Source organism: Triticum aestivum, chromosome 1A (genome assembly GCF_018294505.1).
Source record: "Triticum aestivum cultivar Chinese Spring chromosome 1A, IWGSC CS RefSeq v2.1, whole genome shotgun sequence".
NCBI classification, from domain to species: domain Eukaryota; kingdom Viridiplantae; phylum Streptophyta; class Magnoliopsida; order Poales; family Poaceae; genus Triticum; species Triticum aestivum.
In genome coordinates this window covers 567,299,863-567,371,951 of record NC_057794.1, presented here as the reverse complement: position 1 = coordinate 567,371,951, position 72,089 = coordinate 567,299,863, and the positions used below count along the sequence as shown (strand labels likewise).

The window sequence follows — 72,089 nt, the reverse complement described above, 5'->3', positions numbered from 1 at the left end:
AGAGCTCCGTATTGAATTGGCCTGAATTCCAAATCAGTGTGGAAACTGAAATGGGACGAATACAAATTCACATGTTTGGTTGTCCAACGAATTGGCCCTTGAAATGCCTCTGAGATTTCAATACAGAATCTTGTTTGGATGACAAACTTTGGAATTGCATAGCTACATTACCAGGTTATACCATGTTCTACATCACTCAAAAATGAAATCTGACTATGAATGAATATATAGCAATAAAATAATTAAATATTCTAGAAAAGCATCAGGAAACACAAATGGTGATAGAATAACAACAATATTTTTTTACGATAACATAACACAAAATTTGAAACAATAAGAAATAGCATGTAGTCTCAAATATGGTCTCATACATGACATAAATCACAACAATTTAGAAGATAGGTCCAAATGCTTGACATAAACAGTGCATGGCAATACATACGTAGTTCCAAGTTCAACAAGGCAGTACATACATAGTTCCAAGTTCAACATGACATAAAATAGATGGTTCAAAGTTCAACAACACATAAAAGCATTGATCTTCAAGGCAACATTAGCAGCCATGTCTTCCTCATGGTAATGGGCAGCTCCTTCAGAGCTTGAAATAGGCGATCATTGAGTACCAACTTCCCGTAACATCGAAGCATATCTTGCTCAGCTAAATCGGGTATCAACCTAAGTGCATCAAGTATTTCAGCGGGTGTGGTTGTTGGAAATATGCCCTAGAGGCAATAATAAAATGATTATTATATTTCCTTGTTCATGATAATTGTCTATTATTCATGCTATAATTGTATTATCCGGAAATCATAATACATGTGTGAATCATAGACCACAATGTGTCCCTAGTGAGCCTCTAGTTGACTAGCTCGTTAATCAACAGATAGTCATGGTTTCCTGGCTATGGACATGGTGATGTCATTGATAACGGGATCACATCATTAGGAGAATGATGTGATGGACAAGACCCAAACCTAAGCATAGCACAAAGATCGTGTAGTTCGTTTGTTGTAGCTTTTCTGAATGTCAAGTATCATTTCCTTAGACCATGAGATTGTGCAACTCCCGGATACCGTAGGAGTGCCTTCGGTGTGCCAAACGTCACAACGTAACTAGGTGACTATAAAGGTACATTACAGGTATCTCCGAAAGTGTCTGTTGGGTTGGCACGAATCGAGACTAGGATTTGTCACTCAGTATGACGGGGAGGTATCTCTGGGCCCACTCGGTAATGCATCATCATAATGAGCTCAATGTGATCAAGTGGTTGATCACGGGATCATGCATTATGGTACGAGTAAAGTGACTTGCCGGTAACGAGACTGAACAAGGTATTGGGATACCGACGATCGAGTCTCGGACAAGTAACGTACCGATTGACAAAGGGAATTGAATACTGGATTGATTAAGTCCTCGACATCGTGGTTCATCCGATGAGATCATCGAGGAGCATGTGGGAGCCAACATGGGTATCCAGATCCCGCTGTTGGTTATTGACCGGAGAGTCGTCTCGATCATGTCTGCTTGTCTCCCGAACCCTAAGGTCTACACACTTAAGGTTCGGTGATGCTAGGGTTGTAGAGATATGAGTATGCAGTAATCCGAAAGTTGTTCGGAGTCCCGGATGAGATCCTGGATGTCATGAGGAGTTCCGGAATGGTCCGGAGGTGAAGAATTATATATAGGAAGTGTAGTTTCGGCCATTGGGAAAGATTCGGGATCTCCGGTATTATACCGGGACCACCGGATGGGTCCTGGGGGTCCACCGGGTGGGGCCACCCATCCCGGAGGGCCCCACGGGCTGAAGTGGGGAGGGGAACCAGCCCGTAGTGGGCTGGTGCGGCCCCCCTTGGGCCCTCCTGCGCCTAGGGTTGGAAACCCTAGGGTGGGGGGGCGCCTCCACTTGCCTTGGGGGGCACTCCACCCCCCTTGGCCGCCGCCCCCTTGGGAGATCCCATCTCCAGGGCCGGCGCCCCCCCAGGGGGCCTATATAAAGGAGGGGGGAGGGAGGGCAGCCGCACCCAAGCCTTGGCGCCTCCCTCTCCCCTGCTACACCTCTCCCTCTCGCAGAAGCTCGGCGAAGCCCTGCTACGATCATTGCTGCATCCACCACCACGTCGTCGTGCTGCTGGATCTTCATCAACCTCTCCTTCCCCCTTGCTGGATCAAGAAGGAGGAGACGTCATCCGCTCCGTACATGTGTTGAACGCGGAGGTGTTGTCCGTTCGGCACTTCGTCATCGGTGATTTGGATCACGGCGAGTACGACTCCATCATCCCCGTTCTCTTGAACGCTTCCGCTCGTGATCTACAAGGGTATGTAGATGCACTCCTCTCTCCCTCGTTGCTAGATGATTCCATAGATTGATCTTGGTGATGCGTAGAAAATTTTAAAATTCTTCTATGTTCCCCAACAGTGGTATCAGAGCTAGGTCTATGCGTAGTTACTATGCACGAGTAGAACATAAAGTAGTTGTGGGCGTCGATATTTTCAATTTGCTTGCCGTTACTAGTCTTATCTTGATTCGGTGGCATCGTGGGATGAAGCGGCCCGGACCAACCTTACACGTATGCTTACGTGAGACCGGTTCCACCGACTGACATGCACTAGTTGCATAAGGTGGCTGGCGGGTGTCTGTCTCTCCCACTTTAGTCGGATCGGATTTGATGAACAGGGTCCTTATGAAGGGTAAATAGAAATTGGCAATTCACGTTGTGGTTTTGGCGTAGGTAAGAAACGTTCTTGCTAGAAACCTATAGCAGCCACGTAAAAACTTGCAACAACAATTAGAGGACGTCTAACTTGTTTTTGCAGCAAGTGTTTTGTGATGTGATATGGCCAAAGGTTGTGATGAATGATGAATGATATATGTGATGTATGAGATTGATCATGTTCTTGTAATAGGAATCACGACTTGCATGTCGATGAGTATGACAACCGGCAGGAGCCATAGGAGTTGTCTTTATTTATTTATGACATGCGTGTCAACATAAACGTCATGTAATTACTTTACTTTATTGCTAAAGCGTTAGCCATAGTAGTAGAAGTAATAGATGATGAGACAACTTCAAGAAGACACGATGACGGAGATCATGATGATGGAGATCATGGTGTCATGCCGCTGACAACGATGATCATGGAGCCCCGAAGATGGAGATCAAAGGAGCAAATGATATTGGCCATATCATGTCACTATTTGATTGCATGTGATGTTTATCATGTTTACATCTTATTTGCTTAGAACGACGGTAGCTTAAATAAGATGATCCCTCGTAATAATTTCAAGAAAGTGTTCCCCCTAACTGTGCACCGTTGCGAAGGTTCGTTGTTTCGAAGCACCACGTGATGATCGGGTGTGATAGATTCTAACGTTCGAATACAACGGGTGTAAGACAGATTTACACACGCAATACACTTAGGTTGACTTGACGAGCCTAGCATGTACAGACATGGCCTCGGAACACAGAAGACTGAAAGGTCGAGCATGAGTTGTATAGAAGATACGATCAACATGAAGATGTTCACCGATGTTGACTAGTCCGTCTCACGTGATGATCGGACACGGCCTAGTTAACTCGGATCATGTTATACTTAGATGACTAGAGGGATGTCTATCTAAGTGGGAGTTCATTGAATAATTTGATTAGATGAACTCAATTATCATGAACTTAGTCTAAAATCTTTACAATATGTCTTGTAGATCAAATGGCCCACGTTGTCCTCAACTTCAACGCGTTCCTAGAGAAAACCAAGCTGAAAGACGATGGCAGCAACTATACGGACTGGGTCCGGAACCTGAGAATCATCCTCATAGCTGCCAAGAAAGATTATGTCCTAGAAGCACCGCTAGGTGACGCACCCGTCCCACAGAACCAAGACGTTATGAACGCTTGGCAGACACGTGCTGATGATTACTCCCTCGTTCAGTGCGGCATGCTTTACAGCTTAGAACCAGGGCTCCAAAAGCGTTTTGAGAGACACGGAGCATATGAGATGTTCGAAGAGCTGAAAATGGTTTTTCAAGCTCATGCCCGGGTCGAGAGATATGAGGTCTCCGACAAGTTCTTCAGCTGTAAGATGGAGGAAAATAGTTCTGTCAGTGAGCACATACTCAAAATGTCTGGGTTGCATAACCGCTTGACTCAGCTGGGAGTTAATCTCCCGGATGACGCGGTCATTGACAGAATCCTTCAATCGCTTCCACCGAGCTACAAGAGCTTTGTGATGAACTTCAATATGCAGGGGATGGAAAAGACCATTCCTGAAGTATTTGCAATGCTGAAATCAGCAGAGGTAGAAGTCAAAAAGGAACATCGAGTGTTGATGGTGAATAAAACCACTAAGTTCAAGAAAGGCAAGGGTAAGAAGAACTTCAAGAAGGACGGCAAGGGAGTTGCCGCGCCCGGTAAGAAAGCTGCCGGGAAGAAGCCAAAGAATGGACCCAAGCCCGAGACTGAGTGTTTTTATTGCAAGGGAAGTGGTCACTGGAAGCAGAACTGCCCCAAATACTTAGCGGACAAGAAGGCCGGCGTCACGAAAGGTATATGTGATATACATGTAATTGATGTGTACCTTACTAGTACTCGTAGTAGCTCATGGGTATTTGATACCGGTGCGGTTGCTCACATTTGTAACTCAAAGCAGGAGCTGCGGAATAAGTGGAGACTGGCGAAGGACGAGGTGACGATGCGCGTCGGGAATGGTACCAAGGTCGATGTGATCGTCGTCGGCACGCTACCTCTATATTTACCTACGGGATTAGTTTTAAACCTCAATAATTGTTATTTAGTGCCAGCTTTGAGCATGAACATTGTATCAGGATCTCGTTTAATTCGAGATGGCTACTCATTTAAATCCGAGAATAATGGTTGTTCTATTTATATGAGAGATATGTTTTATGGTCATGCTCCGATGGTGAATGGTTTATTCTTAATGAATCTCGAGCGTAATGCTACACATATTCATAGTGTGAATACCAAAAGATGTAAGGTTGATAATGATAGTCCCACATACTTGCGGCACTGCCGCCTTGGTCACATAGGTGTCAAACGCATGAAGAAGCTCCATGCAGATGGACTTTTAGAGTCTCTTGATTACGAATCATTTGACACGTGCGAACCATGCCTCATGGGTAAAATGACCAATACTCCGTTCTCAGGAACAATGGAGCGAGCAACCAACTTATTGGAAATCATACATACTGATGTGTGCGGTCCAATAAGTGTTGAGGCTCGCGGTGGCTATCGTTATGTTCTCACCCTCACTGATGACTTGACTAGATATGGGTATGTCTACTTAATGAAACACAAGTCTGAGACCCTTGAAAAGTTCAAGGAATTTCAGAGTGAGGTTGAGAATCAACGTGACAGAAAAATAAGGTTCTTACGATCAGATCGTGGGGGAGAATATTTAAGTCACGAATTTGGCACACACTTAAGGAAATGTGGAATCGTTTCACAACTCACGCCGCTGGGAACACCTCAGCGTAACGGTGTGTCCGAACGTCATAATCGCACTCTATTGGATATGGTGCGATCTATGATGTCTCTTACCGATCTACCGCTCTCATTTTGGGGCTATGCTTTAGAGACTGCCGCATTCACTTTAAATAGGGCTCCGTCGAAATCCGTTGAGACAACACCGTATGAATTATGGTTTGGGAAGAAACCTAAGCTGTCGTTTCTAAAAGTTTGGGGATGCGACGCTTATGTCAAGAAACTTCAACCTGAAAAGCTCGAACCCAAGTCGGAAAAATGCGTCTTCATAGGATACCCTAAAGAAACTGTTGGGTATACCTTCTACCTCAGATCCGAAGGCAAGATCTTTGTTGCCAAGAATGGGTCCTTTCTAGAGAAAGAGTTTCTCTCGAAAGAAGTAAGTGGGAGGAAAGTAGAACTTGATGAAGTATTACCTCTTGAACCGGAAAGTGGCGCAACTCGGGAAAATGTTTCTGAGGTGCCTGCACCGACTAGAGAGGAAGTTAATGATGATGATCATGAAACTTCAGATCAAGTTGCTAGTGAACTTTGTAGGTCCACAAGGACACGTTCCGCACCAGAGTGGTACGGCAACCCTATCTTGGAAATCATGTTGTTAGACAACGGTGAACCTTCGAACTATGAAGAAGCAATGGCAGGCCCAGATTCCGACAAATGGCTGGAAGCCATGAAATCCGAGATAGGATCCATGTGTGAAAACGAAGTATGGACTTTGACTGACTTGCCCGATGATCGGCGAGCCATAGAAAATAAATGGATCTTTAAGAAGAAGACAGACGCGGATGGTAATGTGACCATCTATAAAGCTCGGCTTGTCGCTAAGGGTTATTGACAAGTTCAAGGGGTTGACTACGATGAGACTTTCTCACCCGTAGCGAAGCTGAAGTCCGTCCGAATCATGTTAGAAATTGCCGCATTCTATGATTATGAGATATGGCAAATGGACGTCAAACGGCATTCCTTAATGGTTTCCTTAAGGAAGAATTGTATATGATGCAGCCGGAAGGTTTTGTCGATCCTAAGAATGCTAACAAGGTGTGCAAGCTCCAACGCTCGATTTATGGGCTGGTGCAAGCATCTCGGAGTTGGAACATTCGCTTTGATGAGATGATCAAAGCGTTTGGTTTTATGCAGACTTATGGAGAAGCCTGCATTTACAAGAAAGTGAGTGGGAGCTCTGTAGCATTTCTCATATTGTATGTGGATGACATACTGTTGATGGGAAATGATATAGAATTCTTGGAAAGCATAAAGGCCTACTTGAACAAGTGTTTTTCAATGAAGGACCTTGGAGAAGCTGCTTATATATTAGGCATCAAGATCTATAGAGATAGATCAAGACGCCTCATTGGTCTTTCACAGAGTACGTACCTTGACAAGATATTGAAGAAGTTCAAAATGGATCAGTCAAAGAAGGCGTTCTTGCCTGTATTGCAAGGTACGAGATTGAGCACGGCTCAAAGCCCGACCGCGGCAGAAGATAGAGAAAAGATGAGTGTCGTCTGTCGTGGTTCTAACTCTAACAGTGATGTAGGGGGGTGAGTATGGAGAGGCGAGATCCTAGCTATGGGGAAGTTGTTACACGCGAGGTTTACGAGCAGGCCCTTCTCGGAGGAAGTAATAGCCCTACGTTTCGGGGCCCGGAGGCGGTCGACTGGATTATGCGTGTATAGGTTACAGAGGTGCGAACCCCCCCTACTGAGGAGGGGGGTGGCTTATATAGAGTTCGCCGGCCCCCTCCTGCCCTCAGTAATGCAGGGTTTAAAGTACATTTAAGATTGGGCGTTACTGGTAACGCCTCTAATAAAGTGCTATAATGACCATGAAGACTACTTAACGGCTGACCGTCTGCCTACAGAGCGACTGCTGATCTCCTGGCGGTCGAGTGATAGCTTCTTGGTCGAGTGTCTTGAGCCCGTCGAGTGGGATGCCTTCAAGTCGATTGAAAGGTGATTTCTCCCAAGGGTGTCCTAGAGTTGGACTCTTGGGTCAGGCCTGTGTCCCTACCCTAGGTACATGTCTTCATCATTAGCCCCCGAATGGATCGAGGTTAGAGTGGGGAAAGAGTTGGAGGTCTTTCCGCTGGTTCTTCGGGCTATGTGAGCGCCTCGTTTCGGGACAATCGTCACAGATGACGTTGCCAACCTTTTTCAGTCGCCTTGATCCATTCCAGGCCTTCCGTCGAGTGAATTTCTTTGTTCGTGCCATACCGAGTGCCGGCACGATCGGGGTCTTCTGTTTTTTAGCAAGTTGTTCTGCGGCCCGCGGATGTCGCGGGATTTGGATTTTGGGAAGCGCGCGGGACGGGAGCGGCCGCAGTAATCGGAAGCGATAAAGCGGAAGTTCCTCGATCTCCGCGTCGCCTTTTTCGCCACGTACTGCGCGTGCGTCTGCTGCGGGATTTGACTGGATGGCCTGGGCCTACCGGCCAGCCACTCGGGAGCGGCCCCTTATAAGTTGCCGGCTCGGGGTTTCTAAGCCGTGCGCTCTCTTCTGCTTCCTTCCTTCTTTCTTCCTCTCTTCCTTCGCCAGCTCTCCTGCGACCCTTGGCCGTACCCTAGCGCCACGAGTCCGTGCGAGATCTCCCCGGCGACAATGGTGAAGGGCAAGACCACTACTTTGGAGCGTGCGAAGAAGGCGGCGGTGGCGGGGAAGGGGAAGAAGTCTTCGCGAGGTGGATCTTCGTCCCGGACCACCCTGCCCAAGGGTTGGATTCAGGGTGATTGGATGCCATCGGTGCTCCGACAGGAAGACCTCGACGACATGGTCGAGGGAGGAGCCATTCCCCACGAGGCCGCGCATCTCCCGGGGAGGGAGATCGAGCCGCAACCCCGCGACGGTGAGTGCGTGCTCCTCGCCACCCACATCGACCGAGGGTTTTCTCTGCCTCCCCATCCGTTCTTTCGGAGTTTCTTGAATTTCTTCGGAGCGCAGCTCCATCACTTTACCCCCAATTCCATAGTCTACCTTGCCGCGTTCATTTCCATGTGCGAGGCTTTCCTGGGTTGCCGTCTGCATTGGGGGCTTTTCAAGCATATCTTCACTTGCCGCTCCCATTCGGTGAAGAAGGCCAAGTCGAGTGACGAGAAGACGCAAGTTATCCAGTTGTGCGGGGGTCTGGCGATCCAGACGAGGGGGAAGAGCTGTTTCCCCTCTATCACCTTCCCGGAGTCGGTCCGCGGCTGGCAGTCGACCTGGTTCTACTGCCAGGACCAGGCGACCCCCGGGCAGTCGACCGGTCTTCCTCCTTTTTCACTCGACCGAGCCGAGAAGCCTATCTCTCTGAAGGTCACGCCGGAGGAAAGCGCCCAGGTCAAGGTATTGGCGGGTCGAGTGGTTGAACTTGTCCGTGAGGGGGTGACTGGGATGGACCTGTTAGAGGTCTTTCTCCAGAGGCGCATCCAACCGCTCCAGGCGCGAGACCATTCGATGTGGCTGTATTCTAGCCTTGACGACACCACCCGGATCCTCCCGGAGGAGGTCACCGATGAGATGCTGGAGGGTGGTTTTCAAGCATCACGGGGAATAAAGACAACCCCCGAGGAGCCAGAAGGGTGATTCCACTCGACCACTCATATGAAGTGGATCAGGTATGTTTTTGTGTCGGATATCTGATCTTCTGAATTAGTCTTCTTTGTGTAAGTCGACTGACTTTCGTCCTGTCCGTTGTCTTCCAGGCTACCACTGAGATGTACTCGACGCCCAACGGAGCCCAAGGGCCGATCGAGGAAGGCGAGGGGAGCGGAGGCGAGAGCGGGGACGACCAGGTCGAGTGGGAGTCTGACGGTGAGGGAGAGGAGGGCGACAACATCTTCTCCAGTGAAGAGGAGGAGGAAGCTGAACCCTCCCGCCCGGAGGGACGATCCAAGCTCGCCCACGATCCAGCGCAGGAACGCGGCAAGGCGACCGCTCCTGTCGGGCAGTCGTCGAAACGCCCTCGGACTTTTTCTCCTCCGCCGACCAGGAAGGCTCCCAAGCACCCACGAATGGCGCCATCTAAGCCGCCCAAGGCCTTGCCCAAGATGAAGATAGCTGTTCCCACCATTTCGGGGTAACAACAACACTTGCTTTCCTTTGTCGACTGTGGATGGATCCTTGGTCGATTCCCTGGGCCAACTAACTAATCTTTTCTGATTTGTAGTGGAGCAACTTCTGAGGTCTCTGCTAGGAACGACGACCAAGAGATGGAGGACGCTGTCACCTCCAACCCTGGTACGATCACTGCCGTCCTGCTTACGAGTCGACTGAAGTGTTGGTCGATTGAATGTTGTCCTTGCAGCTCCTCCTCATGTTATCGACCTCCCGGACGACGACGACGACGCACCATTGAGGGTGAAGAGGAAGAAGAAGGTGTTGGCTGGCAAGACTCCGCAATCCACTCCCGCGCCTGAGGCTGCAGTTCGGGGTGATGGCGAACCCACTCGGGCTTCCGTGACCTTCGTTGTTCCTTTGACGAGTGTGCAGCCTTCAGCGTCGACTGCAGATCCGTCTTCGCTTTTTGCTGCATACCCCATCCCTGAGGACCAAGCGGCTGCTACGAAGGAGGCTGTACGCCAGGCAGGAGTCATGATGGAACAGGTAAAAGTGGCTCGAGAGGCTTGCCAGGAAGCTTACGATGCAAGCTCGGCTCTTCAGAGCAATGTCCAGGTCAGTCGACTTCAACACTTGGTCTGTTTTGGTATGTCCTTTGAAGATTCTCTTTCCCGAAGGTCTTTAAGTTTGTAGACCCACTGGGTGTGTGTGTTGTTTTTTTTTAACGAGTGGGGGCACGCTAAGTGCACCCACTGGGTGTAGTCCCCGAGACTGCGGTCGGCTGCTGGCAGTCGGCTGTAGTCTTTAAATTGAGTCATAGTTGAGTTTCTTCGCTCTGTCTGATCGGGCCATGTCGAATGGAACGGTATCCCGTCGACTACGAGCAGTCGACGGCTTTCTCTCTCTTCTTTTTTTACTGGGCGTAGGCTTACTATCTCTTAGCTGCTCGGAAGCAACTTGTCTTTGACTCGACTTCAGGGGTCGGTCGGGTGGCCTTTGACTCGACTTCGGGGGTCGGTCGGGTGGGATAGGAACCAGTGGGGGCACGCTAAGTGCACCCACTGGGTGTAGTCCCCGAGACTATGGTGGACTGCTGGCAGTCGACCGTAGTCTTAGTGTTTACTGCCTTTGTTGCTTTTTCCTTTTACTGAAATTGTAACTCCTCCTCTCTGGCTTCAAAAATCTTGTGATCTTGGAACCCACTTGGCTGACTTGGAGAAGCAGCAAATTCAAATGAAACTTGATCTGGAGCTGGCCAGGACAGAACTGTAGACGGTCAGAGATGGCGCCGCAGGTAAGACGCCTTTGTCAACTGGTTAGTATTTCTTCGCTTTCTTCGACTCAATCATCGTTTTTGCAGAAACACTGAAAGAAGCTCTGGCGAAGAAGGATCAGGACTTGGCTGCTGCCCGCAAGGAGGCTGAAGACAAGACCGCTCTGGCCGCACAGAAGCTATCTTCGGTCGACCACTTAGAACAAGAAAATACCAAGCTCAAGACTGCTCTGAATGAAGCCAACAGGGAGTGTTCACGTTGGAAGAAGGAGAACCTCACCCTGAGCGAGAAGCTGGAAGGCCTCGCTCGCGGGAGAAACGACCTGGAGAGCTACTTGGGGGACCTCGCGAAGAAGTTGTACCTTAAGCTTGAAGGTGCGCATTCAGTTCCGACTGGTTTTTGAGTCGACTCATTCTGTGAAAATTGTCTTATCCTTGAATCTTGTATGCAGAGCTTTGCCAGAATTTTGAAGAGGAGACCAGTCGAGTGGAGCCGAGCTTGGACCCTGTTAACTCTCTTGTGAAGGACGAGGCCGCAATGAACGTGCTCCGTCTGGAGTCTCGTGTTGACGGCGTCGTGGATTACTTGGCTCGACTGAAGGTTGCCATGATGCGGATCGACCCGACACTTTGGCCAGAATCTACGCTCCAGAATGATCTCGAGTCTCTGATGACTCGACTCAATGGAATCTCTGACCGAGTGCAGGAGTGGAAGAAGTCTTCAGCTCGGTGTGGCGCTGACGTGGATCTGTCCCTGGTCCGCGTCCACTGTAAGGAGGTGCGGGAGGAGAAGCTGGCCACCATCCAAGTCGCCAACACGAGGAAGCACAACTTCCAGGACTTCATGGAGACATTCATTGCTGCTGCTACCCGCATCGCAGATGGGATCGACTTGGATGAGTTCGTCGCCCCTGCCAGTCCTCCTCCTCCTGAGGAATGAAAAAACTTGCCTCGGAATGCCGAGTGTATTTTTTAATCCGTTGAACTCTGCCTTAAATTCGCCTCGGAATGCCGAGTGGAAGTGTAACAGTTTTAACTCTGCCGAGCTGTGGGCTCGAGTACTTTGATCTGAGGTCTCTCGGATCTTTTAGGCTTTATTTGAACTTGATTTGTCGTTGAATCTCTTTGTGGATGACCCGTCGAGTGGGAGGTTTGCTCTCCACTTGGTAGGATTTTTAAACTTAGGCGAGTGCTGACCGCAGCTAAGTCTCTTCATAGGAGATCTTAGGCGAGTGCTGGACTGCAGCTAAGCCCCCGAGTGGGAGGTTTGCTCTCCACTCGGTAGGATTTTTTAAACTTAGGCGAGTGCTGACCGCAGCTAAGTCTCTGAGTAGGAGAACTTAGGCGAGTGCTAGACTGCAGCTAAGCCCCCGAGTGGGAGGTTTGCTCTCCACTCGGTAGGATTTTTTAAACTTAGGCGAAACGGGTTCGCGGCTAAGTCGCCCACTGGGGGTTCTCGTATGTAAACAGAAGTGATAGCAATCATTGGAACACTCTTGACTTTGATAAAAATGGACTGCGGAAGTTTCTCTTATTACATCTTTATGGGAAGGAACTTAAGTGTAAAAGGGGCGGAGTAGTTCCGCATTCCAAGCTCGCGGCTCGTCGATCTGGCGATCAACATTGTAGAGGTGATACGCTCTGTTGTGGAGGACTCTGGTGATGATGAAGGGGCCTTCCCAGGTAGGAGCAAGCTTGTGAGGTTTCTGTTGATCCACTCGGAGGACCAAATCTCCTTCTTGGAAGGCTCGACTCTTCACATGTCGGGCATGGAATCGACGCAAGTCTTGCTGATAAATGGTCGATCTGATCATGGCCATCTCTCTTTCTTCTTCCAGGAGGTCTACTGCATCTCGCCGAGCCTGTTCTGCTTCGTCTTCGGTGTAAAGCTCGACGCGTTGTGAAGGAGATCACTTGGCAGAACGGCTTCGGCTCCATAAACAAGAAAGAATGGGGTTCTTCCAGTCAACCGGTTAGGGGTGGTCCTTAATCCCCACAAAACTGACGGAAGCTCGTCGACCCAGGCACCTGCTGCATGCTTGAGATCATGCATTAGCCGAGGCTTTAGTCCTTTGAGGATCAGACCATTTGCCCTTTCAGCTTGTCCATTCGACTGGGGGTGGGCGACTGACGCATAGTCGACACGAGTGCCTTGAGAGGCGCAAAAGGCTCTGAACTGGTCTGAATCGAAGTTTGACCCATTGTCAGTGATGATGCTGTGAGGGACTCCATATCTGAACGTTAGTCCTCTGACGAAACTAATAGCAGTGCTAGCATCGAGGTTCTTGATGGGTTTAGCTTCAATCCACTTGGTGAACTTGTCGACTGCTACAAGCACATGGGTGAATCCGCTCCTGCCTGTTCTCAGAGGGCCGACCATATCCAGTCCCCAGACAGCGAAGGGCCAGACGAGTGGAATGGTCTTCAGGGCTGATGCGGGTTTGTGGGACATGCTGGAGTAGAACTGACACCCCTCACACTTGTCAACTATCTCCTTTGCCATCTCATTCGCTCTTGGCTAGTAAAATCCCGCTCGGTATGCTTTGGCCACAATGGTCCGGGAGGACGCATGGTGACCGCAGGTCCCCGAATGGATCTCATCAAGAATCATCTGACCTTCTTCCGGAGTTATGCACTTCTGACTGATTCCAGTCGCGCTTTCTCTGTACAACTGCCCCTTTATGACCGTGAAGGCCTTGGATCGGCGGACGATCCGTCGAGCCTCTTCCTCGTCCTCTGGGAGCTCTTTCCTTAGGATATATGCGATGTATGGTATCGTCCAGTCGGGAGTAATGGCCAAGACTTCCATGATCAGGTCGACCACAGCAGGAACTTCGACTTCAGTCGGATCTGTGGCACTTTTCGGTCGTGGGGCTTCTTCTGTGAAAGGATCCTCCTGGACTGACGGCGAGCGGATGTGCTCCAAAAACACATTGCTGGGAATGGCTTCTCTCTTGGAGCCTATCTTTGCTAGATCATCGGCTGCTTGATTTTTGAGTCGGGGGATGTGATGAAGCTCTAACCCCTCGAATTTCTTTTCTAGCTTTCTCACTGCATTGCAATAACCAGTCATAGCTGGACTTCTGACGTCCCACTCCTTCATCACCTGATTAACCACCAAATCTGAGTCGCCATAGACCATGAGGCGACGGACGCCGAGTGAAATGGCCATGCGCAACCCATACAAAAGTGCTTCATACTCTGCTTCATTGTTGGAGGAATCAAAGTGAATCTGGAGAACATATCTGAGCTTATCTCCTCGGGGGGAGACTAGAACTACCCCAGCACCGGAACCATTCAGCATCTTAGATCCATCGAAGAACATGGTCCAGTGCTCCGAGTGAACTTGAGTCGGAAGCTGCTGTTCAATCCACTCGGCGACGAAATCTGCGATCGCTTGGGACTTAATAGCCTTCTTTGCTTCAAACCTGATATCTAAAGGAAGGAGTTCAATCGCCCACTTGGCCACTCGACCAGTTGCATCTCTGTTATGCAGTTTCTCTAACAATGGGGCGTCGCTGACGACTGTAATGGAGTGGTCAGAGAAGTAATGTGCAACCTTCTTCGTGGTCATGTAAATCCCATATACAAGCTTTTGGTAGTGAGGGTATCTTTGTTTTGAAGGAGTCAAAACTTCAGACAGATAATAGACTGGGCGCTGAACTCTGAAGGCCTTTCCTTCTTCTTCTCGCTCGACCGTGAGTACTGTACTGACAACTTGTCCTGTGGCCGCAATGTACAACAACAGAGGCTCTTTGCTGATTGGGGCAGCAAGCACCGGCTGGGTGGAGAGCAGAGCTTTGAGTTCTGCAAACGCTGCGTCAACTTCTGGAGTCCACTCGAACTTGTCAGACTTCTTCATCAGTCGGTAGAGAGGCAATGCCTTTTCACCGAGGCGAGAAATAAATCGACTCAAAGCGGCCAAGCAACCTGTAAGCTTTTGGACATCGTGCACGCGCACAGGATGCTTCATCCGGAGTATGGTGCCAATTTTCTCAGGATTGGCGTCGATCCCTCGTTCGGAAACGAGAAAACCGAGTAACTTTCCGCCTGGAACTCCGAATGTGCATTTTGATGGATTGAGCTTGATATCATACCTCCTGAGGTTGGCAAAAGTTTCGGCAAGGTCAGCTCGCAGGTCGGAACCTTTGCGTGACTTGACCACAATATCATCCATGTATGCCTCCACATTCCGACTGATTTGAGTGAGTAAACACTTCTGAATCATTCTCATGAACGTGGCTCCGGCGTTTTTAAGGCCGAACGGCATAGTGACATAACAGAAGCATCCGAATGGGGTGATGAAAGCTGTTTTGATTTCGTCGGGTCCATACAGACGGATCTGATGGTATCCGGAATTAGCATCTAGAAAAGACAATCTCTCGCACCCCGCAGTCGAGTCGACTATTTGGTCGATGCGAGGGAGAGGAAAATGATCTTTCGGGCAGGCCCGATTGATATGTTTGAAATCAATGCACATGCGAAGCGACTTGTCCTTCTTGGGGACCATGACGACATTGGCGAGCCACTCGGAGTGGTAAATTTCTCGGATGAACTCTGCTGCTAAGAGCCGAGCCACCTCCTCGCCAATGGCTTGCTTCTTTTGGACGGCGGACCGCCGAAGATGTTCCTTCACAGGCTTGAATTTTGGGTCGACCCATAGACGGTGCTCAGCCAGCCCCCTGGGAACTCCAGGCATGTCGGAGGGTTTCCATGCGAAGATGTCCCAGTTCTCACGGAGGAGCTGGATGAGCGCTTCCTCCTATTTGGAGTCAAGCGTCGTTGAGATGTGAGTCGGGGCAGCATCGGGGTCGGTCGGGTGAACGTTGACTGTTTTTGTTTCACCGGACGACTGGAAAGCTGATTCTGAAGCAGGCTTCTTGGCTCGTAGCAACTCGCTTGGGTCGGCAGTCTTTTGGTACTCTTGCAGCTCGACCACTGCCATCTGAGCATCTGCAATCTTTGAGCCCTTTTGAAAGCACTCTTCCGCCTTCTTCCGATTGCCTGTGATAGTGATCACACCTTTGGGGCCAGGCATCTTCAGTTTGAGGTACACGTAACATGGCCGGGCCATGAAGCGTGCGTAAGCTGGCCTGCCCAAAATGGCGTGATAAGCACTTTGGAAGTCCACGACCTCGAATGTCAATTTTTCCTTGCGGTAATTCTTTGAATCACCGAAAACCACATCAAGAGCGATCTGGCCGAGTGATTGGGCTTTCTTCCCAGGAATGACTCCATGGAAACTCATGTTACTGGTGCTGAGTCTGGACATCGGAATGCCCATTCCTTTCAATGTTTCAGCATATAGTATGTTCAGGCCACTGCCTCCATCCATCAGGACTTTAGTCAGTCGAGTGCCTTCAACAATTGGGTCGACCACCAAAGCTTGCCTCCCAGGGGTGGCAATGTGCGTCGGGTGATCAGACTGGTCGAATGTGATGGCAGTCTGGGACCACTTCAGGTAACTGGGTGTTGCCGGGGCAACCATGTTCACCTCTCGGTTAATGACTTTCAGTCGACTTTTGCTTTCGACATCGGCAAAAATCATCAGGGTGGAATTGACTTGGGGGTATCCATCGTCACTGTCTTCCTTATCCTCAATTCTGTCCGACTCTTTTTCCTTGTCCTTGGACTGTTTTCCTTGGAACTGCTGGATCAGGAGCCGGCACTGTCGAGTGGTATGCTTTGGGTAAATGAAATTACCTTCTTCATCCTTCTTGGTGTGGATGTGACATGGCAGATCCAAAACATCGTTTCCATCTTGATCCTTGACTTTTTTGGGCTTCCAGGTGCCCTTGGGTTTTCCCTTGAAGCTTCCCTGGGCTACGGCCAGGGCCTCCCCAGGAGCGGCCGGCTCGGCCTTCCGCTTCTGCTTCCGACTGGAATTGCCTCCAGTTTCCTGGGCGACTGCTTTCTGCTTGCCACTCCGGAGTCGATCTTCGTCTTCTCCGTTAGCATACTTGGTGGCAATCTCCATCATCCGATTCAGAGACATCTCTCCAGTTCGACCGAACTTCAGATTCAACTCTCTGTATTTAACACCTTCCTTGAAGGCACAAACCGCTTGATGGTCCGGCACGTTCTCAACCGAGTGATGCAGTGTGATCCACCTCTGGATGTATTCCCTCAGAGTTTCATTCGGCTTCTGCACGCAAGACCGCAGCTCGGTTAGGCCTGCGGGTCGCTTGCATGTTCCTTCAAAGGTTGTGATAAACACTCGGGAGAGGTCCTCCCAAGTGTAAATGCTGCTGGGTGCCAACTGATTTAGCCATGCTCTGGCCGAGCCCTCTAACATGAGAGGCAAATGCTTCATGGCCACCTCGTCATTGCCACCGCCAATCTGTACAGCCACTCGGTAATCTTCGAGCCAGGTGTCAGGCTTAGATTCACCGGTGAACTTGCCGATTCCAGTCGCCAACCTGAAATTGGGAGGTATCACTGCGGCTCTGATGGCTCGACTGAAACACTCTGGCCCTGAAGCGCGTACTCTGCTGCTGGCAGGAGCATCTCTGTTGTGGCCTTCTCGATGAGCTCTGTTCCTGTTAACCAAACCTTGAATGAGGATGGATCTCGCATCAAAGCCTGGGTCTCTGGGGTCGACTAGAATCCTCTGCCCAACGCTATGAGGGCGTCTGTCATCTTGCCGTCGAGGCGCATATGACCCACTCCTTGGGGGAGGGGTTGGCACTCGACGTCGATCATCACGGTCGAATCGGTGATCATACTCCTCATTCCTCCTGTACTGATCATGCTGGCCACCACGTCCCTCACGCCTCGGCGGCGATCTCGGGCTGTGAGCTGACTCGACTGTATCTGTTGCGACAGGCCGACTGTGGATCCTATTCCGCGACTGAGAGACAGCGGAATTCTGGTCTCCCGCCGCCCGGAGCAATGCTCTGATCTGTAACAAGCCTCTGCCAGCCTCCGACTGGGATGGCTGAATCGATTCTGCTATACGGGCCGCGGCGGCCAGATTCTGAACTGGAGTTCGATATACCTGCGTCGGCGGGAAGAGCTGGCGTCGACTAGACTCGGGAGCCCGCTGACGCACTTGCTCGTCGAGTGCTCGCTGGAGATTCTCCAGTCGAGTGCGCTCGGCCAAGTTGGCCAAACGCGCGTCCTCCAAGGCCCGGGCCTCGGGGGTCTCTCCGACGATAGGAGTGCGGAGCGCGTCCATGTTCCGGCGGCGAGACTCCTCTCGCTGCAATGTCATGAGAGGTTCGGGGAGATATTTGTCGTGGGGATGCGACGGATTGCCCCCACCCAGGCCTCCGTCAGTGCGAGGGAAACCAGGGGGACTGTGTGTCCCATCGACCGCCAGAACCTCAGCTGCTGGATCGCTGCTGTCGCACTTGGATGCGGTCTCCACGGAGCCAGTCGATAGATCGAACAGGCCATAGAGGGATTCAACGGGCTCGATGGCCGTGACTTGCGGGGCTGCCGATTGGCGGGCCACGGCGTGCCTCACCCACCGCTGAAGTCTTGACCGACCGGAGCGCTTGCGCTGGTGGGAGACAGGGCGGGGAGACGATACGGGGGCCGACCCATATTGGGTCGACGGTTGCCGCAGGAGGACGCCGCGAACGCATGCGTGGAAATGTGTCGCACCGCGGGCGGGGAGCGCGTCGATGTCGAGCGGCGCCTCTTGAAGCCAGGCAGAGTCGTCGACGATGAAGGTGAACGCGCCGAGACGGATCTCGCGGCCCTCCACCAAAACTCCGCAAGAAAACATGATCAAAGGGATCGAGAAAAATCACAACTTCTCCAACTAAGCGCTAAGATTCTTGCCCCACGGTGGGCGCCAACTGTCGTGGTTCTAACTCTGACAGTGATGTAGGGGGTGAGTATGGAGAGGCGAGATCCTAGCTATGGGGAAGTTGTTACACGCGAGGTTTACGAGTTCAGGCCCTTCTCGGAGGAAGTAATAGCCCTACGTCTCGGGGCCCAGAGGCGGTCGACTGGATTATGCGTGTATAGGTTACAGAGGTGCGAACCCCCCTACTGAGGAGGGGGGTGGCTTATATAGAGTTCGTCGGCCCCCTCCTGCCCTCAGTAATGCAGGGTTTAAAGTACATTTAAGATTGGGCGTTACTGGTAATGCCTCTAATAAAGTGCTATAATGACCATGAAGACTACTTAACGGCTGACCGTTTGCCTACAGAGCGACTGCTGATCTCCTGGCGGTCGAGTGATAGCTTCTTGGTCGAGTGATAGCTTTTTGGTCGAGTATCTTGAGCCCATCGAGTGGGAAGCCTTCAAGTCGATTGAAAGGTGATTTCTCCCAGGGGTGTCCTAGAGTAGGACTCTTGGGTCAGGCCCATGTCCCTACCCTAGGTACATGTCTTCATCATCGTCCCCTATGCCTCAGCCATAGGGTCTATCATGTATGCTATGATGTGTACCAGACCTGATGTAAACCTTGCCGTAAGTTTCGTAGGAAGGTACCAAAGTAATCCCGGCATGGAACACTGGACAGTGGTCAAGAATATCCTGAAGTACCTGAAAAGGACTAAGGAAATGTTTCTCGTTTATGGAGGTGACGAAGAGCTCGTTGTAAAGGGTTACATCAATGCTAGCTTCGACACAGATCTGGATGACTCTAAGTCACAAACCGGATACGTGTATATTTTGAATGGTGGGGCAGTAAGCTGGTGCAGTTGCAAGCAAAGCGTGGTGGCGGGATCTACATGTGAAGCGGAGTACATGGCAGCCTCGGAGGCAGCACAAGAAGCAATCTGGGTGAAGGAGTTCATCACCGACCTAGGGGTCATACCCAATGCGTCGGGGTCGATGACTCTCTTCTGTGACAACACTAGAGCTATTGCCCTTGCCAAGGAGCCCAGGTTTCACAGGAAGTTGGCATATCAAGCGTCGCTTCAACTCCATTCGTGAAAGTGTTCAAAATGGAGACATAGAAATTTGTAAAGTACATACGGACCTGAATGTAGCAGATCTGTTGACTAAACCTCACCCTAGAGCAAAACATGATCAACACCAGAATTCCATGGGTGTTCGATTCATCACAATGTAACTAGATGATTGACTCTAGTGCAAGTGGGAGACTGTTGGAAATATGCCCTAGAGGCAATAATAAAATGATTATTATATTTCCTTGTTCATGATAATTGTCTATTATTCATGCTATAATTGTATTATCCAGAAATCATAATACATGTGTGAATACATAGACCACAATGTGTCCCTAGTGAGCCTCTAGTTGACTAGCTCGTTGATCAATAGATAGTCATGGTTTCCTGGCTATGGACATGGTGATGTCATTGATAACGGGATCACATCATTAGGAGAATGATGTGATGGACAAGACCCAAACCTAAGCATAGCACAAAGATCGTGTAGTTCGTTTGTTGTAGCTTTTCTGAATGTCAAGTATCATTTCCTTAGACCATGAGATTGTGCAACTCCCGGATACCGTAGGAGTGCCTTGGGTGTGCCAAACGTCACAACATAACTGGGTGACTATAAAGGTACATTACAGGTATCTCCGAAAGTGTCTGTTGGGTTGGCACGAATCGAGACTGGGATTTGTCACTCCGTATGACGGAGAGGTATCTCTGGGCCCACTCGGTAATGCATCATCATAATGAGCTCAATGTGATGAAGTGGTTGATCACGGGATCATGCATTACGGTACGAGTAAAGTGACTTGCCGGTAACGAGACTGAACAAGGTATTGGGATACCGACGATCGAGTCTCGGGCAAGTAACGTACCGATTGACAAAGGGAATTGAATACGAGATTGATTAAGTCATCGATATCGTGGTTCATTCAATGAGATCATCGAGGAGCATGTGGGAGCCAACATGGGTATCCAGATCCCGTTGTTGGTTATTGACCGGAGAGTCGTCTCGGTCATGTCTGCTTGTCTCCCGAACCCGTAGGGTCTACACACTTAAGGTTCGGTGACGCTAGGGTTGTAGAGATATGAGTATGCAGTAATCCGAAAGTTGTTTGGAGTCCCGGATGATATCCTGGATGTCATGAGGAGTTCCGGAATGGTATGGAGGTGAAGAATTATATATAGGAAGTGTAGTTTCGGCCATCGGGAAAGATTCGGGGTCTCCGGCATTGTACCGGGACCACCGGATGGGTCCTGGGGGTCCACCGGGTGGGGCCACCCATCCCGGAGGGCCCCACGGGCTGAAGTGGGGAGGGGAACCAGCCCATAGTGGGCTGGTGCACCCCCCTTGGTCCCCCATGCGCCTAGGGTTGGAAACCCTAGGGTGGGGGCGCCTCCACTTGCCTTGGGGGGCACTCCACCCCCCTTGGTCGCCGCCCCCTTGGGAGATCCCATCTCCAGGGCTGGCGCCCCCCTCCAGGGCCGGCGCCCCCCCAGGGGGCCTATATAAAGGAGGGGGGAGGGAGGGCAGCCGCACCCAAGCCTCGGCGCCTCCCTCTCCTCTCCCTCTCGCAAAAGCTCGGCAAAGCCCTGCTGCGATCATTGCTGCATCCACCACCACGCCGTCATGCTGCTGGATCTTCATCAACCTCTCCTTCCCCCTTGCTGGATCAAGAAGGAGGAGACGTCATCCGCTCCGTACGTGTGTTGAACGCGGAGGTGCCGTTCGTTCGGCACTTGGTCATCGGTGATTTGGATCACGGCGAGTACGACTCCATCATCCCTGTTCTCTTGAACGCTTCCGCTCGTGATCTACAAGGGTATGTAGATGCACTCCTCTCTCCCTCGTTGCTAGATGACTCCATAGATTGAACTTGGTGATGCGTAGAAAATTTGAAAATTCTGCTACGTTCCCCAACAGTGGTAACCTTTGGTGGTGGAATAGGCTCAGTTGTCTTGAAAGCATCAACTAAGTCCTTCTTCATATCTCCAAGCATGCAAAGAGTAGCATCACCTGTTCGCTGCCTCTTTGGCGCTAATTCTGGAGAGACTTCAATTGGTTCTTCTAATGGCTCTGCAGCAATCTCAGCACCTGTCTTCGCACCCTCGCCATTAGCATGATCTTTTGAATATACGATACATATGGACTCCCAGTTCTTGATTACTTTGGTCTTGTAAGACTTTATCTCCTTGCTTGCCTTGTTAGCCTGCACAATAAACACAAACTTGTAAAGCTACTGCCTTGTTATTCTACATATGCAAACTACATACAGCATGTGTATTCATGATGCATGGTTACCTCCACATATTTATCCCAAACATCATTACTATCCATTGATAGCCTATTATTGGTCCAACCCCAGCCGAAACCACTTTGAGAAAGGATTTTGCTAACGACCTCATAGTGATGATCCAAAGTCCTCATCCTTCCACTTATGTTATCCTTTGTGATATCCTTATTGCACTTGTCCTTCACATTCCTTATGGCATGCATGTACACATGTGGTTTCCATCCATTTTGGGCATGGTCACCCTTGTTGTGATGCTCAACTAAGACTTCAAGCAATGCAGCATCCATCTCATCATCCCATGTGCAGTAATTCCTCCTCCTTGTACCTACTTCTTCGGCCATGGCTCTACAAAGAGATAAAAATTGTACATAACAGAAAAAACAAATACAATATTAAGTTTGAGAAACAACATGAAACATAATGACATTCATTAGTTGCATAAAGATGATGCATATACAAAATACCACAGGCATCGTCACATTAGCCAGTAGCTAGCTATACAAAAGAACACTGCTGCTAGCTATACAAAAGAAGACCACCACCGCAGCTAGCTATACAAAAGAAGACCACCGCCGCAGCTAGCTATACAAAAGAAGACCACCGCCACAACTACATATCATACTCTCATCCTATTCCATCTCTAGTTCTCCTTGCGCCACAAGGTACTCAGCAAACATATCATCAACTAGTTGTTGCCTAAAGTTGGACCATTCAGTAGTGACTTGCACATTTCTAATGAAGTTGTCATCATCTGGATCATCAGTTGGCGCATTTGCTAATTAACTATCCACTTCAGGCAATAACAAATCATCCATGACATGCTGCCTATCCCTTGTAAAGTTGTGCAACACACAGCAAGCACTAATAATTCGAATCTGCAATGATATTTTAGTTCATAGTAAGCAATTGTCATCTCACATACTAATTTTATTTAACAACGTATTTACTTTTTGTACCTGATCCTTTATGTCAAAGAAGGTTTGGGAACGCAAGATAGCCCATTTTTTTTGAACAAGCCAAATGTTCGCTCCACTACAATCCTAGCACGAGAATGGCACAAGTTATATAACTCTTTAGCTGTTTGAGGCTGTTGTGCACTTGCAGCCCATTCTTTTAGATGATACCGAGTGGACCTGAATGGAGCTAGAAATCCTTCTCCATTGGTATAACCAGCATCAACTAAATAATATTTCCCTATATCAATATAAGTTAGTTAGCTAACAATCAAATGAAAGAAACTACATGCCAAGAGTAAGAGTCATACCCTTAGGTATAACAAAAGCATCTTGGCGGTTTGTCCTCATTGCATCACGCAAAACTCTCGAGTCTGAAATAGAACCCTCCCAGCCAGGTAACACATAAAGAAACTTCATGTTCCAATCAACAACACCTAGCATGTTAGTGGTAATGGCTTGCTTTCTGTTCATATACCTTCCTTGGTCAGCCACATCAACAAGCACGTCAATATGGCAACCATCTAGTGCTCCAAGTGCATTACCAAACCACTTCCATTTGTACTCATCAGGAGCTTGAGCGGTAGCGGAAGGTAGCTTAATGAACTCCTCATATAGAGAGAGTAGGGCTGTTAGGACAGCAGAGAAGTGTGTACTAATGGTCCATAAAGAACGCTTGTAGGTGCCACGCAACATCCTCATCTTGATACTATGGCCAACTACAAGTAAGAACATTGCAACTTTCTCTTCCACAGTCACATATACACTATCACGGAGGCCACATCTCTCCCGTAACATGGTGCAAAGGTCATGAAAGTTTCATTTTGTTAGATGCAATTGATCGTAGCATGCCACTTCAGATCCATCATACATGGTTTTAAGCAAATATTTCCTAAGCCTATGCTTGTCCTCATCATCATTAAAACTTCCCAGGTCCCTTGGTCCCCTATCCCTTTGTGTATTAACAAATGCTAGTGCAAGAGCACATGTTTCAACAAACAATTTAGTCAAAACAATTCTTTTCCTCTTCCGTCTTTTATTTTCTTCATTTATCCACTCAATCAACTCCAATTGATCCGACATTGTGCTGTACAAATTACAATTGAATTTTCTAGTCATAAGGCAATCAAAGAGACATCACATACACAAATGCATAGACAAAACAGAGGGGATTCAGCCATATACCTTCAACAGGCATGCAGATTGATGAACACTTCACAAATCTGCAGTGTTGAACAAAAAAATTAGTCTTGGTGCAGCTGATTAGGGAAAAAGATTAAAAAGACAGTTGAGGGTTCAGACTACAGAGAACAAACAGGGGTTTAGAGAGATTTAGAACAGAGGGCAGCTAGGGGGGGGGGCTGCTCTCGTGGATGTACAGGCAGGTGCCCGGGATGCAGCAGACGGGGACTAGGGAGCCACGGGCATGGGAGGAGTGGCGCGACCCAGGAGGATGAGTCGCAGCGACCCGGGACTGCAGAGGGAGTCGCGAGCTATGAACCGACCGGAGACGGGGGATAGAGCCGCGACCCACGAGCAAGTCGACCGGAGACGGGGACGAGGCCGCGACCTAGGGGAGGACCTAACCGGAGATGGGAACGGAGCCGCGACCTAGGAGGAGGACGGAGGATGGTGGCGCGACCTAGGAGATGCGGCGGACGAGGATGGACCAGGGGGGATGCGGCGGCGCCGGAGCTTGCCGCGGTAGGAGGGGCCGGAGAAGGAACGGACCTGAGTGCCGCCGCCAGCCCTGTCGACGCCGCCGCCCTCTCGTTCCTCTCTCCTTATCTGTTCGGCAGGGGGGCGGGGGGAAGAGGCTGAAGCGGTACGTTTTTGCAGGAGGAGCCATTTCAGAGCAATTCACAGCGGGAGGCCTCCGTGTTGTGGGCGGGTACTTTGGGTGGAAGCGATTTCGCCCTGAATTTGGTTTCATTACGGAGTGCCAATTCGGTGTCCAACCAAACATGTGAATTGGAAGTTTATCAATACGAATTCAGATTCCAGCCTTCCAATGGAGACATCCAAACGCAGTGTAAGTGATTTGTCAGCAGAACAGGTCTGAAAGTTAAGGGATTACCCCTGTTGCAAATGGCAATTCGATCACCAGTTGTTGAGATCCCTCGACTTTCATATCTATTCAACTGGTGCCACACAAAGTATATGAAATGGCAACCAATAAACATTTGAAACCTTTCAGCTAGCTAGGCTGGTCATCTCGTACCCTTGGAGCTAGCTAGCTAAGATTGTTTAAGCAAAACATGACAAGAGTTTTTGTATATATGCGGCAGTTGGTGGTGCATGGATGGCGTTTATTCACAAATAATCATTCCATGCCTGGGACCCTTTTGGCTTGCACACCACCGTTGTTCTTTTCCATTTTATTAGGCACCATCCATGGCGTACGTTGCTGGTGGTGGTGGTCACGGCTACATTATCGATCGGTACGCAGCAGAAGCGCGTTGCAGTATTAGCAAAGGGCAGCAGAGATAGACCTACTCCCTCCGTTCGGAATTAGATGTCGCGACTGCTGTACATTATGCATTTTGCAAACATGTCCTTATACTTTTGAATCATTTGAAAAAACGCCCCCGTCTCCTTCCTCACTACTCCACCGTCACTCGCGCGTCACCGGCTCCGGCCACTATCCCCCGTCTTCCTCCCCCGTTCTCCTCAGCACCCAGAGAGAGTCTCCGCGCGTCGCAGGACCCAGCCGCCTGTGCAGGAGACGACCTGCGTCGTCGCGGAGGAGACGCGCAGGACCTTCATGGAGGCGCCTTGCGCCGCCGCCCAGCTGCGTAGCCGCCATGGGTGTGCCCTCGCCTACCTGAGCAGCGGGATTGCTCCTAAAGTTCTTCCTCTTCGTCACCTCCCTCTGAATCGTGCCAAGAAGCAGTAAATCGACGACTAGGTCCTCGATTTGGTCCGCCTTGGCCGCCGTCGCCGCGGACAATTTTGGACGCCGTCGCGGCGCTGGGTCTTCGTCGCTGCTCTGGCCCAGGGTCTTCATCGCCGCGTTGGCCCTGCTCAACCTCTCCTCCAAGCCCAGGGTCTTCCTCTCCGTGCTGGCCCTCCTCCGAAGGTCGCGCCCGCCCTCGCCTCTGTTGCTGCTGGTATTCCCCGCCCCCGCCTCTGTTGTTGCTGCTGCTGAATTAAAGAGAACTTGATTGTAAAGCTGAATACTGAATTAAAGATCATGAATACTGAATACTTGAAAGAGTAGAAGCAAAACTGGATTGCTTAATTGCTGCTTGAAAGATCATGAATACTGAAAGTAGTTTGGTTCTGGAGTACTTGATGTTCTGTACTGAATACTGAATTAAAGAGAACTTAATTGCTGCTGGTATTCCTCTCCCTGTTTGATTGTAAAGCAAAACTGGATTAAACAGAACTTGAATACTGAGTGTTGCTGGTAACACAGTTACACTGAATACCCAATGAAGCTCAATACTGAATGCTGGAGTAGTTGCTGCTGCTGGTATTCACATGCACTTCAAGAAATTATTCAGTACAGAACAGTTTTATTCAGTACAGAACAATTTTGTTCAGTATAGAATTTGGGAGTAGATGCAGATATGTTGTGAATGCAAAATAAGTGGAACATTTGGTGCCACTGTTCCTAGTCCACTACAATTCCTAGCATTTTGCTTCCAATGTGCAGATATGTTCTGAATGCAAAATAAGTGGAACATTTGATGCTCCTGATCGATGCTCTTGATTTGCTAGGAACAGTTTTGTTCGGTGGAACATTTTGCTTCCAATGATGCAGATATGTCCTGAATGCCAAATGTCATTCCACTGTTCCACTTATCTAGGAATTGTAAAAGAAACAAAGCTTTTACATGTGTGAGAAACTTATTCCTGCGATCCAAGAGCGCTGGCCGGACGAAGATGAAGGACGGACAATCTATATCTGAGGCTGGGGTCCAATGCAATGCTCTTGCATTGTTAGGAAAATTTGCTCTCTGCTTGCTTGATCCTGGCTGATTGTCACCCTGTCAGTCACAGACACCAACCAGTGGAACGGCCGAGTGCTGCTGCTGTACTAAGCATGCAGCAACTGAAGCAAAGCGGTTGGTTGCTGGAGGATCCCACAAGGCAGATCTCAGTCAGTCAGATCAGTGCAGCAAAAGTAGGAGCTGGGCAAAGGTTAGCATTGACCCAGGAATTCACGGGGGTTCAGTACTTCAGTTACCACCACCACCACATGGGCAGCAATTAGCAAAGCTTAACAGCAAGGCTAAAAATAATCAAGAACCTAGGCAAACGTATTCTTTCTTTCTTTCTTTTTTCCTAATCATAATCAAGAACCTGAATGCTGAGATCGATGGTTTCATTCAGAACATTGCCAGTTTGAAGACAGGAACATCAAAATTCAGAGTATCTCTTATGGTGCCACAAGATAAAAATTCAGAGTTCAAATAAAAATTCAGAATTCAGAGTATACCTTGACAGAGCAGGGGCATACACTGCTGCTTGCGGCTGAGGAAGAGGCCGAGCCACTTGAGTCGCATATCGACGTCCTCCTTGGTGAGCTTGTCGGCGTCGATCTACTCCATGGGCAGCTTGGTGAGCTGAGGCTGGTGTGGTACTTCTCCTTGAGCACCCAGTACCCGCCCTCCCACTGCAGTGCTGCTCCACCCGCGGCTCCAGCTAGACGGCCGAGGCCGACGGCGAGGCGGCCGCCTCCGACGGGGCGGAAACGCCATGGCCGCTGCTTGTGGGAAGGTTGCTGCCGGCGTCGTGTTGGTAGTGGTCTGGATCTGGCGCCTTCGGCCTCGCATCGACGGAATCCTTCGCCGGCTTGAACTCAAAGGTCCAACCTTTTTGCAAGTTCGCCGCGGGAAGGAGGAGAGGAGCGCGGCGAGGCCACCGAAGGTAGGGGAGGAGAGCGCGGAATCCATGGTGGTGGGGGGGGGGGGGGAGAGCGCGGCGGCGAGCCGGAGAACAGCACAGAGCGGACCGCGGCGGCCAGCCGGAGAAGAAAGTGAGGGCGAGGACCGCGGGTTTGGTCGGAGATAGATGAAGGGGGTTTTCACAAAAAAGCAGTCGCGACATCTAATTCCGAATGGAGGGAGTACGATGGAGGCAAGCGCGTGCGCGTGCGTGATCCATCACGGTGCGTGGCACCGGCACATGCATGCATGCAGCTGCGTGTCTACCGAAGGTCAACTCTTGTGGGATCTCCAGCCCCCCTCTGTTCATGTAAGTGCGTGATAAACTGATAATCCAATGTAATGGGACTATGGAAGGATCACTGGCGGAGCTTGACTTCATTGTCGGGGGGGCCAAAAGAAAAGTACTTTATTCATTACACCGGAGCTTGCCTTCATTAGGAGATGATGCTTTTTTCTCTTCTTTATTTGACCAAAATGTTTTTTTCTTTTTTTTTAAATGATGTTAGTTTTCTCGCAGTTAACTTTGAGCCCATCCTTCACTTTTTTTCTGAATTCGCCACTGCCCTCAGCTATACACATAGCTCCGCCGTTGGGAAGGATCAAAGAGAAGAGAATGGTGTTATCATCTTCGCGGCTTACCAAGATGGACGGGAAGATGACACGCACCTTCCTTCTCATGGTCATGGAAGGGATTGCCCTCTGCCTACAATTGCGCTTGGCCGCCATCCTGATTGTGCTGAGTTCAGACCTATTGCATCTCTTCCCTAAAACCTGAAAGATAATTCACTGAGTAAATCATTCAACGGGTGTGCCCTCCTACACTCACGAGAGGTCCTGCTCTTTGCGTCAAATAGGTGCCTTGACGCACAGGGGGGTGCAACTTGGCCAGCCTATAGCATAGAATATCTAAAATGTACATCGAGTTTTGAGTTGATATTTTTGGTGATCTCACCAATGTGAGATCTTATACTAGTCTCCCCTGTTTCGAGGAAGCGCCCCTATTGTAGATACCCAGCTCCCTGTGGTGACCACTATAGCGAATCTGGCACTGTAGCAACAGTTTTCAGTTGTTTTTTTTGTTCCGAATAATTTTTAAAAGTGAACAATTTCCTAAATTTCTGAGCATTTTTTTGAGACTAAGAAATCATACATTTTTGAACCCGAATAAATTTTAAAAATGGGAAGATTTTTTTAAAATTTGTGAACAAATTTTGAATGAGAACATTTTTTAAACAAATAAAAAATATCGTGGTCCAGAGTTCAGGCCTAATGCACCTCTTCTCTAACATCTGAAAGATAATTCACAGAGTAAATCCTTCTATGGGTGTGGCCTCCTATAAATTGAGCGCGATCAAAATACGGTTGACGATTACGTATTTAGCTAATCATCACTGCAGATCTAGGACCCCTAGACGTTCCATCGGAGAAAAACCACAATCTGGGCTTCTGCGGTCCTGTATCCTGGAATCTGGGCTTCTGTGGTTCAGCCGTGCAGCTCCCTCACTTGAAATCCTATGTGACGCTCTCTGCGTCAGATAGATACCCAGACGCACAGGGAGCTGCAACTTGGCCAGCCTGTTGTGCAGAATACACTGCAGTGGACACACCCTGTACATCGAGTTTTTTATCTCTAATTGTACATCAAGTTTTGAGCTGATTTTGTTTTTTGGAATCTTAGTCACACACCGCAGATATGTTGTCAAATAATTTCAGTTTTTTTTTCAAATGTCTATATATGAATTTTTTTGGTTGATCTCACCTAATGTGAGATCTTATATAGTCCCCCCCCCCCCCCGATACAATATACCCGGCTCCCTGTAGTGATCACTATAGAGAATCTGGCACTGTATCATTAGTTTTGTAGTTTTCTTTATTTCAAATGTTTTCAAAAAGTGAACAATTTCCAAAGCTTCTGAGCATTTTGTGAGACCATGAAATCAAACTTTTTAAAATTCCCTGAATTTTTTTAAAAAGTAGGAAGAATTTTTTAATTTGTGAATTTTTTAAAACGGGAATATTTTTAAATATGTAATTTTATTTAATTTGTGAACAAATTTTGAGAACAGGAACATTTCCAAAAATTCTGAACAATTTATCAAAATAAAAATATTTTTGAATTTCTGAATATTTGTTGAGTTTATGATTTTTTTTAAAGATTTTTTAATTTTGAAAAATATTTGAAAACATGATTTTTTTTAAAAGCCCCGCAAATGTTTGAAAACCTGAATAATTTTATATATCTTGAAAAAATAGCATTTTGAAAAAAAATAAACCAAAGAAAATCAGTCAAAGAAACTATTGGAAAAAAAGAAATAAAAAAACTAGACGTGAACCGGTCAGGAACTTTCTAGAACGTTCCCAAAATCGGGATCTGTGGAGCACTCGACGGGCGGCCCTATTAGTCGCTCTCCTTACTTGATCTATGCGATTGCTCGACAAATCGACGCAGAGAGCGTGATATATGATTTTTCTGTGCCTGACGAGGGCACGATGTGGCTCTGTGCGGTTGTGTGCGCGGGCCTGGTGCTAGCCCATGCAGTGGTGCGCAACGTTGAGACCGAATGGATGGTTGCATGGTCGCGCGATATTTACTTCAATAAACGGATGGGGGAACCGTCATGCGTACAAAACGTTCATGAAATGTTTTATAGTTTTGGTGAAAATGCAAGGGAATGGATTTTTGCTCTGAAGGATGCTCTCTCACATGAACGTTTTGTACGCATGACGGTTACCTTGTGGGTAGTGTGGGCAGCTAGAAAAAAAGCTATATATGAGGATATATTCCAGAGTCCGCATGCAACACACACATTCATTAACTCATTCTTGAGCGATCTTCAAGTGATCAAGAATGTGACCAATACTGTTGTGCAGGCTAGAACGGCGCGACCAACTCATTGGCTGCAGCCGCCGTTGGGCACATCCAAAATTAATGTTGATGCAGCCTGCATGGAGAGTTCAAGTGTTGGTGCGGTAGCAGCGGTGTGCAGAAGCAGGGAGGGTATCTTTCTCGGTGCGTCCACTGTCGTGTTCAAGGGCATCTCTGACCCTACGACACTGGAAGCAATGGGAGTCAGGGAATCGATGGCACTAGTAGAGGATCTCCAGTTACAAGCGATTCATGTGGCGACGGATTGCATGGACGTGGTGAACAATATCAAGCAGAGGAGTGACCCGATCCATGGGGCCATTATACATGAGATCATAGAGTACTCTAGTAGCTTTAATTCTTGCACTTTTGTTCATGAGTTTAGGAGCTCGAATGTCGAGGCTCACAATCTAGGGAAGCATGCTTTGGGACTGGGGTTTGGTCGCCATGTCTGGTTAGGTCACCCCGGTGATCTTACTTTCGTTCCTATAAACATTGTGACGGTCTAATAAAAGCTTCGCTTGATTGTCTCAAAAAAAATAAACGGATGGGGGTGCGGGTGTGTCGGTCTTGTGTAGCTTCAGTGTGCTTAAGGACCGGCAATGGCGGTGGTTCTTCAGCTTGCCGCATATGGAGCAACACATAGCTGGTGTTGGCTTTGGATTGGTGGTGGTACCGTGGTAGTGCAAATTGATCGATCCATAGCTATAGTCGTCCATGCAACTAAGAAAATTATGAGGTCGTTCTGTGTAAAAAATACATCACGCCCAACACCTTCACTCACTGACAAGCGGGGCCATACACATGGATACGCTCACATACACGTATTGTGATTGCATCTGCACGCTGAAGTCAAGTTAAGTGGTCATAAAACCATTTTTTTAAATACTAACACTAACTGAACATGCGACACAAGTTATATGACTCAGGTGATATTATCTCAATTTTTTTAGTAAACTGGTGGGAGAGAAACAATATAAAAAATTGGTGGGGTGTCGCTTCGATTGGTGGGAGTCGTGGGTACCAACGAGGACTACTACGGATTGACATTTTATAGTAGATTGTCTTTTATCTATATCAATATAAAAAGACCCAAATGGGCAGATCCAATTAATCTCGGCCATCAAATCATGTCAATCCAACAACCTAGACTGCTTCAATGTCGAGCGCTCAACTTGTTTAGCGTGCAGTTAATTTTATGTCAAATATAGTGCTAATCACATAATAACACACAAATAATATCTTATTTAATATCCGCATGCATTTAATATATTTCTAAATTAACGTGCATTGCACGTACTCATTGATTACTACTAATAAAGAGAGAGACTATAAATATGTGATCGATTACTTACCGTAAATGTTGCCTTGTGTTATGATTCCTTACCATAGATTTGGTCTTTAAATATTGATTAGATGTCATTGTGGTTGATTCTTTTCCATAATGATATTATTAATATATCGAAGTTTGATTTGCGTAGATTTGGCAGATAAAACAGAATTAAGTAGATCCGTGGGCTAAAAAACGGTTTAAATAAATAAGTGGGATAGAAAAATTCGGTTGGGAATGTAGGCGATGCTACCAACTCACCATGGCATACAGGTATGTGCCGATTGAGATAGTATGCCGAGCACAAATAATAGGTTGGTCACAGAAAAACTGAAACGGAAAAAGAAACCAAAACAACAAAACGTACAAGAAAAAAAAACGCCTGCATGCGTCAAATGGGCCGACCAACTTTAATTATAATTGATGTTTTGGTAAGATTAGATTTGATTGAGTTAACGCATGACATTCTTTTGTGAAAGTGTCGTTTTGGTTGGATTTTTTTGGTAAAATGTCGATTCTGATAGTATGCAGAGCACAAAATAATAGATTCGTCATAGAAAAAAAATGAAACAAAAAAATGAAATCAAAAAACTAAACATAGGAAAAATGAAAATTAAGAACAAGCGCATGCGTCTAATGGGTCGGTCAACTTTGATTATAGTTAATGTTTTGGTAAGATTTGATTTGATTTTGGTATGAGTAGGAGAAGGCAAGGGAAATTTGGATTTAGTTAAGATTTTGTCAAGATTTGATGTGAATGAGTTAATGCATGGAGTTGTTTTGTGAAAATACCGATTTGATTGAGTTAATGCTCACGTCAAATGGGCCAGCCAAACTTGGCTCCATTTTACCGAAAGATGGTCTGCATGACGCTCATAGGCGGAATATAGGGTTGGTGAAAGGTGAAGCGAGACTATCAAATCTTCCTTTAGAAACAGAGACTAAGAAAATTACCAGTGTTCTTAAGAAAATGATACTATTTCTAGGTCAATAAATGTTTTATAGTTTTGATGATGCTTCGAGACGTATTGTACACGCACTTAATCAGTCATGTGTTAATTGGATCTTGTCGTATGTGTCCGTGTTGCTGATTTGGCATCCAATGCTGCCCTGGTAGAGGTAGCTAGACCTGATCCCAGTCCTGCAATCACCAATAAAAATTGCCGGCTTTTCTTAATCATAACTCATAAGGTCAACTTGTGTTTGCTAACCACTGGATCGAAGATTATTAGTGGTCGGCCCAGAGATTCTCACATGACACAATGCAAGCTGATCGTCGATCCATAGCTATAGTCGTACCTACATCACACCACTAGCGAACGGAAAATGGCAAAGGATTCGCGTGTCCTAGTATTGAGCCGGAGCACGGTGAAGGCGTCTGTTACCCTTGCGGCGGCACCACGCGTCGTCGCCGTCTTCAACCTCGACCTGCTGCCTCAGAGCATCCCCAACTCGCTCTTCTGCGTCTACCGTAGGCCCAACGCCGGCGGCAGCTTACGAGACGTGGTCGCAGCCTTCGAGGCCAGCCTACCGTCCCTGCTCGACCACTTCCTCCCCCTGACCGGCCGCATCGTCGCCGACCCGCGGTCAGGGCGCCCGGAGCTGCTGCACTGCGACAACCAGGGCGCGGAGCTCGTCGTCGGCGAGGTGGGCGTGGCTCTCGCGAGTCTGAACTATGGCAACCTGGGCGCGTCATTGGCTGGGATCGGCGTCCCTGTTCAGTACGATGCCGCCGTCGCCCTCTCGGTGCAGCTGGTGTCGTTCGCCTGCGGCGGGTTCGCCGTGGCGTGGGCTAGCAACCACATGCTCCTGGACGGGTACTCGCTGTGCATGCTCGCCAACGCGTGGTCCGAGCTTGCGCGCTCCGGGGCCGTGTCGGCCGCGCCGAACCAGGACCGCTCGGTGTTCCGCCCACGCGCCCCGCCGTCGTACAGCCCGTCGCTAGGCGAGGCATTCACGGCGATGAACAAGGAGCATCTCGTCAACGCTCTCACAACTGAAAGCTCCTTCGTCCAGCGCACCTACTACGTGGAGGCGCGTGACCTCGAGAAGCTGCGCGCGCAGGCAAGCCGGAGCCGGGCGGACGGCGAGGCCACCCGCCTCGAGGCGCTGTCCGCGTACCTGTGGAAGGCCTTGGTCGCCGTCGTGGGCTCGTCCGACAAGAGATGCCGCATGGGCTGGTGGGTGGACGGGCGGCGCCGTCTTACCGCGTTGTGTATCTGGCCCCCGTTGCCGCTGCTGTTGCTGCGGTGGCCACCGCTGCACTTGCACTGGCCGGTCCGATTGAATAAAAAAAATAGTACCACACGGCTGGTTTCTAAATATGTTACGCAGCTTAAACAGGCTGCTGGTGGGCTACGGATCGCCGACGACGTGGTCACGAGCCGGTTAGCGCTGGCCCATCGGGTCTGCTGAGGCGAAAGACCGACGTATAGACGACGACGCGTTCACGCACCAGCCTATGCTGGCACATCGGGTTCGCGTTCAGGCGTATATGGGCGGTCTTTTAGACCTTTTTTTTGTTCTTCGTTCATCAATGTGATCTGATTTTTGACAAAAACCTTCATATGATTTGAATTCATTTTTTCTCCATTATTATGATTTGAATTTTGAAAAATAATTCGTATCATTTGAATTCAGGAAAATGAGTCCTCTGTCGCGCCTTTTCTCTCTCGCTTCTCCCCATTGCGATGTTCCGGCAGTGCGACACAACAAGTATTGGACGAGCACCATAAATCTGTTTTCCGCATCTTCTGTTCTCCACCGCGATTTTGCGATGCTGTGGTGATAAAAGTAATGAGCAATACGTCTTTTTCCCCTTGCTTCCCCGTATGTATGTCGGCTATGTGTTGGAGGCCAAAAGTATGGAGCAACATCAATTTTTCTTTCTCCTTCCCTAAGACAGAGCTTCTTTTCCTTCCTTTGACCCGGACTGCGCCACATTGGTTTTCTCCCAGACGAACGTCAAATCGGGGTTTCCTTTGTTTCACTCTGACTGAAACCAAAATCATTTATCATCTTTCACTCGGGCTGACTCCAGATCGTTTTATCCAGCTCATGTGCGTACAAAACAAAAAAAATTACACTAACAATAAAACTATAGATAAATCACGTTGATTGCATACAAAATTAATAAATTTTTAACAATCCCCGCAAAAAGAATATTTGTACAAATGATGGATGCACGGCCGTAGGCTAAGCCAATAGAAATCTTACAACACACTGGCAATTGTCTAGATTTTAGTTAAAATTTGTATTAGAAAGTTCTGAAGACAATCTCGTGTATATGCATTAGTAAGAAACATACGGGTGTAAATAGTAATGAAATAATATAACAATTTTAGATCCCGATGAAACTGAGGAAATGAAGATGATAAAATTTGGGTTTTCTGTTTTCCTGAAGGTCGGTAAAATGGCCATATGACTTTCTGAGAGTATGCGTTTTTCAATTTTTGAAAAATTACAAGTATATGTCTTTTGAAAACATAGATTACAACTCAATACATATGTGCATTTCTGAATTTCTGAAAACTTACAAATATGATTTATTTTTTCTGCTAAGTTTTAGACCCGGGATGATTCTAGTTATATTCCAAACCAGAACCTACGATGCTTATCAACAAGGATGACAGAGTGCCATGTATGTTTTTGTGCGGCATGATCTGCATGCTGTAAGAGTAGTTTTTCTGTTTGAGATTGCAACTTGCTCCATCAGTGAAGTTGAACTACCATTAGTCAAGGCTTTCCTGCAAAATCATGTTAGTTCCCACTTTTTCCCGTAATTAAAAATACATTTTTAAACTTTTCTATTTTCTCATAGGGATTCCGGCTATTCAAGTGAATCAATTTTCAGCTTTTTTGTCATCTTTTTTCATGAAGTAAGATCCCCTAAAATTTAAACTACATTTGGTTCTCAAATAAAAAATATTCAAATGAACCTGTCTCTTATTCCAGCCCATGGTAATTTTCCTCCAATGGCCAACAACCTATTTACATTTGTTAATTTTTTTACTTGTAACAGGTTCAAGATACAAGACTGGCGCATTTTGTTCGCAAATGGACTGTTTTTCAAATGAAACAATTTTTGTGGTTGAATGAACATTTTTTTGGTGCTCATTGTTCATTCAGAAAAATATTCCACAGTACTAAATATTCATTGTACTACATGTTCCTTTATAGAAATTGGATTCAAGATAATAGTTTTTGGTTTGTAATCATTTTCCGGGAAAAATATGACATAGTTCTTTCTCATAGCTTTTCTCTAAAAAGACTAAACTAAATTCTTTAAAACATTTATACGTGCTCTATTCTTTAATACTGATTTCTAAAATGGTAGACATACTAGATCTTTTTAATAAAATTTCAACAAATACAGAGTTAGAAGAATTCGTCACAAATTTTTGTACTAACACTAATGCGGAGATGAAAACCGAAGAAATGGGTGAACGAAACAGACAACAATCGAGAGCAGTCGAACGAAACAGACTTGGCTATGACCTGACTGGGCTTCAAATAAAAGTCCACTAGATAGCTCTGTAGGCGCCGGTTAGGAGCTCCTGTTGGACGAGGCCGTCAGGGCGAAATCATTAATTAAGGAGTACTCGTTACAAAGATCACTTTAATTTTTCTAGTTGTGACAAGTGGCGCACATGCAGCGCGCCACTTGTCGCAACCTGAGAGTTTTCCCTTTTTCGTAGATCTGTTTATTCAAAACGTTTTATCTCTTAAACTGTGCGTCCAAATCTTGAACCGCTTTCACCTTTGGATTCCTCGCGTCGAGATATTCAAAACTAAATCCCATGTTGATAGGTTTTGACGAACTTTTTTTTATGAAAAAACCGGACAAAAAGTCAAACGAAAAAACCGAACAGGGAGCAAGGGTTTTTTCCATTTCCGAAAGAGGCACGCCCGTGCCTCTCACGAAATCATAACCGTCCCTCTCGCGGAAGCAAAACCGTGACTCTCGCGGAAGAAAAAAAAGATAACACGTTTTTTTTCGTTTCCGAGGAGGCATGGCCGTGACTCTCGTGAAAGCACAACCGTGACTCTTGCGGAAGCAAAACCGTGACTCTCGCGAAAGAAAGAAAAACAGAAAACGTATTTTTTCCCTTTTCGAGAGGCACGGTCGTGACTCTCGCGAAAGCATAACCATGCTTCTCGCGGAAGCAAAACCGTGACTCTCGCGAAAGAAAAATACAGAAAAACGCGTTTTTTTTCGTTTCCGAGGAGGCATGGCCGTGACTCTCGTGAAAGCACACTCGTGCCTCTCACTGAAGCAAAACCGTGACTGTCGCGAAAGAAAAAAACATAAAACACGGTTTTTTTTCGTTTTCGAGAGGCACGGCCGTGACTCTCGCGAAAGCAAAACCGTGCCTCTCGTGAAAGCAAAACCGTGACTTTCATGAAAAAAACACATTTTTTCACGCAATTTTTTTTTCTAAATTTTTTTTGGATTGAAAAGCTAAGGAAGACCGGTGGAAAAGCAAAACGTCGAAAAAACCCAAAAAAACCGTTTAAAAAGCACGAAACGTGTGCGAAAAAAAATTAAAAAAATCCGGAGGGAGTGTCCAAAGCACAACACGTGGCGAATGACTGAGAACGCGCCAAATGACGCTGATTGTTGCGAAGCTCCCGAAGAAGCGCTCGTTAACTAGTTGCTCTTCGGTAAGAGGCGTGTTGGGTGCCATACCTTGGTGCAGTGGGCCAACAATCTAGTTAGCTAGGATGTGGCCTGGTGCGAGGGAAAGCAACCCGAAGTTTTCATTAATTTCTTCGCACAAGCATATTTTGAGCGAAAAAACAGAGGCCTTCATTAATTGCTTCTCTCGAATACGAATATCCCTCGCCGCCATGACGGCGTTAAGCACCATAAATTCTTCTGGCTGATCTCGCTCAGGCCACCCAAGGGGCGGTCTTGCACTGCCCTCCGACCTTGGATATCGATGTGTGAAGGCTGGTCGGTGCGCGCTACACCATATTCCTTGTCTGCCAACTCTGGCCTATGATAGCCCACCTTCGGAGCGTGGACTGGTGGCGCAGGTCACCGCTACTAGTCGCGGCTTATGGGTTTTGTATCTAGCGGGTGGCCCTTCTCCGTCCAGTCGTCCTCCTGCAGCGAGACCAGGTGGAGCTGGTCTTGGTGGCCAGTAGCAGGCTGGTGGCCCTTCTTTGTCCACCCCCCCCCCCCCCCCTCCTACTCCTAACGAGTATCACCCAACCCAGTATGTTTTTTATTTTCGTCTTTTATGTAAAAGAGTACTCCCTCTTTTCAAAATATAAGTCGTGTTTGATTTTGCACGGTCTTTGATGCATGTCTAGCAGGCTGGTGGCCCTTCTTTGTCCACCCCCCCTCCCCCCTCCTACTCCTAATGAGTATCACCCAACCCAGTATGTCTTTTATTTTCGTCTTTTATGTAAAAGAGTACTCCCTCTTTTCAAAATATAAGTCGTGTTTGATTTTGCACGGTCTTTGATGCATGTCTTTGATCAATAATATATGCCAAAATACATGAATTAAACATGTATCAAGGGTATCATCCTATTTGTCTCACAAAAGAATTTTATTTCATATGTCTTTATGATAGTTTTGTAGGCATACGATAAGTGAAAATCATAGTCAAAGTTGTGCGATGACAAAAAAAAACAATGCACACCTTGTATTTTGGGAAGGAAATACACTATGTACCTCATGTAACCCCGTATGCCCTTATGTAAGAATGTGTGTCTGAATGTAGCACAGTATGTCCCTCATGTAACTCTAAACTCAGTATGCCGACGAGAGAAGGACTGCTAGCTCTAACCTGGTCTCTGACAGCCCAGGTTCGGAGCATGGACTTTGGCATGTTGGCATGTCGGCGGCTAACTCTAACCGAGGGCTGGAGTTTGCCTCTCTGTGATGGAGTTTGCGCAGCCGCAGGGAAGAGGTGTTTGCCGGTCTGCATCGCTCCGCTCCACTTCGCTATTGCCTATTGGCCACCATTTCAGCCCAGACCAGTCGAGCACAAAACACAACCCTCACCATTTCACATCGACACTAAACCCTAAACCACTCTCCACTCATCCATGGAGGTCGGGGCAAGTGTTCGACCAATCCGACGCGTGGGCGAACGCGTTGGACAACTCATCATTTTTGTTCATTCGAATGCAACTGTGAACTTTAGATGCAAATCCATAACAGACATTCATCGGTACCTAGTACTTAAGATGCAAATCCATAACAGAGGTTCAACGGTACGTAGTACTCAAAGTATATACAAGTACACAACGGCAAACACAACGCTCATCATCGAAATTGGAAACCCATGTCATTTGTTAAATCAGGCGAAACCGCAACTACTCTCGTTCGCATGGTCTCCACACCGTACCAGTAGGTTCATCCATCAGGGAGATGCCTTTGCTGGCAAGGTCCTTCCTGATCTGGTCCGACACGTCAAACTGCTTGTTGTTCCTTGCCGCGACTCTCTGCTCAATCTGCTCGCGCAACGACTCATCGGTCAGCCCTGCCCGCGTCAACGCTTTTACCTTCAGATGCTCCAGTTCCTGTTGGGTTGAAGTTTGTTCATTCAAATGCAACTATGAACTTAAGATGCAAATCCATGACAGAGATTCAACGGTATGTAGTACTTAAGATGCAAATCCATAACAGAGATTCAACGGTACGTAGTACTTAAGATGCAAATCCATAACAGTGATTCAACGGTACGTAGTACTCAAGTATATACAAGTAGACAAAGACAAACACAGTTCTCATCATCTCTACACTGAAATTGGAAACCCAAGTCATTTGCTAAACCAGGCGAAACCGCAACTACTCTCGTTCGCATGGTCTCCAAACCGTACCAGTAGGCTCATCCATCAGGGCGATGCCTTTGCTGGCAAGGTCCTTCCTGATATGATCCGAAACGTCAAACTGCTTGTTGTTCCTTGCCGCGACTCTCCGTTCAATCTGCTCGCGCAGCGACTCATCGGTCAGCCCGGCCCACATCAATGCTTTTTCCTTCAGATGCTCCAGCTCTTGTTGGATTGAAATTTGTTCATCTTTGTGTTGCACTCATTATCATAAGAGGAAAAGGAAGTGTTGTATAGATAGATAGTGTGTGGCCTTAGTAGTAAGTACCTCTGCCAAAGGTGATTGTGGCATCAGGCCGAGGATGGACAGTTTGCTTTTAATCTCGGCACTCAACGCAGCCAGAGCTTGAATGTGGTCTTCTGGTTGTCTCTGTGGCTTCTGCTATGTTAAACATTGTAAGTATATACGGTGGAGTATATAAACCGTATATGTGTTGTAATTGTGCGTGCGTGTTATGTATTCTGTTGGGACTCTGAGATATGATCTTATCAGGTTGTTAGCTAACTTGTAGATCAATCCGAGCCCAACTAACCTTGTATCTATCCTGGCTTCGGTCCTATATTAACACGTACGCGTCCCTGCAACACGCATACGCTTAACCCTAGTTTTCACATGGTATACAGAGCCATCCTTTTCCATCACATCTAGATGTCGAGCTCCTCCTCAGCTGTCACCATGGCCACCCCCTCCATCGCCTCCCTTGGTCATACCATCACCGAGAAATTGACCCGGGAGAACTTCCTGGTGTGGAAGGCGCAGGTCTTGCCACACATCAAGGGGGCGGGGCTGATGGGCTATCTGGACGGCTCGATCAAGGAGCCAGCCGCCGTGCTCTACACCGACAAGGACGTCGCCGGCAAGAAGGAGACCACGTCCTCGCCAAATCCTGAGCATGCTGTGTGGGTTACTCAAGACCAGCAAATCCTCACGTTTTTGATCTCATCTCTCTCCCGTGAGGTCTTACTGCAGGTCAGCTCCCACACCACCGCCGCATCGATCTGGAACGCCCTGCTGCAAAGCTTCTCGTCGCAGTCAAGGGCTAGGGTTATCCAGTTCCGCTCGGCCATCGAGCACACCCGCAAACGGGACATGTCTGCCGCGGCCTACTACACCAAGATGGTGAGCATTGCCGACGAGCTGGCAGCTGCAGGCAAGCCCCTGGATGAAGATGACATTGTCGATCACATCCTGCAAGGCCTCCTCCACGACCCCGACTATAGCGGCTTCGTTTCGGCCATCTCCACCCGCACCGCCACCGAGCAGCCGATCGGCCTCAGCGAGCTCTTCTCCCTGCTGCTGTCGGCTAAAGCTTGCATCGCTTCCCAAAACACCGCTCTCCACTCCGCAAATCTAGCGGCAAGGGGTGGAGGCCGCGGCAACTCAAGGGGCGGCGACAACAGTGGAGGTGGCTCCCGCGGCTTCATCAACAACAACGCGGGCGCCCACTACCTTGACAACCACGATGATGGCGGCTTTGGAGGTGGTCCACGGTAAGGAGGTGGTGACCGCGGTGACCGCGAGTGCGAGAAGTGCCAGATTTGCAAGCTTGAAGGGCATGGTGCATGGCGCTGCAAGAAGCGCTATGATCGCAACTTCAACAACAACGTCCTCAACCCCGCAGGAGGTGGTGGTGGCGGAGGACGTGGTGGTGGTGGACACCGCCCGGCCGACGCTGCCCACGCCTATGGAGTTGATACCAATTGGTATCTTGACACTGGTGCAACTGATCACGTGACGGGAGAACTGGAAAAGCTTGCGGTCCACGATTGCTACACCGGCACGGAGCAAATCCACACTGCGAGTGGTCAAGGTATGGACATTGCCCACATTGGTCATTCAGTTCTTACTACCCCTCACGGCTCCTTGCATCTTAATAATATCATCCATGCTCCTCAAGCCGATCAAAGCCTTCTTTCTACCTATAAACTTATCAAAGATAACAATGCTTTCTTGGAAGTTTACTCCGAAATCTTTTTTTGTTAAGGATCGGGCCACTCGGAGAACCGTGCTTCAAAACAGGACTAGGGGTCGCCTGTTTCCTGTCTCTGGCCGCCATGATGCCCCTCCTCGACAAGCTCTCAGTGTGGTCAAGCCATCCACCTCAAGATGGCACAAACGCCTAGGGCATCCTGCTTTTCCAGTGGTCCAGAAAATTCTTTGAGATTTTAGTCTTCCAGTATCAAATAAGCAAGATCACATTCATGTGTGTGATTCGTGTCAGATGGCCAAGAGCCATCAACTTCCATATTCTCGCTCTACTAGTGAATCAAAGGCTCCTTTAGAGCTAGTTTTTTTCCAGATGTTTGGGGTCCTGGACCCGTTTTTGTTGGCAGACAAAAATATTATGTCACTTTCATTGATGATTTTAGTAAGTTCAGTTGGATCTATTTGCTTAAGAATAAATCTGATGTGTTTGCAAAGTTTAATCTCTTTCAGCAACATGTTGAACGTCTTTTTGATCGCAAAATTCTTGCCATGCAAACGGACTGGGGAGGTGAATACCAAAAACTTCATTCATTTTTTGAGCGCATAGGTATCACTCACCATGTCTTCTGTCCACATGCTCATCAGCAAAACGGATCCACTGAACGTAAACACCGCCATATCGTGGAGGTTGGTCTCTCCCTTCTTGCTCAAGCTTATATGCCTCTCAAATTTTGGGACGAGGCGTTTCTCACGGCGCTGTACCTCATAAATCGTGTTCCTAGTAAAGTCATCAATAATCAGACTCCTCTAGCGTCTTTTTGGCACTAAACCAAACTACACTTTTCTCCGCATATTTGGTTGTGCCGTCTGGCCCAACCTTCGTCCATTCAATAAACATAAGCTTGAGTTCCGCTCAAAACAGTGTGTGTTTCTTGGGTATAGTAGTCTTCACAAAGGCTACAAGTGTTTGGGTGTTGCCACGGGTCGCATCTATGTCTCCCGTGATGTGGTTTTCGATGAGCAAATTTTTCCCTTTGCAAAACTCCACCCTAACACCGGCGCTCAACTTCGTAAAGAACTTGTTCTTCTTCCCTCTCATCTTCTGCCATCACCCAACTTTGTTCTCGGGGGTGTAGAAGATGCTGATGATCATGTGTCAATGCCCCATAACTCCTTTGATCAAAACTCTGATGAAAGTGTGCAAGAAAACAGTGCAAACATGGAAGAAAATCCCCATGATTTTATGCAGGCCACGGAGTCCTCCTTTTCAGCCGTAGAAGATCCGCCTGCTGATCCCGGAGCAGATCAGGGCGGGATCCTCTCGGGATCTGCTGATGCAGGCGCGTCAGGAGGATCTCCTATGGGATCTGTGCCGCGGTCTGTCGCGGGACCAGGTGGGTCCCCCCTGCATGGCGTCGGCCAGTCGCGAGCCGCGCCTGTGAACCCGCGGCGCGGGCCTGTTGCGGGACCAGGTAGGTCCCCCCTGCATGGCGTTGGTCGGCCACGGGCCGCGCCTGTGACGGGACCAGGCGGGTCCCCATCCGGTCGGTTTTCCTCGGGAACGAGCGCGCCCACTGGATTGGGCAATTCCGCCCATCCGGACCTGGCAGCGACAAGTGGCAGTTCCGGAGCGGCTGGCGCGCGCGTCGAGGCTGATTGCGCTGAGCCAACACAGGAGCTCCACCAGGAGTTCTCGGGTGGATTTTCTGCGGATTCTGGATCTGCTGTGTCTGCTTCTTCTAATCGCCTCCAACAACATGTCTCACGTCCAGCTCCGCCTCCTCCTCCGCGGTCTCATACCAGGTCACAAAGTGGTATTATCAGGCCTAAGATTTATAACGATGGTTGTGTCTGTTGGGGTTCTTTTTGTGCCACAGGTGAACCGTAAAATTTGGGAGAAGCCCTTGGAGAACGTCGGTGGAAGGAGGCCATGGATGAGGAATATGATGCTCTTATGAGGAACAAAACATGGCGTTTGGTGCCTCCAATCAAGGGAGGAATGTTATTGACTGCAAGTGGGTCTACAAAGTCAAGCAGAAATCTGACGGTACTGTTGATAGGTATAAGGCACGCTTGGTTGCAAAAGGGTTTAAGCAAAGGTATGGAATTGACTACGAGGACACGTTCAGTCCTGTAGTCAAAGCAACCACTATCAGATTAATTCTCTCAATTGCAGTGTCTAGAACTTGGTGCATTCGACAACTAGATGTAAAGAACGCGTTCTTGCACGGTGTTCTGGAAGAGGAAGTGTTCATGAAACAACCTCCTGGGTACGAAAGCTTAAAGTTTCCACGTCACGTTTCCAAACTTGATAAGGCACTGTATGGATTAAAACATGCACCTAGAGCTTGGTATTCTCGACTGTCATCAAAGTTACAGTCTCTAGGGTTCTCTCCTTCAAAGGGGGGCACCTCACTATTCTTTTATCATCGACATAGGATTACCATTTTTATGCTCATTTATGTTGATGATATTGTGGTTACAAGTTCTTCACCTAGTGCTGTTGAAGCCCTTCTTAAGGACTTGGGCAAGGAGTTTGCACTTAAGGACCTTGGAAGTCTTCACTTCTTCCTTGGAATCGAGGTAAAACCTGTTAAAGAAGGGATTGTGCTGTCACAAGGAAAGTATGTACAAGAAATACTTCAGAAAGTAGGCATGAAGGGTTGCAAGCCTTCATCCACGCCTCTGTCTACTTCTGAAAAACTGTCCCTGTATGATGGAGAAGCACTTGGAGCAGAGGATGTAACCATGTATAGGAGCATTGTAGGAGCACTTCAATACTTGACTTTGACTAGGCCAGATATTTCTTATTCAGTAAACAAAGTTTGTCAGTTCTTACATGCTCCTTACAAGGTTGGAAAAAGCGGTAGGCGTAAGCGAGGCGGTTGGTCTTCGCCTAGTGCCTAGGCGGTGCCTAAGCGCGCTAGGCGCAGCCTAGGCAGTAATATAGTTTTTACTCGTAGTGAATTTGTGATTATTATATGGGTGCTTATATTAGTTTAGGGCATATAAATAAGTTAATTACCGTCTACTGCTATTGCATATAACCCATTTGGCACATCAGTGCAATATGTGGCATGATTTCTTGCTTGGGTAGGCAATTCCTTACTTGTTCTGCCTAGACCTCCATTTATGCCCTAGGCGAGGCGTTTGGCCATTGCCTAGCGCCTAGGCGTGCCTAAGCACCTCCTAGGCACTCCCTTTTCCAACAGAGTGCTCCTACTAGTGTGCATTGGACAACAGTTAAGAGGATACTTCGATATCTTCAAGGAACCAACGATCATGGTCTTAAACTTGGTAAGTCAGATTCAATGCTAGTAAGTGCTTTCTCAGATGCGGATTGGGCAGGCTGTCCTGATGACAGAAGATCAACAGGAGGCTTTGTGGTATTTCTTGGAGGTAATTTGGTATCTTGGTGTGCTCGCAAGCAACCCACTGTTTCCAGATCAAGCACAGAGGCTGAGTATAAGGCTCTAGCCAATGCCACTGCAGAGATTATTTGGGTTCAGAATCTGCTGACAGAATTGAGTGTTTATCATCCAAAAGCTGCATCACTTTGGTGTGATAATCTTGATGCCACATATTTGTCTGCTAATCCTATTTTTCATGCCAGGACTAAACACATTGAAATAGATTGTCATTTTGTTCGCGAAAGGGTGGCAGATAAGTTGTTGAATATTAGGTTCATACCTACTGGAGATCAAGTTGTAGATGGATTCACTAAGCCTCTTACTCTTAAGCAGCTTGAGGCCTTTAGACGCAATCTCAACTTGGATAGTTGTGATTGAGGGGGAGTGTTAAACATTGTAAGTATATACGGTGGAGTATACAAACCATATATGTGCTGTAATTGTGCGTGCGTGTTGTGTATTCTGTTGGGACTCTGAGATATGATCTTATCAGGTTGTTAGCTACCTTGTAGATCAATCCGAGCCAAACTAACCTTCTATCTATCCTGGCTTCGGCCCTATATTAACACGTACGCGTCCCTGCAACACGCATACGCTTAACCCTAGTTTTCACATCATGCTGCTGCTGCTTCTTCTAGTGTTGCTCCTTCTTTTGTTGTTCCAGTTTTTGCTGCAACTTCTGAAAATGGAAAATGTGTTTGTTGAATCAACTACTATGAACTAGAAATGGATTTACCCCAGGATTCAGAGCATCCATACCTTGACCAATGACCACAATAAAAAAAACATCTACGTACCTTCAAATCATTCAAATTGCTGTCTATTGCCTTAAGCAGCTCCATGAAGCCATCCTGAACATTTGTAGTTCGAAGATCGTCTGACATAGATTCCAAAAAAGCTTTATGGTGGCCGTCAACCAATTTTTGCTCCTCAGCCGGGACCGGGACAGATATATTCTCTTCATGATACAGAGACGTCATTTCATCGCAGTCATGTAAGGTCTGCATGAGATTAATATCAAGTGAGATATTATTACTACAGAAGATAGCCAAAGACCACAAGGTCAGGTTCAGAATTCCAATGACGAGGCAAAAAGTATGTTAAATGGTGGTTAAATTTTGATTTGAAACCAAATCATGATAAAATATCAAAGTTCAAGCAAATCACCTTATAAATGTAGTATACACGATCAGATGCAATCTCTAGTGCTTCATCAGAGTAATTCATGTCAGACTTATAATGTGCGCGTACCAAGAAAAATCTTAAAGCCATAGGATGGTACTGAGTCATAATCTGAAAAGAAGAGAAACGTTACACATGTTAGGAAACACCATACGAGTTCAAATGAGAAATATTAAAAGAAATCAGACATCGTCCCCTTACGCTTCTGATCGTGACGAAGTTATTAGCTGATTTCGACATTTTTCTCGCCGCAATTGTTAATAAAACCATTATGCATCCAGCAGTTGACCTCACTTTCTGGATAAGCCGCTCGGCTTTGTGCAAGCTCATTCTCATGATGAGGAAATATCAGATCTTTCCCTCCACCATGGATATCAAATACATGTCCTAAATAGCGAGCACTCATTGCGCTGCATTCAATATGCCATCCTGGTCTTCCATCACCCCAAGGGCTCTCCCATGAAGGCTCACCCTCCTTAGCAGCCTGGACACGGTAATAAGGATAAGAATGAAGTAGCGATGCGCAAGAGTAAACTGTTCACGGCGATGCATCAAACTTGCCTTCCATAATGCAAAGTCTGCATCGTTCTGCTTTTTTGGATCAACATCAACCCGCGAACCAGCAAGATTATCATCTTGCTTCCTACCAGATAAACTGAGATATTCAGAAAATCTATTGATTGAAAAGTAGACGCTGCCGTCTACAGCATAGCCTTTGTCATTCTTGATTATCTGTTCACATGCACAAAGTGGGAAAGAGTTTTACCAAGTGAATAGTGTGAGAGATAAAATACAATTATCATATACAACACACATGATTGACTGTGTTTGTTATGCTTTAATCTGAATGGTGACAAACAAATGCATCGGTGTTAAAAAAATTAAGGAGCAACAAGAAGCTGGAAAAATATCACGACAACTCTGGGTTGGTATTGCCGTTGGATGTGATTTTGAACAGTAACAGGGAAATCGAAAATACCTCGGTGATTAAATCCACAATATCTTCGATATGTTTCTTTACACGAGGCTCGACAGTGGGGGGCATGCACTGCAGCTCAGTCATGTGAGTATGAAACTCATTAATAAACCGAGTGCACAAACTGGATATATCTTCACCATTCTGTTTCGCCCGTTCGATAATCTGCAAAACCATAGCAAGTATAAATGAAGAAGTGTTCAGAAGAGCAGTTCAGTTTGAGAAACAAATAATGAAATCACATGTATGCAATAAAAGTGCATCGTGCCAGGAAGATGAACAGAGTGAGGTGTTGATCTAAAGTGGAAACATAAAATGGCAGTAACACAGCAGCCCAACTCTGCAACATAAATCATGCGCCCATGGCTGCAAGGTAGCTCATAGTTAAGGGTACATCTTATCTAACTATGTTCAAATTAATGACAAATTAAATTGGAATTATTTTGTAGTTCAGAACCAAGTTCTTGTGTGGCATGCATCAATGGAATTTGAAAATCAAAACTAAAGTACCAATCAGAGTGTCACTGTGTTTGCTTAAAATCATCACATTTTGGATGTAAGTCTAATATGAGACTTTTAGCTGATCCAACGAGTGGGACAACAAACTTCTTTTGGCAGTCAATGTGGCTCTCTCAATACAAGAGAAGAAGAAAAAAAGGCAGTTCTTTTGTTTAAAAAAAGCAACAGATAGTAAGAACCTATACAAATATTTGTTTATAGCGAGCCATGCAACATAAGTATATAAACCAATCATCCTCCCTCAACTAGTAAGTGTACATTCTACATGGAACATTACCTTATCATCAACGTCGGTGAAGTTGCGCACGTAATTAACTTCGTACCCCAAAAAGTTGAGATATCTACACTGGATCAAGAACCAATTAGAAAATGACTAAAATGTTAGGCACACACAACAAAATAGCAGTAGAAGCCACCTATTCATTTTCTTCAATTACCATATATATAGTCTTTTGCCAAACGTATAGTTATGGTTTGAAAATATCACTACTAGGGAAAACCCTAGCAGTAGCGCTGGTTTTGTGCTCACTAGTACCGCGGGTAGGCGCGCTACTAATAAGGCGCTACAGTTATTGCTTAGCAGTAACGCGTGCCGCACGCGCTACTGCTAGGACAAATAGCTGCAACGCTTGTTCACTCCCACGCTGCTGCTAATGTAACTACTGGCAGCGTGTTTTCTTTCCATCGCTACTAGTATTTTTTTTAGTGTATTTATGCGCCATCGTACAAATATTAGTACAATACCAGTTATGAGGTTTACATCATTATGTCCATAACAGTGTGTCAAATGAAGGTGGATTAGGTTCAAGTGGAGGCAATATGTGGTGCATGTCAAAAGTATACTACTAATCCAAACTTGATCTAGTTTGGACTAGTAGTACTTTCGATGTGCACCACATGTTGCCTCCACTTGAATCTAATCCGCCAGCACAAGCTATTTAATCATCATCATCATCATCATATTTATTTAATCACCACTAACACTAGCTAATAATAATCATCAGTCATTACCACCAACACTAGCTATTTTATCATCATAGTAATAGTGTAGCACATCATCATCCTCAAACTCATTTCTAGCTAATCACTCCTGCTGCTCTCTCTTAGGTAAAACAACATAAAACATGTGTAGCTCTCCTCCTTGATCAAGTTGGAGCATGCAGATGAACCTGTCTCCTAATTTTGGGTAGCACATCTGTTTGCTGCCCCCTAGTACTTGTCTGCGTTCCCCCATCACATATCTGGTCCAGTCTTGCACTATTAAGCATTCATCGCTGATCTTGAATGCACTAAAGTAACATGTAGGATATCTTGGCCGTAAGCTAATAATACTCATGGTACCTTTAGTCTCGATCCCATAAGGCACAACATTCATCGGGAGTCCCTGTTGAAGAACATCGTATGGTCACATACTTAGCAATGAAGTTTAGCTTCACAAATAATGTATGGAAAAGATGCACTGAGGACAAATAGTAAAAATCTTACCATCCTTCCTAAATAGATGTGACCGTAGTTCATGACGAACACTATTGGTCGCACGTTTTCAGTACTAAGATTTCTAAGTCCAGGAAGAAAATTTGTCTTGACGGTATCAAGATCCTCAAGCCATGAAACATAATGACTTAGCTCCTCGCAGTTTAGTTCAGCCCCGGGACAGTAGTAGGTCCTGTCTACCAAGCGCTGGACATGTTTGCTTGCACCGAAATAAGCTGACAATACAAATTAGTTGTCAACTATTTTTGAATAAACAATATCAAAGACATAAATATGGTTGAGAAACTTACATTTTGGTGTAACTGGAGGCGTCTGCACATCGACCCAGATGTCGGTATTACCTTCAATATCATCTTCCGGACGAATATCAAAGGTGATAACCATATCAGGCTGAAATGCATAAGTCTTGCATAGTGCTCGCCATGTTTTGCATCCAAAATAGGTGTAGTCGTCTGAATTGTATAATTTTGCGTGGAAAATATAACCATGCTCGGTCTTCAAATAAACTTTCTTTACCTCCATAGTATGACTGAAACCTATCTTATCCAATACAAAAACTCTTGCATGGCAGGGGATACGCTAGTAGAATAGTAAAAAAATATAAGTTGAAGCAAATGAAGCAGATGTCATGCTTAATTACGAAAAAAGACTTGTCGTTGTGACTTACTGTATCCACTTCGAAGTTCTCGTCCAGCTTGATGCTGAAGCGCCTATCATCATCTAGGAAGATTCCGTCGCACAGGCCGCGCTCGTCTTCGCAGTATTTGCAAATACCGAAATCCTTTTTGTCGTCAGACATTTCCTATGTTCATAGTTAAAACATTAATTGAAAATCGATAGAAGACAACTACCAGGATACTCAACACACAAATCCGGGGCACTCGATATTTCCTACATATTCTGGCAAAAGTCATGCCAAAATTCACGGAAAAATCCGGCATGACCTTTGCTAAAATAGGATATATCGAGCGCCTGAAATTTGCCGGAACGGAAATGAATCAACACTCCGGCAAAACATAGGCCACTCGGAGGTGTAACCTGCAAACATGACCGGCCACTTGGATATTGAGCAACACAAGATATACATTTCAAAATATCTTATAAGACTCAAATTAGCATGCATTCAATAAGCAAAAGTAAATCATCTCATGCGTCCGTACATCGTCGAATATTATCACTAATACATCCCGAATAGTGTCATACATATAACATCACTAGTACAACTAAAACCCTAGCACACGACGGGTATCGGCGCGGGCGGTGGACACCCACAGAGAAGGAACCATCACGGGATCATAGCTCCAGTGAGATCCCTGGAGAACCTGCCAGGTATTGGAGAACCTGTGCTCCAACGCAAACAAGTAGCGACGGACGTGCGCGTCCTCCTCACTGACACGGTGACGCACCACCTCCGCGGAGTCCTCGAGCCTCTGGACCGTCACTGGCCCACGCGACCGCCACCAAAGAAGGTTCGGGTCAACGACAGGCTGGCTCCTCACCAACCTGCGCCCCCCGGTAGGTAGCGCCTCCCAGTACCACCCCGGCGGAGCCCAGTCCCGGACATGGCCCATCTGGTCAAGCAGGTGTCGTCCTCCGCCGACTCGACGACGAGGATGCGGGATAGGCATCGTCCACGTCGATGCGGGAAAATTGCTTTAACTAAAAAAATAGCAACAAGTTCTTACTAACTAGTTCTATTAATTCAACTAGTTCTTACTAAAAATAAACTTACTATAAATAAAAATATTCTAGTACCTAATTAGTACCTAGTTCTTACTAACTAATTAGTACCTAAGAACTACTGCCCTAATTACCATCTAATTTGATGAACCTATAGGGGTGGAAAGTGGTAGCGGATATTCCAATTATCCAACTATAAAGTGAAATAAGTGGTCAAATTTTACTCGTTTTATGATTCATCTTAGAAATTTGATTCGTTTCCACCCTTACATGAACCCTAACTCATTTGAGCCGCATCCGCATCCGATTCGTTTCCACCCTAACTAATTTGATGGAGGTAGAAACCCTAGGCAGAGGTAGGGGAGAGGGAGGAGCAGGCGTGCTCACCTTGGGTGCCTGCGACGAGGGAGGGGCAGGCGGCGTCGAGGTCGTGGTCGGGGCTCCGGGCGGCGTTGAGGTCGGGGGGGGGGCGGCGTTGAGATCAGGGTCGGGGGCGGCGTCCCGGGCGGCGTTGAGGTCGGGGGCGGGGCCGGCGCTGAATCTGGGGTCGGGGGCGGCGTGGGAAGAGCGCGCGGCGGCCGAGGGGCGACGGCGGCGGCGGCGAGAGTGGAGTTGATTTGGGGGATGAAGTGGCCGTGGGGAAGGACGAATCGCGTGGTTAAGTCAGAAGTACCAGTAGCGCGTTCCAGAAAGGGCGCTACTGCTACGTTAGCTACAGCGCGTTCTGGAATACACGCTGCAGCTATAGCGATTTTCTGCAGAACCCGTTACTGCTATTCCTTTCTCCTTTTTTCCTTTTTTTCTTTTATTTTTCTTTACATTTTATTTTTCCCTTTCTCCTTTTTCTATTTCTTTCATTTTCATTTACTTTTCTATTTGTTTTTTACTTTATTTTATTTCCGTTAGCAGCAGCGCTTTACACGTAAGCGCGCTGCAGCTAAGGAGATTAGCAGTAGTGCTGGGCCATTATACGCGCTACTGTTAGGTTGGGCTAGCCATATGCGCCCAGTTCAAACGTAGCAGCATCGCTTTTCGCTAGTACGCGCTACTGCTAAAGTCATAGCAGCAGCGCGGTTTATTTACGCGCGCTGCTACTAAGTAGCAGCAGCACTTGATTTTGTACAGCGCTACTGATAAAATTCTGTGTATATGCTTTTCCCTAGTAATGTATGGGAGCAATTTATTTATGCCAATGGCGAATGGTACAAAAAGCAAGAACATGCCAAATATGGAAGCTCAAGCACTAAGCTAACCCCCTACTAGTACTCTCCACGCACAATCCAAATCCAGCATGTCCAAGCAGAAACTAAACGCATCGAGCAGTACTTTTAGATCGCGGGCGAAAAGTGAGCGATTGCAGACTGGAGGCCTCCCCGCGACGCAATGCCTGAAAAACGCCAACTGCCGCTAATCGCGCGATCGCCCGCGAAAGGGCGCGGTTTGACTTTGTGTTCGCTTCAGTTTCGCTGGGATGGGCCGAAATTCTGAAAGACAGGCCCAAATAGAGGTCAGCCCAATTCTCTAGAACTTCCTCCACGAAAAATCGAGAGCAACTAATTAACGAGTGCTTCTTCGGGAGCCTCGCAACGATCAGCGCCACTTGGCACACTCTCAGCCATTCGCCACGTGTCGCGATCTGGGCGCTCCTTCCAGATTTTGTTTTTTTCGCACGCGTTTTTGGCTTTTTAAATGTTTTTTTTGGATTTTTTTGACATTTTGATTTTCCACCGATCTTCCTTAGCTTTTCAATAAAAAATAATTAAAAAATTATTTTGCGCGAAAAATGCGTTTTTTCCCTTTCATGAGAGTCACGGTTTTGCTTCCGCGAGAGGCATGGCCGTGCTTCTCGAAAACGAAAAAATCTGTTTTCTTTTTTCTTTCATTCATGAGAGTCATGGTTTTACTTCCGTGAGAGGCACGAGTGTGCTTTCGCGAGAGTCACGGTCGTGCTTCTCAGAAACAAAAAAAAACATGTTTTCTGTTTTTTTCGCGAGAGTCATGGTTTTGCTTCCGTGAGAAGCATGGTTGTGCTTTCGCGAGAATCACGGCCGTGCCTCTCGGAAACGAAAAAAACTCGTTTTCTGTTTTTTTTCCTTTTGCGGGAGTCACAGTTTTGCTTTCGCAAGAGTCACGGTTGTGCTTTCACGAGAGTCACGACCGTGCCTCCTCGGAAACGGAAAAAAACGCGTTTTCTATTTTTTTCTTCCGCGAGAGTCACGGTTTTGCTTCCGGGAGAGACACGGTTGTGATTTCGTGAGAGGCACGAGTGTGCCTCTTTCATAAAGGGAAAAAACCTGTGCTCCCGGTTCGGTTTTTTGTCTGATTTTTTTTCGTGAAAAAAAGTTCATCAAAACCTATCAACATGGGATCTAGTTTTGAAAATCTCGACGTGAGGAATCCAACGATGAAAGCGGTTCAAGATTTGAACACACGGTTTGAGAGATAAAACATTTTGAATAAACGGATCTATGAAAAAAAAGGGAAAACTCACATGTTGCGACAAGTGGTGCGCTACATGTGCTCCACTTGTCACGACTAGGAAAATTGGAGTGATCTTTGCAACACTCCCTCCCACCGAAAAGGTTGCGGCGGCTGCGCCATTCTTTTTGTAGAAGTGCATGCTCTAGCCAATGCAATCAAAAAACCGATCTGATGAAAGAGACTAGGCAGCACATTATACGTCAACACTCCCCCTCACGTGTGGCCCCCTTAGACCTAAATGTGGACCAAAAGTGGGCTGCAATTTAATTGCGTTAGCCGGGTCTTGAACTCGAGACCTCTTGACTCTGATACTATATAAAAGTGCATACTCTAGTCAATGCAACTAAAAAAACGATATGATGGAAAAGACTAGACAGCACATTATACGTCAACACTTCCTAGCTACGGTCGGCAGGCCGGCTGCTGCTTCACCGGAAACCGGATCCGATGACGGGAGAGGCGGCAAGGCAGCGACCACGACAAGGCAGCCGGTGACGAGGGGCCTCTGCATGACGGCGACTCCGTGACCATGGCAAGGCAGCAAGGCAACAACCAGGGCAAGGCAGCCGGAGACGAGGAGCCTCCGATTCCATCTATCATTTGTTCATTTGTTGATTCAACAAGACCAGCACGACAGGCTCTTGGGATTGCATTGCAAACTTGTCGGTTCAGGTTGTAGGTTCAGGTTCAGGTGGTGCCAAATGTTGATGAAGAACAAGCTGAAGATGAAGATCAAGAACAAGAGCTAGCTCTGGCCATCAACTTCTGCTCTCTGCTTCCTCTCCTTAGAAAAACCTCTGTTTTCTACTGAAAATCCCCTGTCTTTGAGATAAATATGCACGTGTACATGCACATGTTACTGTTCCCGCGAACTGGGTTAGCGGCCGCTATCTCCAGCTATAGAGGCTGTAGCGTTTGCATGAGCCAGCCGTGAAATGGATTAGCCCGTGATCTTCAAGTTTATTTCGAGCTACAGGCTTACAGCAATTAGATCGGGGCCGGGCGTTACCGATAGAGAACGTCGAAGGCGACGTAGGCGCGGGTGTGGCCGACGTGGCTCGAGTCGTAGGGCATGACGCCGCAGATGTACATGCCGACCTTGCCCTTGACGCGCGGCACGAAGAGCTCCTTCTTCTTTGTCTTCGAGTTGAAGAGCCGCAGCGGCGGCGCCGTCGTGTCCTCCGCGATGATGAGGCCAGAGAGAAGGGTGGCCGGCGCCGCCATCTTGGGGATGCAAGGAAAAGAAAGGACGGGCAAACCCTAAACCGGCGACAGCAAGTAATGGCGAATTGGTTTTGGGGGCGGCTCCTTGCTCAGTGAGCCAACTATGTACTGGCCACTATAGTGGAGTGGCGGCAGCAAGTACTCTAAGGGCATGTACAATGGTTGATAAGATAGTCTTATCTTAAGTTTTGCATGTAATTTAGAGATGACAAAAAAAAGAGTCGACAATGGGTAATCTCTTAGCCTTATCTTCAATAACTAGCAATTCCTAAAAACATGGTGAGACATATTGTGCTAAGCGATCATCTATTGTCTTCTCTTAAAGTCTTCACTTATGAGTTCTCTCTCCTCCACCTCATCATTGATCCTACGTGTCACTTTTAAGATAGCATCATTGTACATGCCTAAGAGCAGAATACACTGTAGCGCAGCGGACCGATTCGATGAACCCGGACTCCATGTAGATACCCGCGCCTCCATGTACTGACACTGCAGCAAACCTGGCACTGTAGCAACCGTTTTTTAGTTGTTTATTTTATTTCGAACATTTTTGAAAAGTGAACAATTTTCAAAATTTCTAAACGCTTTTTCAGACCGCAGTTTCTTTAGAAAAATTAGAACAATTTTTGAAAATGAGAACTTTTTTACATTTGTGCATAAATTTTGAAATATCCAAACATTTTTCTAGTTTGCGGACAAATTTTGAGAACGGGGACGTTTTTCACATTCCAAACAATTTCTGAAAATGCAAACATGAAAATATGAACATTTTCTGAAAACCTTCCACAAAATTTTGGAAATGCAAACATTTTTAAAATCCTGAATTTTTAAAAAGTTCTTGAGAAAGTGAACATTTTGGATAATAAATATATATATAACAAATAAACCAATGACAATCGATAAAACAAACAATGGAAAAAAGAAATACAAAAAAACTACACCTGAACCTGAACTGGAACCTTGTAGAAGGTTTGCAAAATAGAGATTTGTGGAGTGCTGAACGGGTCGGCCCATTAGTTGCTCTCCTTGCTCGGTCTGTGTGATTGCTTGACAAACCCTCGCAAGGGCACAATGCGGCTTTGCGGTTGTGTGCACGGGCCTGGTGCCGGCGGATGCCGTGGTGCGCAACGTTGGTGGCCAGAGACCCGGTGGATGGTTGCAGGGTCGCGCGATATTTCCTTCGACGAACGGGTGGGGATGCGGGTGTGTCGGTCTTGCGTAGCCTCAGTGGGCTCAAGGACTGGCAACGACAGTGGTTCTTCAGCCTGTCGCATGTGGAGCAACACATAGCTGGTGTTGCCTCTGGTTGGTAGTGGTGGTGGTGTGCTTGGTCGTATGTCGTTGCTGGTGGCGCGATGTCGTTCCCTGTTGAAGGAGTTACCTAGGAGATCCGACACTTCTCCTACCTCAAGATCTTCTGTGGGTGAAAACTAAGATCCATTTTGTTGGATCGGCGATGAAAGTGGCCTTCATTGAAAACATCATCATGGAGTTAGACCTTGTGGTGGGAGTAGTCGGTGTGGTGATGTGGTTGGCCGTATGTTGTTGGTATCGTGGTTAGCATGGTGTTGGTGGACGTGCATTCGTTTGGGACTAGTCGCTTGGACGATAAGGGTTGGCAGTAGGTGCACTCTCTACGTGAGGAGCATTGGGTGAGCCATGTTAGCCATCCTCGTGGGATCAGAGTGGCACATGTCCGACCCCCTTTGTACACGTCGTTTCTCTTGGTATCGACAAGGTTAAAAAAATATGCTTGTGACAGATTGGATCGATGCGACGGTACGATGTGCACTTCGATAGCGGCGAAGTCAACGTTCGAGTGCCCGGTCATGTGTGATTAATTATGATGTTGTCGATCTTACCGGAGTTTTTGTATAGCTTGTGGTGATTTGGATCTAGTTTAGCTAGGAGAGGGCGGCGGCGGTGGAGGCGTTAGCTACGCGTCGATGGATCCCGAGGAAGTGCTCCTCGCGCCAGTCCTCCTCCACTCCCTGATAACGGTGGAGACGGATGAGCGGCGGCTCCGCCGCAAGAATGCCAAAGCGCTCCGGCTCATCCTCAAGCCGTCGGAGCGTCAACAGCGGAGGCGACAGCCAAGGCGAAGGCGTCCTGACATGCGAAGGAGCAGGACCACCTGCTCCGGAGGTTGACGGGACAAATATGCTCCGACGACAACTTGAAAGGCACCTACAGCTCCAGCTCCGACGATGATACCCTTTCGACCGCCAATGCCTACATGGAGGGGCACTGTTGCACCGGCGACCGCAAGGGGAAGGTGCACTGGATTGTTTCTATTGAGCGTGCTTTTAGTCATTTTAGTCCCTTTTTTGTTATTAAACGTGTTCATGTATGTAGCATTTCATGGGTTGCATGAAGTTAAGGGTTTGGATATGAAGACACCGAACACAGCTATGGGAGCAGGCAAATGAGGAGTGCATGGTCACTTCCCGTAGTTGTCCTCGGACACGTCCCCGGGTGTATGAGGGGGCAGATTAGATATATCCGACTGTAGATGCTCTTAGAGTATCTGCAAAGCCGGCCCCCAAATCGGACACCGTATTTGTCTCCCGGCTGGTCTGGATGTCCGCTGACAGTGATGCAGGAGTCGACCATCCAACCATGCCTACATATATTTCAAACTGGATTTGAACAAAGCGGGTGGTTACAGATGCAAACCAGATGATTTTCATTTAAACCGAAGCGCATTCATTACATTTTCACATGTCTCATTGAACAAAAACGACCAGGCCTAAAACTAGTCTAAGTCTATGGTAGCACCCGTCCTCAGAGTCCTTGTTGTTCCCCACCAACGTTGTCCATGTCCTTGTCGGATGAAGATGAGATCTGTGAAGTAAAAGTGCGATCGCCCATGAGGAATAGTAGGACATGGGATATGGACCGTCCCACTTTGAACTCGAGTCCGTGCTGCCCCATGCACTACTCCTCCTCATCGAAATCTGCAACCTACCCTCGTCGGTGGACGTGAGGTCAACGATGGACGAGGCTGGGGGTGGCCTTGTCGTCGAACCGGCGCCAACGAGCTGCCGGCGTTCTCGTCTAAGATCGCCTGCACCATCAGCACCTCCTCCCCATCCGGCTGCGTCGCAGGGCACAATGCAGCAGGCACAAGCACGGGTGGCCTCGTAAGGCGCCCGTTGCTCGGCGACAAAGTTATGGTTCTCCATAGGCATAGCCGCCACGGCCTCCTTGGTCGCCAGCTCAGTGGTATATTTGGCCCGTTTCTAAGCTGGTGTTGCTCGAGGAGGGAGAAGTTGTCACTCAGCGTTGCCTTGCACGGCGCCCAGAGGTCAACTCTTGTAATAGGACTTTCTTTTCCTCTGTTCCTGTGAGTGTGTGAAAAACTGATAACCGGCCCTGTTGGTCTCTAACTGAATGTGCCGTAATTTGCCAGAAACGAACACACTTTGACATGTTTCACTGGTCATGTAAATCAAGGCGCACGTGAGGCAATCGGTGCCAAGTTTATCTTGGGCAACCCTGCAGGAAAATCGATGGACTCATGCACACTTTTCTTCACCAATATCTTTATTCTTTAACTTGAAGCAGGCCGGTCATCCACCATTATTAATATTACGCGCAAGATCAACACGCTCGGATAAACATTTCAATAACCACTACGACGGCCAAGTTAAGATCGATCGCTCCGAGGGCAGCCCGTTGTTGTCCATCTCCGATTTTAGACAGCAGCATGTATCGTAGAACTGGCCTTTAGTGGGAGGGCTACGCTCACAGCGCGTCTTGGGGTCCTTGTACCCCAGCTTCTGGCAGTGGATGTAGCACGCACTGTCTGTGCACGGCAGGATCCGGTTGCACTCCTCTGCATGCACAAATTTTTGAGTACTCGATTGACCACATGTACATAAACATATAAGACGTATACTAGTATGAAATATGAATAAGCTCACAGGACATGATGACATGTACATATAATTACTTACTACCTTGTGCACCATGACATGATGACATGGCCATGGCGGTCACAACGATGGCCGCTAGGAAGAGAGCTATGGGATCCTTGAGAAGCCCCATAGAGTAGATGGGTTAGCCTTGGAAAGTTGCAGTTTCTTCTGTGTTTAAACCCTATTCTGGAGTTCTGATGCGGGGTTGATCTATGCCTCCTTGGTTGTGTTTATATACAAAAAGCAAATCTGGTAGGCAATTAATTCTTGGCACTCTATCATCTACTCCATTTATTGGTCTGCTAATTAATGCATATGTCTTAAAATGGCATCTATTTGCTACCCATTCATCTATAAGTGGTTTATATTTTTAGCCATTAGTTAGATTTCATATCTGGATGACACATGTCATCTAATTAAGTACTCCCTCCGTTCGGAAATACTTGTTCTAAAAATTGGTTGTATCTAGGCTTAACACAAGTCTAGATACAACCATTTTTAGGACAAGTATTTCCGAACGGAGGGAGTATTTGATATTGACTGTGTGTATCCTAATTATACACATGCCGATTGCATGCTCATTGCATTTTTATTCCTTGATGCTTTATTATGAGTCAATAAAAGTACTCCCTCCATCTAGGTGAATAAGTCATCTTAGGTTATGCACCGTGACCAAGGAGGAGGGAAAAACGAGAGGACTTAATGTTTATTTGCTAATTAGTAGCATTGCATGCAATGAACTAGTAACAACCGCATCGTGTTTGGTAGTCTCAAGTCATTAAAAGCATATACACCCTACATTTCTTATTGATTGATATGTCAAGAAACAAGAAACTATGTAGAAGTTAATGCATCGCGCCTAAGTGTTTTGAGATTATTTGATTTTTATAAGATGACTTACACACTTAGACGGAGGGGGTACCTTTTATCGAAAATCTGGTTTAAGACAAAGCGATTTTGATGTTGTTGATAGAGCCCGGTCAAACGCAGCCATGCATAGTGGAGACAGTGTCACAAAGCGCCGATATGTCCAACGTTACAGTGGGCAGCCACAAGGGCCAACGTCCAGCCGGCCTTGGCCCAAGAAGCCCAAGTCGCTACTACAAGAAGAGATAAGGCATCTCCAATTTAATGTTTTTTTTCAATTCTAGAACCTTCCCTGAACTTGTTTTATATTTTTACTAGTTAACCTCACGTGCTTTGCACGTCAAGTCACAAATGTAGTTTTTGTTACTAAGAAGGAACAAATCTTGTTCTGCACATTGGTTGTACCAATACACAAAAGGCCTTGTAATATTTACTTCCTTTTTTATTTTTGCTCATTTGCAAAGTTGTATTCGATCAGAAAATAAAAAGAGATCCTCGCGGGGCAGAGAGATCGGAACGAAGTTTTTAATTTCATACAAGGGATTTATATAGAAGTAGAAGACAGTAGAAGGATTGAGAGGATTCTAGAAGATGATGAGACTGATCTGGGTGCCGTGTCCCTTCGCTCATTGATTTGTTTACAAACATGGGCGCACACATAGCAGCTTTTGGCACGCTGGCAGAGAGGTAGCAAATGCTAGCCATCCGATGTGTGACAATGGACGGCCATCACTCAAGGGATTCGCTCTATTTTTAACCTTTGGATGCGGCAAATGGATGGTAGAGATTGTTACTCTATGGCGGGAAACCAGGGCAAGCAAAAATTGAAAATTGATGTACTATAGTAGTAGTAGAGATGTGTATTTTAATTTCGTGTACATTTTTTAAAACTTGCAATTGTTTCTGGAAAATCGTGAATATTTTTCAAACTTGTTAACCTATTTGAATTCTCGAACATATTTTTCTAGTCACCGTTATTTTTCAATTTGCAAACATTTTGTGAAATTTATGAACATTTTCTTAATTCATAAACTATTTTTGAAATTTATGAACATTTTTGAACTCACATTTTTTTTCTAAATTTGTGCAACATTTTTAAAATTCAAGAAAATTTTCAAACCCATAAATATTTTATTAAATTTATGAACATATTTTCATATTCATGATTTTTTTTGGAATTCACAAATATTTTTGGAAAGTCTTGAAAATATTTTGGAGTCGCATTTTTAGAAATTCATGAAGATTTTCTGGATTCATGAAAGTTTTTTAAATTTAAAATATGTTTTAAAATTCGTGATTTTTGAAATCGCTGACATTTTTTTGAATTCTCGGCATATTCTTAACCTGGTAGCATTTTTTGAACATATTTCTAAAATTCATGTCTTTTGAAATCCTAAACATTTTTAATGAAGCCTAAAAAGAAAAGAAAAACAAAAAGAAAGGGAAAATAGGGGCGCCCGCCCCGCACATCAGCCGACCCAAAAGCGTGCAAGAGGCATGGGGTGGGCCGTGGGGGTCGCGTGATTGGAGGTTATCCTCCGACCCTCGCTGAGATCTCGGGAGACAGGCCACACACCCCACGGATCGAAGAGAAATCAATTGTCTGAAGTCTTTTTCCTTGGCTCTCCTCCATTTCCACGTGGCCAGGTGAACTCCTCGCTCGTCCTTGCTGCTGCCTACCCCTAATTTTGGCTCCTCTCATCCTAAACTCCATCTTGTTCTTCAATCTCCGGTAAGATTTTTATCATGTATTCACATACTTGTGATAAGAGAGGCAGGTTCGTAATAGACAACTTGGTTATTTTTTTTGTAAATGCTCTTGATCGGGACAAAATGAGGGAGCAAGATTTTTTTTTTGCGGGTGAAACACATCTATTAATTAAGCAGAATCACTAGAGTCTTTATGACATAAAGCGGCAACCTCATCAGGTGCGCACCCTAGCCAAACAACAGTTTTAGGGAGCTCTCGTCCCATCCTTGCTAGGGCGTGGCTGACCAAGTTTTGGTCACGTCCAATGATCTTGATTTCATGCGGTCTAGTACTAAGAAGATGCCGAGTTTCATTCACCATGGTTGCAACAGGAGATCTATCCGCTTCCTCGGCGTTCATCATACATGCTAATGCCGTGCAGTCCGTCTCCACCAGGAGCTGCTCTGAGCTTCTGTCTAGGGCCAGCATGACATCTTCCATGAGAGCCGCGGCTTCCGCTTCCAGGGCACTGGCAATATCGTTGTATAAAACGGCATGATGCGAAGATGATAGAGCCATTGTGGTCGCGAAGTATCATTCCAGCTCCACCGCTGCCATCCTCGTTCATCCACGAGCCATCCACATTCAGTTTTACCCACCCCATCGGTGGCTTCTTCCATCTTTCTGTTGGTGTTGGGCATCCCTTCCTCATCACTTGTAGGCTCCGATCTCCTCCTTGATCAATATAAGAGACCACAGTCTTCCCCTTCACAACGTCAGCATGTGGATGTTGTCGTATGTTCAGGAGTGTGTCGACGTAGCCACATAAGAATCTGCATGATACTTCTATTGGTGGTGCTGGTTTGCCGTGATAAACTTCATTTCGAACATTGCCAGTTACGCCAAAGTGTCATGATCACAGGGAGACGCACATCTTCCGAGCATCCATCTAGCAGGTGGATGATCCATTCAGAGCCAGTATTGATGATGGTCTCCACCTTGGGCATTCTCCATATACCGGCCATGGCTTTCCAAAGACTCTGGGCCAAAGGACATCTGCATAGTGCATGAAATGTGTCCTTGCTCCCCATGCCACATAGAACACATGTATCAGTAATCTCAAGAGTGCGAATTTTTTTACTTTGTAAAGTGGCCAAAGAATTTGTCGCGACCCGCCAAGCAAAGACTCGTATCTTTGGGGAGCAGGGCACCCCCACACTGCCTTTCAGATGGCACGAGTGCCGTCCGATGCTCTGCTCGTGGCACACGCGGTGGTGCGAGTACGTTCCTCCAACGCTGTCTTGTAGGCGCTGTGAACAGTGAAGACTCCATATGTGTCAGGTGCCCAAGAGAGTACATCCTCCAGTCGCCTAGGGCTGGCCTTGATCGCCAAAATGCATTGGACATCAGGGTCAGAGAAGTGTTGCTGCAGGATAAAAACGGAAGGCAATGGATTAATCTAAGGGGCATGGGCGGTCGGGATTGGCTGATTGGGTTGGACTGAGGTTCGAAGATCGAATCTACTAGTACTTCTGTGTTAGGTGGAGTTAGCATGCTTGAGTCGAGTCCAGAGGTTGTGGTGTGCTTCTACTTACTCCTAAACAATACATGCTCCCATGCTTCCAATCTTAAAAATTCAACTTTAAAATTTCAAAAAATTCTGGAAAACCCCATGAATGTTCACAACACATATTTCTGCAACCCCTAAAACATTCAGATTCAAACACGAAATAGCCATTTCTGAATTGACACTATACACATCTATATTTCTCTTTTTATTTCTCCATGTGTATTTTGATTTGAAAATTTTAGGGGCTGTGCACCCTTGTCTTGTGAATTCTCATGTTTTTTTTTTCATTTTTTTTGAAATGCATAAGCCTCATTCCTTTTTTTATTGATATGGTTGGTATCACCGCATGGGACGAGACTTGCCTGCTCCCCCGGCGGGTGCCCAACCGTGCTCCCGCGTACGTGACTTGATTTGATTGGAACAAAATAAGGCCCGGCCCCACCCCCTTAAAATCAGAGGAGGGGGGGGGGAGATGATTAGATTTGAAAGAAAAAAAAGGAAAAAAGACAACCGTAGGATGAAGTGGGAGCATAGATGGGAGCATGGGGAGGGAGCAGGCAAGCCGGATCCCACCGCATGGGCTACGTAACTACAAAACCGTGCAAGAATTAGATAATCTGACTGACTTCGCTTTAAGGGTCAGGAACACAGACTGGCCCAGCCAATCCAAGCATGCCACGTACTCCTGCTGGTCGCGGCAACAGATCCATACGGAGAGGAAGCGCGCAGCTGCCTTTCGCAGAGGTCAACACTTGTACAGTAAGTTTTTTCTTTCCTTCGCTCCATGATACCGATGACGAAGGAAACAACATATGTTGTTATGCGGTTTGACCGATAAAAATCTTCGTAGAATATATGTAGGAACCAATATGAGCATCCAGATTCCGCTATTGGTTATTGACTGGAGATGAGTCTCGGTCATGTCAACATAGTTTTCGAACCCGTAGGGTCCGCATGCTTAACGTTCTATGACGATATGTATTATGAGTTATGTGATTTGATGTATCGAAGGTTGTTTGGAGTCCCGGATGTGATCACGGACATGACGAGGAGTCTCGAAATGGTCGAGACATAAAGATTCATATATGGGAAGGCTACATTCGGACACCGGAATGGTTCAGGTCGTTTCGGATAAGTTTCGAAGTACCGGGGGTTACCGGAACCCCCCCCCCCCCCCCCGGGAAGTTATTGGGCCTCATGGGCCTAATGGTGGAAGGGAGGAGGCAGGCCAAGGTGGGGCGCACGCCCCCCCCCCTAGCCCAAACCGAATTGGACTAGGGCTAGTGCCCCCCCTTTCCTTCTCTTCTTCCTCTCCTTCCTTCTTCTCCTACTTGGACTAGGAAAGGAGAAAACCTACTCCTACTAGGAGTAGGAATCCCCCCCTTGGACGCGCCCCTTGAGGCCGGCCCTCCTCCTCCTCCCCTCCTTTATGTATGGGGGAGGGGGGCACCCCATAGACACACAAGTTGATCTTTAGCCATGTGCGGTGCCCCCCTCCACAGTTTTGCACCTCGGTCATATTATCGTAGTGCTTAGATGAAGCCCTGCGTCGGTAACTTCATCATCACCGTCAACACGCCGTTGTGCTGACGGAACTCATCCTCGGCCTCAGCTGGATCAAGAGTATGAGGGACGTCACTGAGCTGAACGTGTGCAGATCGCGGAGTTGCCGTGCGTTCGGTACTTGATCGGTTGGATCGCGAAGACGTTCGACTACATCAACCGCGTTACTTAACGCTTCCGCGTTTGGTCTGCGAGGGTACGTAGACACACTCTTCCCTCTCGGTGCTATGCATCTCCTAGATAGAATCTGACCGACTTCTCTTTATGGGTCAGAACAACGCACACTAGCTAGGGGTGGCAAGGAATCTTGTTGCATGTGTAGGTTCACATCACATATCACACTGCATCTTCCTGCAGGGAGCATCCAAATTATTAGCATGGCTTTGTCAAAGAAAAATAGAAGAGAAGGTTGCGAAATTATTTCAGTGAGTAGAGAAACTGTTGTTTCTACGCATCACCCCTGAGTTTGAGATTGATCTCAAATGCACGCGTGCATGAGCTGCATGATCTTCTGTACTAGTGGTTCTGTGTAGAAAAGCCAAGCTGCACTGAGAGACTGACAGAGCCATGCACAGACGCACTCTAGCTCTGGTCAAGCTCTGCGTCGATTAGCTACACGAAGACGATGTCCGTTCGTTTCACACTCGCAACCAGCTCCATTGATCTGTAATCGCAAGAGAAGCATTATTCACACATGAGACAAGAACACAGACCGGCCCAGCCAATCCAAGCATGCCGTCAGAAGAAAAACTGATCAACACTTGTACAGTAAGTTTTTTTCTTTCCTCCGCTCCATGATAACCGTCAGAAGAAAAACTGATCAACTAAGCCAAAACACACACACACACACACCAATATCTTTATTTTGATCATGAAACATCAATCGTTCACCATTGTTAGTTACTACACGTACGCAAGATCGACACGCTCGGACCAGTACGACGGACACCGGCGTTGCCACAGCAAGGACGCCGGAGTTAATCTCGATCGAGATGTCGTCGTACGTGGATGCCCGTCTCCGACTAAAAACAGCAGCAGGTGTCGTAGAACTGGCCTTTCTTCGGGCTCAGCCCTGCATTGAGTCTTGGGGTTCTTGAACCCCAGCTTCTGGCAGTAGATTTTGCACGTACTGTCCGTGCACGGCAGGATTTTGCTAAGTTTGCTAAGTTTGACCAAATTTATATTAGAAATTATTAACATCTATAATATGTAATAAATATAATATGAAAATATATTCCAAGATGAATCTAATAATATTGGTGTTGTTATGTGAATGTCTATAATTTTTTGTATAAACTTGGTCAAAATTGAATAAGATTGACTTCGGTCAAACCTAATATGCAGACTAAAAAGGACCGGAGGGAGTACTAATTCATTATCGTTCCCTCTTCAGCTAATTAATGCATGTGTCCATACATGGCATATATTTACGAGCCATTCATTTAGTCATCTAATTAAGTGTGTATACACAATGTGACGATGTTACCCCTTTTTAGGGGAATGTGATTATGTTAAAGTTGTAATAAAGCAGCAACAAGTAAGGGCATCTTCAAGGCGGACCCGTAAACTGTTCGCATCCATCCGGACCACAGAAGCCATCCAACGCGGACCTGTATCAGTCCGCGGCATGGCCCGGACGTGATTTCTCTCGCAAACCGAAGACAAAAGTGCGGAAGGTTTGCGGGAGTCCAAATTGACCCCACGTCCGCTTCTGACCGCCCTGGCCCACCAAAGCCCCCCCTTCTGTGTGCGCATCCCGCCACTAAAGCGACCGAGGGCACCGCCCGCTGCATGCCTGGCTGAACACGCCTCCTCGCCGCATTCATACGTCTCCATTAAACCCGCGTGGAAGCCGAGAAACCTACTTCAGCCACACGTCCGCTCATGAGCGGGCCGGCATTAGACGCAACACCCGGTCGAGCTGCTCCAGTCCGCCCTTTATTTAAACGAGGTGAGATGCCACACAAGAATCGCACCCCTCCGTCGGCCCCCCATCTCCTCCTTCATCATTTTCTCCACTTTTCTGATGGCTTCCGAAGAGTAGTTCTCCGGCATACAAGCTGGTTGGGTGGCCTGCCGATACGAGCGACGTAGCTCGCAACCCCAGCTTCTGCGCCTGACCCGACGAAGCAAGTTGCCTCCCCAAGCTGCCGCGTGGTTCAACAACTCACCGCTCCAGGACAACTCGATGAGGAGTGGCGAGTTGCTCCACATCGGCACGGCGGGGAGCACGGTGGCACGGGTGTCGGTGTCAAAACCGGCGGATCTCGGGTAGGGGGTCTCGAACTGTGCGTCTAGGCCGGATGGTAACAGGAGGCGAGGGACACTAAGTTTTACCCAGGTTCGGGCCCTCTTGATGGAGGTAAAACCCTACGTCCTGCTTGATTAATATTGATGATATGGGTAGTACAAGAGTAGATCTACCACGAGATCGGAGAGGCTAAATCCTAGAAGCTAGCCTATGGTATGATTGTTGTTCTGTATGTTGTCCTACGGACTAAAACCCTCCGGTTTATATAGACACCGGAGAGGTTAGGGTTACACAAAGTCGGTTACAATGGTAGGAGATCCACATATCCGTATCGCCAAGCTTGCCTTCCACGCCAAGGAAAGTCCCTCCCGGACACGGGACGAAGTGTTCAATCTTGTATCTTCATAGTCCAGGAGTCCGGCTGAAGGTATAGTCCGGCTATCCGAACACCCCCTAATCCAGGACTCCCTCAGTAGCCCCCGAACCAGGCTTCAATGACAATGAGTCCGGCGCGCAGATTGTCTTCGGCATTGCAAGGCGGGTTCTCCTCCAAATTCCGTATACCTGTTGAATAAAGTCCGGTTTCTTGTAAATGTTGCGCTCCTTGGCTTCTACGCCCAATAATGGCCGTCTCCCACGTGTCAAACGAATATGAAAAGTCTGAGTGTTTTTACATCCACACCCCTAGCCGCGTAAATGAGCCGTCCATTTAAGGGGACGAGGATTTAGATCCAAACCACACCTTCTCCCCTTCGCGAGTGTTCATCAAAGCGCATCCGACAAAGGTCCATTCCACCATGGCCAGCCGTCGCAACTCCTCCTTTCGCCCTTCCAGAACTCAGCCTGGATATTGGGAGAGATGCTCCATCCCGCATAGCGAGCTAGTGATGCTCCAGACCAAGGGATTTCTCCCCCCGGCCTATATGGTCCCGGTTCGAGCCGGTCTTGCCATCTATAATGGCGGAGAGCAAGCAGAGAGTGCCCCTAATCCCTCCAAAGGAGAGCGGGTATGCCTTGTCCCTTATTTAATAAGAGGGCTCGGATTTCCAATCCATCAGTTTCTCCGGGGGCTCCTGGAGTTCTATGGTCTCCAGCTACACAATCTTACGCCTGCCTCCATATTGCTTATCGCGGGCTTCGTAGCCCTCTGCGAGCTGTTTTTGGGTGTTGAGGCTCATTTCGGGCTGTGGAAAGAGCTATTCTACCTTGTGCCCCGTTCTCAGAAGGGGTCAATATATCAAGTGGGCGGAGCCGAAGTGTGGCGGATCGCCGGGACCGGATATCTATCCGGAACCCCAAAGAAGGCGTCCGAGGACTGGCCTTCGGAATGGTTTTACATAGAGGACGTCCCGCTGCCGGATCCTGTCCGGATCGGCCTCCCTGAGTTCGACAGTGCTCCACTAAAGAAGCGCCTAAGTTGGCGACCACGGAGCCCTCAGAGGGAAAGTGACAAGGACGTTCTTTACCTGATGGGCCGGATAAGATTGTTAGCTCATTCCGGACTGACCATGATCGGGGTCATGGCCGCATGCATCATGCGAGTGGTGCAACCGCTACAGTATAGAGGCCACCCCATGTGGGACTTCAACGGGGAGGACGACGCCACCCGCTACGGCCGTAAGGGGCCGGATTCGGCTGCGGCTCTAACAAAGACCTTGTCCGCTTTGTACAAGGGAGAAGAGGAGGAATTTCTCCGCGTCGACCCACATGGTGGATTTTCTATGTACAATCCCCAAGCTGGGTATGTGGTCACATTTACTTGCCCATCCGTTTTATATTCCCATTGTTAAATATTCAGTCTAACGATTTCAACGCAGGAACTGCGCCAGGCTGTTAAAGAAATAAAAAGCCCTCCTCCACAACCCGAGGACCCAGGACGGTCCCTCGACCCGGCCTCTCAAGAGGATCCGGACTTATCTGTGGAGCTGATTGATAAAGTGTTCCATCAATTAAGCAAGGACAATGCCTTGGTGGCCATTACGGCCGATTACCCAGGGCTAACCCCGGCCTCCCAGGTAACTGAGATCGAAGTCCCAGTACCCCGAATAGGGGTCCTCCCTCTCGTGTTTTCAGTTTCCTGATTACAACCGAGCTTTGCAGGGGAGGTTTTTGAGACGGGAGGCCGAACCTGCGGCGACAAGTCAACGAGGGGCCGCAGGGCCCCGTGGGCAGAAAAGAGGTGCAGTCCGGACCGAGGCATCAACGCAAAGGTATGGCGTGCCCCCTTATCCCAGGTGTTATACCTTCAAGGCATATTAACACTCATGCTCTCTTCAGGACAAAGAGACCTTGTCGGACTATATCCGGAGAGGCTGTCCATCGTGCCTCCACCAGCCAGGCTCCGAAGCCTGGTCCGGAGGCGGAGGCGAACACAAGGCGCGCACCGGACGCTGCTTCGACGGAGGATGTGGACAGGTTGTCTGCCACCAACTCTGAGGTGGAGAGTGCCATGAACCACAGGCGTCGCCAGACAATTCTTCGCGATGCTTGTTTCTCCCAAGAGGCATTAGATGCCTTCAATTCGGGAGATGCGTACCTCCGTGCCGCTCAAAATGGTCTAGCCAGAGCCATGGAGCAATATGTAAAAGACATACGGGTAAGAAAATTTTGGTAATTATATGTATATACCAGTAGCCCCCGAGACTTGAAACAGTTAGAATAACTGATTTAAGGATCATTTGTTATGCAGGTTCTTACAGAAAAGAATTCCCTACTGTCCCAGGAGCTGGAAGAGTGCAAAGCCCAACTTGAGGCCGCACTAGCCGCGGCAGGGGAGCCCAAGGAGACCCCCTCTGGTAATATACACTTCGAAAGATAAGTATTTTGCGAAGCACGTCATGGGTGTGAATCTGACAAATGAAATTGCAGATGGCGCCGGATTGAATCCGGAAAGGCAACAACTCCTATGCCAGCTGAAGGCTGGTGAGAAGGTGCCGACAAAGGTGAGGCGGGAGAAGAACGATCTCCAAGATGCCAACACCAAGCTGGGCGTCGACCTGAAAGATGTTCGTGCCCAGCTGTCAGACTCCGTTAAGGAGAATCAGCGACTTTGGCGCGGCATATTTAGTAAGTGCTTGAACGAACCTTTGAAAAAAAGTTTGGCGGGGAAGTCGACTAACATAGTGATGTCTGTAGGTGTGCTAACAGGTCGTCCTGCAGAGGAGATGCCCGGTTCTACGGGTGACCTTCTTCCCGAGCTCTAGCAACTGCTCGAGCGAGTTCGGCAGGCGATGCAAGGCGTCGCCCAGGCCTTGTGGCCATCCATCTCCATGCCCGAAGGTCTTGGAGAGCTTGCGGAGAAGCTAAAGGGAGCACGGCAGAACTTCCGATTGTGGAAGATATCGGCCTGCCGTCAAGGCGCTAGGGAGGCCTGGGCCATGGTGAAGACGCGGTACACAAAGGCTGACCCCAACCACATGGCCGAGGTCTGTCCTGTGGGGCCCGATGGGAAGGAGATCCCTGTAAGCTTAGTATACGGCCAAGTAGAATTGGCCGCAAAGTATTGTTGGAAATATGCCCTAGAGGCAATAATAAAACGATTATTATATTTCCTTGTTCATGATAATTGTCTATTATTCATGCTATAATTGTATTATCCGGAAATTGTAATACATGTGTGAATACGTAGACCACAATGTGTCCCTAGTGAGCCTCTAGTTGACTAGCTCGTTGATCAACATATAGTCATGGTTTCCTGGCTATGGACATGGGGATGTCATTGATAACGGGATCACATCATTAGGAGAATGATGTGATGGACAAGACCCAAACCTAAGCATAGCACAAAGATCGTGTAGTTCGTTTGCTGTAGCTTTTCTGGATGTCAAGTATCATTTCCTTAGACCATGAGATTGTGCAACTCCCGGATACCGTAGGAGTGCCTTGGGTGTGCCAAACGTCACAACATAACTGGGTGACTATAAAGGTACATTACAGGTATCTCCGAAAGTGTCTGTTGGGTTGGCACGAATTGAGACTGGGATTTGTCACTCCGTATGACGGAGAGGTATCTCTGGGCCCACTCGGTAATGCATCATCATAATGAACTCAATGTGATCAAGTGGTTGATCACGGGATCATGCATTACAGTACGAGTAAAGTGACTTGCCGGTAACGAGACTGAACGAGGTATTGGGATACCGATGATCGAGTCTCGGGCAAGTAACGTACCGATTGACAAAGGGAATTGAGTACGAGATTGATTAGGTCCTCAACATCGTGGTTCATCCGATGAGATCATCGAGGAGCATGTGGGAGCCAACATGGGTATCCAGATCCCGCCGTTGGTTATTGACCAGAGAGTCGTCTCGGTCATGTCTGCTTGTCTCCCGAACCCGTAGGGTCTACACACTTAAGGTTCGGTGACGCTAGGGTTGTATAGATATGAGTATGCAGTAATCTGAAAGTTGTTCGGAGTCCTGGATGAGATCCTAGACGTCATGAGGAGTTTTGGAATGGTCTGGAGGTGAAGAATTATATATAGGAAGTGTTGTTTCGGCCATCGGGAAAGTTTCGGGGTCACCGGTATTGTACCGGGACCACCGGATGGGTCCCGGGGGTCCACCGGGTGGGGCCACCCATCCCGGAGGGCCCCATGAGCTGAAGTGGGGAGGGGAACCAGCCCTTAGTGGGCTGGTGCGCCCCTCCCTTGGGCCCCCCATGCGCCTAGGGTTGGGAACCCTAGGGGAGGGGGCGCCTCCACTTGCCTTGGGGGCTACTCCACCCCTTGGCCGCCGCCCCCCTAGGAGATCCCATCTCCTAGGGCCGGCGCACCCCCCTAGGGGGCCTATATAAAGGGGGGAGGAGGGAGGGCAGCCGAACCTCAAGCCTTGGCGCCTCCCTCTCCCCTGCTACACCTCTCCCTCTCTTAGAAGCTCAGCGAAGCCCTGCTGCGTTCACTGCTGCATCCACCACCACGCCGTCATGCTGCTGGATCTTCATCAACCTCTCCTTCCCCCTTGCTGGATCAAGAAGAAGGAGACGTCATCCGCTCCGTACGTGTGTTGAACGCGGAGGTGCCATCCGTTCGGCACTTGGTCATCGGTGATTTGAATCACCGCGAGTACGACTCCATCATCCATGTTCTCTTGAACGCTTCCGCTCGCGATCTACAAGGGTATGTAGATGCACTCTCCTCTCATTGCTTGTTGACTCCATAGATTGATCTTGGTGAAACGTAGGAATTTTTTTTGTTTTCTGCAACGTTCCCCAACAGTGGCATCATGAGCTAGGTCTATGCGCAGTTACTATGCATGAGTAGAACACAAAGTAGTTGTGGACGTCGATATTGTTAATTTTCTTGCCGTTACTAGTCTTATGTTGATTCGGCGGCATCGTGGGATGAAGCGGCCCAGACCAACCTTACACGTACGCTTACGTGATACCGATTCCACCGATTGACATGCACTAGTTGCATAAGGTGGCTGGCGGGTGTCTGTCTCTCCCACTTTAGTCGGATCGGATTCGATGAACAAGGTCCTTATGAAGGGTA

The 72,089-nt window shown here is 47.5% G+C and overlaps 2 protein-coding genes and 1 pseudogene across 3 annotated transcripts; 1 reads left to right on the top strand and 2 right to left on the bottom strand.

Moving 5' to 3' along the window:
* Window positions 1-25,353: 25,353 nt before the first annotated feature.
* LOC123181620 (uncharacterized) lies at window positions 25,354-27,857 on the bottom strand. 2 transcript variants are annotated; one of them, XM_044593931.1, is made up of 2 exons: window positions 27,350-27,836; window positions 25,354-26,049 (listed from the first exon to the last, which is right to left on the bottom strand). In XM_044593931.1, the coding sequence occupies exons 1-2, from the start codon at window positions 27,414-27,416 to the stop codon at window positions 25,547-25,549; spliced, it is 570 nt and encodes a 189-aa protein (XP_044449866.1). In that variant the 5' UTR covers window positions 27,417-27,836; the 3' UTR covers window positions 25,354-25,546. The 2 variants fall into 2 exon arrangements, with proteins under 2 accessions (XP_044449866.1, XP_044449874.1); XM_044593939.1 differs by having other exon boundaries at window positions 25,356-26,046; window positions 27,350-27,857.
* Window positions 27,858-33,322: 5,465 nt separating this feature from the next.
* Window positions 33,323-34,411, top strand: LOC123052471 (coniferyl alcohol acyltransferase-like). Its single transcript, XM_044475689.1, has one exon. It carries the CDS (start codon window positions 33,323-33,325, stop codon window positions 34,409-34,411), a length of 1,089 nt encoding a protein of 362 aa, XP_044331624.1.
* Window positions 34,412-39,328: 4,917 nt separating this feature from the next.
* On the bottom strand, window positions 39,329-54,674 carry LOC123181611 (cysteine--tRNA ligase CPS1, chloroplastic/mitochondrial-like; annotated as a pseudogene).
* Between the last annotated feature and the right edge of the window lie 17,415 nt (window positions 54,675-72,089).

Bases quoted from the DNA above. Each gene is read 5' to 3' on its own strand.
- LOC123181620 (XM_044593931.1), bottom strand. From the start codon at position 27,416: ATGCGACTCAAGTGGCTCGGCCTCTTCCTCAGCCGCAAGCAGCAGTGT. The intron at 26,050-27,349 runs GTATACTCTGAA...TCTTTAATTCAG, and splicing joins TATGCCCCTGCTCTGTCAAG to CAGCAGCAACAACAGAGGCG.
- LOC123052471 (XM_044475689.1), top strand. From the start codon at position 33,323: ATGGCAAAGGATTCGCGTGTCCTAGTATTGAGCCGGAGCACGGTGAAG.